General features: G+C 47.1%; 1 protein-coding gene and 2 long non-coding RNA genes across 4 annotated transcripts; all 3 read right to left on the bottom strand.

Annotated features, from left to right (window-relative positions):
• Positions 1-21944: 21944 nt before the first annotated feature.
• Positions 21945-24092, bottom strand: LOC122170945. The gene is made up of 3 exons (XR_006171887.1): positions 23951-24092; positions 22755-22861; positions 21945-22536 (listed from the first exon to the last, which is right to left on the bottom strand). It is a non-coding gene; the product is annotated as an uncharacterized LOC122170945 (long non-coding RNA).
• Positions 24093-24282: 190 nt separating this feature from the next.
• LOC122170946 lies at positions 24283-24903 on the bottom strand. Its single transcript, XR_006171888.1, has 3 exons — positions 24831-24903; positions 24649-24735; positions 24283-24394 (listed from the first exon to the last, which is right to left on the bottom strand). It is a non-coding gene; the product is annotated as an uncharacterized LOC122170946 (long non-coding RNA).
• Positions 24904-48643: 23740 nt separating this feature from the next.
• Positions 48644-64404, bottom strand: TSKU (tsukushi, small leucine rich proteoglycan). 2 transcript variants are annotated; one of them, XM_042838195.1, is made up of 3 exons: positions 64385-64404; positions 62194-62279; positions 48644-52193 (listed from the first exon to the last, which is right to left on the bottom strand). In XM_042838195.1, exon 3 carries the CDS (start codon positions 52184-52186, stop codon positions 51128-51130), a length of 1059 nt encoding a protein of 352 aa, XP_042694129.1. In that variant the 5' UTR covers positions 52187-52193; positions 62194-62279; positions 64385-64404; the 3' UTR covers positions 48644-51127. The 2 variants fall into 2 exon arrangements, with proteins under 2 accessions (XP_042694129.1, XP_042694128.1); XM_042838194.1 differs by lacking the exon at positions 64385-64404 and adding an exon at positions 62577-62687.
• Positions 64405-64842: the final 438 nt, after the last annotated feature.

The following is a 64842-nucleotide window of genomic DNA, read 5'->3' as shown; positions in this document are numbered from 1 at the left end:
CCGCGGCCTCGGGGCGCGTCTTGGCCCTGTGTGGATTTGTTGGGTGTGGAGGTGGGAAAGGCGGATTTAGGGGACACCTGAGAGAAATGGAAGGCTTAAAGGCTCGGGGCGCCCGTGTCGTGCCCTTGGGAGAGCTGAGAGCCCACCACAGAGCGCTCCCCGGGTGGCACAAACGTGGCTGCTCCTTTCACTGCTGTGTTTTTAAATGAAGAGGAAAGCGTTTCTCTGAGGGTGGGCAGGCAGGAAAGAGGTTTTTTTTTTTTTATAACACTGCCTCCCACACGGGGGTTCCTCCCAGCTGATGCCTTATTTAGTTCTTACGCTGCCTACTATGCTCGCACCCGGAATATGCAAAGTGCTTTTTGTTTCCAAAAGGAAACACAGTCTAAAAAGGACTCAAAACACATGGGAAAAGAATAAATGTGCGAGGAAAGGCCTGATAACATTGTGTTCTGTTTATATTTCAGAGCGAAGGAGGAGATCTGGGAAGACCTTGACAGCCAGGCACAGCTCTTCTACCCATTACTCACTGGAACTCATTGTGTGTATACACACAGACTTCTACATCTTATTTCTTCTCACCTCCCCTCCAGCACTGTATAGTTGTCCCTATTCATTGCAGGGGAATGGGACCAGCTGGCCCTGAAAGGTAACAGGGACAAGGGGTTAAGGTCAAGGTAAAGGGCCAGGGAGGTGATTGTCCCCCTCTACTCTGCTCTTGTGAGGCCCCATCTGCTGTACTGTGCCCAGATCTGGAGCCCCCCAGTACAAGAAAGACAGGGAGCTGTTGGAGAGGGTCCAGAGGAGAGCCACAAAGAGGATCAGAGGGCTGGAGCAGCTCCCCTATGAAGACAGGCTGAGGGAGCTGGGCTCGTTCAGCCTGGAGAAAAGAAGGCTGTGGGGTGACCTCATTGCAGCCTTTCAGTACCCCAAGGGAGCCTACAAACAGGAGGGGAACCAACTCTTTGAAAGGGTAGATAACAGCAGGGCAAGGGGAAATGGTTTAAAGTTGAGGGATGGAAGATTGAGGTTGGATGTCAGGAGGAAGTTCTTTACAGAGGGAGTGGAGAGGTGCTGGAACAGCTGCCCAGAGAGGCTGTGGATGCCCCGCCCATCCCTAGAGGTGTCCAAGGCCAGGTTGGATGGGGCCCTGGACAGCCTGGTCTAGGACTAAATGTGGAGGTTTGTGGCTCTGCCTGTGGCAGGGGAGGTCGGAGCTTCATGATCCTTGAGGTCCCTTCCAACCCAAGCCATTCTGTGATTCTGTGATTCTGTAACTTCCAACTCAAATGGACACTTTGATTGCATGGTTCTGTACACAAAAAAAAACCTCCAGTGTAAATACATCCATTTCCTTGTGCAAGTGCAAGTGCACTATAACATATATCTCTTAACCTGCCTTCTTCATCCCAACCTAAGTGCCTTCAGCATCAGGTAGAGAAAGGTGTTCCACATTTTTTGTGATGTTAGAAAGCCTGCAAAGCAAAATTGATTTTAGTTATGGCAATGATAAAATATTTAGGCTGCCAAGATATCATCAAAATCACTATGTATTGTAGACCTGTCCTTTTATGTTTTTTTTTTTTTTTCCTTTTATTTTCCTTTTGTTTGTTTTTCTTTTCTCTTTTCTTCTCTTTTTCAAAGCAAGATTTTCCTCCCCGTGCTCAGACTTTTGAAACAGGTCTGAAGTAGCGCCAAACCGATTCCAAAGTGCAAAACTGTTTATGAACCATGAGAAGGATTTTAGTCTGGTGGTTGCAGCATTTTGGACATTTGAGTGTTCAGATCATAGAATTCTTAAGGTTGGAAAAGACCTTCAAGATAACCAATCCCAGTATCAACTCAACCCCACCATGCCCACTGACAATGTCCCTCAGTGCCACATACCCACAGTTCACAGAATCATGGAATAGAGTCATAGAATGGCCCAGGTTGGAAGGAACCCCAGGGATCATCAAATTCAAACACCCTGCTACAGACAGGACCACCAAACTCCAGATCTGGTACTAGAGCAGGTTGCCCAGGGCCCTATCCAACCAGGTCTTGAACATCTCCTGGTATGGTGACTCCACTGCCTCCCTGAGCGGCCTGTTCCAACACATTACCCCTCTTTCAGAGGAGAAATTTTTCCTACTACACAACCTGAACCTCCTCTGGCACAACTTGGGGCCATTCTGTCTCATCCTATTGCTGTTACCTGGGATAAGAGGCTGATCTCCACCTCACCAGAATCTCCTTGCAGGGAGTTGCAGATAAGGTCTCCCCTGAGCCTCCTTCAGACTGAATGATCCTAGTTTCCTCATCTGCTCTTAATAAGACTTGTGTTCCAGACCCTCTACCAGCTTTGTTGCCCTTCTCTGGATGTGCTTCTTTCTTATGAGGAAGCCTGTGGGGTTCTAATCTATCTTTTCTTATTATAGTTAACCATATTAAGTTTACAAGCTCTTAACAAGAAAATAACTCAAAGTTTGAAATGACAGCAGTTCTGGAACTGAAGAAATAAATATTCCCTCTACAGACCAGGAGTACAGAATGGGAACAAACAGTATTTACAATATTCAGTTACAATTGGTTTTAAATAAATAATTAAAAACATTGATGTTCATTTCTTTTATCGCCAAATAGATGCTGGATACGACAAGGTTTGTAATTGCAATAGGAAAAGAAGCCAGTTAGGAAATTGGTTTTTTAACTGGGCAGGGTACATTAACAAATGTTTTTATGGGGTATGTAATAACACAGACTATTACAATTTTTTTTTTCCCCTTGTGAAATGCAAACAGAAATGTATGGTTAGCTGTTAATGTAATTCCGTGGGAATTTATTTATTTTATTATTTATTTGGTTTGGTTTGGTTGGGTTCTTCACTGTAACAGCCTTTTATTTCTGACTTACTCTCTAGCAGTCCTTTCAGCCGTTGCACTCTCAGAAGCATAGTATTGAAGAGATGACCACAAACCATTGTAATACGCTTTTCTAAACCTGTTTTGTAAAGGTAAAGGCATTTTCTACAAAGACAATTTTTGTCTGCTCTTACAGTAGCACATATTAAATGCAGTATTTTTCCCCTGTAACACTGAGCGATGCTTTGCAGGGTACATTACCTCACTGGATATAATGTGACAGCCTGAAGTAATTTGCATCTAAATGTGGTTTCTCTAACTAGATAGTAAAACCTACCTGTGCCCAGGTGGTGTATTTTCTTTGTGTGAACTATAAGACACATGGAGGGAACATCTCATTTCTGCAGTAACAAATAGGGAAACTAAGACAGGGCTCATGAAATGCTTATTTTCAGTACTACTAAAAATGCACTTCACATGCCAGTGGAGTAATTTCCTGCTTGCTTGTGGTAAAGGATCTTCTCCATACTGCTCTGTGTCACCCTAAACCTCAACAGCAACCGAACTGTTCAGTTAGTCAAGTCGTGTCAGTGTACACCACTAGAGGGATATGCCCTGTAAATCTAGGCCTTAGCTTGGGGCTGGGAAGAGGCTGCCATTCAGAAATGGCAGGTGTTTCTTTCTGTGCTCTCTGAAATTCCAAAAATGACACCTGAATATTGAAGATCGTTTCTCTCAACTCCCTTCACAATGCAAACCCTCTATCTATTTGGTACTGGGAATGGGAGGGTGGTTGGACTAGATGATCTTGCAGGTCGTTTCCAACCTTCTGATTCTATGATTCTATGAGATCTTTGCTTGTTCTGCTGGTTGTTTAATTTCCACATAAAATGAGAACTAACAAACAGATTGATTACAGCTCACTATGCCTGCATATGTTGGAGAAGGCTGTACATATTCCCTCTCATCAGTAATTGCCTGCATCAGGGGAGATAAAGTTGGCACAGTCTTGAGGGTGTTTTCACTACTTGGTTCTAATAATGTTAAAATAAAAGTATCAATCACTGGTTCAGAAACAAAGCTAAATGTTGTGCTACAAATTGCCTGGTGCAATTCTACATTAATTATGAACCTGTACAACTTCTAGGATTGTATTTTAATGGGTTGTTGCCATATTCAACAACTTAGGTGTGGAATCCTAAGGCAGAGTTCTCAGCTCAAAAGTCTCAGATCCCATGAAAATGTTGGTTTCCAACTTCAGCTCAAAGTGCCATTATTGACAGCTTTCCAATAATCGTCTGCTCTGCACTGATTACAGAAGAAGGTCATGAACACCTTGACATCATGTGACCTGATCCTGTGTAACATGTAATTTATCCCATTGGTTTATATGCAGATAGCATGAGCAGGGTTCTAAAAACTGTAAGAGACTGAATTGGTCTCTTTTGTAAAGTGCTTTGAAGTTTAAGGGCATTTTGTAAGCACCCTTGTTAGGATGATGAGAATTTTTGCCTGAAGTAATATCACAGAAATTATTAGCACATGAATGAATGGAAAAGGTAAGTCATTTCCTAACATGAAGAGAGATCTGATCCAAGAAAGTTAGGTAAGTAGGTATGTCTGTACTAAAGTTAAATGGAGTCATGCATTATGTAAAGCATTATCAGATCCTAGAGCCATACAAACACTCAGAAACTTGCCAGTATCACAAGACTTTTCTTAATCATATTTTCATTTTCATACTGTATGCATCTGGCATACAGATGGCTGTTAGTGGATGGCATCAGCTGTGTGGGTTCTGTGACCAGGCACTGAGAGAATCAAGTTTGAATGCAACAACTTGAATAGTGCTGATCACAGAATCATAGAATGGCTTGGGTTGGAAGGGACATCAAGGATCACGAAGCTCCAACCCTGCTGCCACAGGCAGGGCCACCAACCTCCCCATTTCATAGCAGCCCAGGCTGCCCAGGGCCCCATCCAGCCTGGCCTTGAACACCTCCAGGGATGGACGGGGCATCACAGCCTCTCTGGGCAGCTGTTCCAGCACCTCACCGCTCTGTGTCAAGAATTTCCGCCTGACATCCAACCTCAGTCTTCCCTCCTTCAACTTCAAACCATTTTTCCCTAGTCCTGCTATTATCTACCCTTTCAAAGAGTCGATTAAAACAGAACTGCTGAGCACAGGTGTTTGGGAAAGTAGGTGCTAAAATCTGCATGTTTGCTTACTGCTAGTGATGGGTTAAGCTGAAATTTATCAACGCTTGGTGGTCACTACCCTGAATGCAGACAGCGTGTGTAGGTATCTCCTAACACCTGCAGCTTTCAGCCCATAGTGTTAACATGAAATCAAATTTGCACTAATTTGTGGGTCTGGAACTGGCACAGAGAGGGTAAGCCTGCTGTTCATCCAGTCCTGTAGGAGATGCAGACAGCAGTGGGAAAAGTGCAAGAGGAAAGCCCAGCTTAGCGACTTTTCCTATCATCTAAGCTTAATTCACTCTGGTGTGTGAATCAGAACCCTGCAATGTATTTATGCTAAATGCACACCAATTTACGCTGAAACATCAAATGATGATCAAGGGAGAAAGACTTTCTAAAAGCACAAGTGGCAGGTGCTTCAATCTCTTGGACTTTCAAAGGAATCCAGGAATCAGCCTGCCTTTGTACCCTGGAAATCTTCTCATGCCTTTAAAGAACCAAAACCAAACACTGTAATTCATTCTTTACGCTTGTAAACAGCGTTTGCCTTAGAAAAAATAAAGCAAACTACCTTTTCATGCTAATTTATGTTATGTGTAGCTTAGTATAACAAGATGTGCAGGAACATTTGCAAGAGTATTTAAATGTGTTAACCTTAAGTTGGATCTTGCTTTAAAGTCTCAGTTCACTTCCATAAGTGTTGTCATTTCATATTCTTTCAGAATAGCAGCAGAAGGCCAGGCAGGATGCCCTGAGGTCACTGATCTTCCCTAGCTCTCATATCATAGCACGCATAGCTCCCAGCTGCTCTGTGTCCAAGAGCAATAAATGTTTTATGTTTTACATTTCAGTAAGTGCCTGGATTTTTCAGAGGGCTGGAGTTGGGTGAGGTCTTGAGTCTTGTTTTTTTTTTCCCTATTCAGTTCTGCAGAGCACTCTGCTCTGATCTGAGGTCTGTGAGCTTCCTGCTCTGTTTTCTGTGCTCACAGGGCTCATGACAAGTGAACGTCTAATGGACTCTTGGAACTGCTTGGACATCAGTTGACTGAAATTCAAGCATTCATGGCAAGCAGCCTCACTTTTAGATATCATACCACCCTGTGCAGTATGCTGTTCTTAGGACAGCTTAGAAACTCCCTCTATACAACCTAAGAGGAGAGAGATGCCAGAAGATGAGAGCAACAAAATGCTGGCTCTATCCAGGTTTTGGCAAGGCAGCACTGAGTCCATCTGGGACTTAAAAACTTGAAGCAGCTCTTTGTTACAATGGTGAGAGCAGCATTCCTCTCATTTTGTTCTTGTCCCAGCTAGGGACAAAATCCTTAGGAAAAGGGCTGAGAAAGGATTCTAGGCAGACTACAATAAGAGAATCTATCCCAGGTTAAATCTGTATGTTGTATCATGCTGTTGTTGTGGCATGGGGGGAGATAATCCTTCCCACTCTTCCCATTTTCAGTGTGTGGGGAGATGGTGGCTGAGCAGGGTCTTATTTGTGACCACCTGATGCCAGAATGGAACTGCCAACAGTGCACGAGTGGCTTAAGGCAAATCTTAAAGACAACTTGCTGTTGAGCAACAAGAAACTGATTTTGAGACAGGGACAGGCTAATTAAAGGCTTCTAGGGTTGTATTTTAATGGATCGTATTCAGCATCTTAGGCATGAAATACTGAGACAAGTTTCTCAGCTCTAAGTCTCAAATCCCATCATAATGTGAGCTTCCAACTATTTCAGCTTAAAATGTCATTATTGGCAGCATTTCCTCCCAGAATCCTTGTAGGGATAGAATTAGAGGAACTAGTTGTTACCAATGCCTCACTCACGTTCTCTAAGTTTCAGTTTAGAGAAAAAAAGCACCCACAGACTGTTTTTTCTCTTGTATAATGAGGCAATTAGTGCCTGAATGTGGTAGATAATATATCCCCACTCAGTCGGGCACTGCCTTGCATTTGGGCTCATTGCTAGAAAAGCCACTTCCTTGCATTGCTATTCTGGGAAACCCCTGGAAAAGAGGAAAATAGCAAGCAGATACAGACGTATTAAAATGTAATAGTAATAATAATAATAATAACAAAAAGAACCACCAAAATGCCTTCAGTTGCACAGCGTCTACAGGAGGAAAGGCATCTGCTGTTTTCTTCCTTGGTCTCTGGGAAGATGACATACATATTTACCCCAGGCTTATGCAAATTTTTCTACCTAGCCTAGGAAATGAAGCAGTTTCTGCTCATCTAAAGAAACCATTGTTATATTCTTTCCTTTACTGCAGGAAGGGGGAGGAGAGGAAATGGATCAAGTAATTATTTACTTGGCAAAAATTCTTTGTTACTTTTCTGGATCTCAGTTAATTATCAGCGAGCTAATCAACTTCAACCTCAGCCAAATTCTTTCTTTTAACATGTCATTAATAAAGGAGCCTGCTCAGACAATTTTGACTTTATTAACATAGCTTGAATAATTCAGACTTGTGAACAAAAAGGGGGAGAAAAGGAAGCATGAGGAAATACAGTAGTACATTTCCACTTGCAGCTCTCTTCCATCTGTCCCATGGCCGTTCCCACAGTGACCATCTGATGATTGATCTCAGCAGCAGAGCTCATTAATGAGGGGAAAGGAAAGAAATCTCCAGGAGATTTCCCATCTCTGCTTTGTTGCTGGCATCAGCTCCCAAGAAGCAAGTCATGTTGTCCTATACTGTAAGAAGTCAATGCTTTATATATGTAATATGCTACATATTTTATATGTGTATGCATATTTGATCTTTATATATACATACATGCAGCATGCTACATATTGTATACATGTATAGATACACATCCAAATTGACTTTACATATAGTATTCATGTATATATATTATAGTACCATGTAATTATAGAATCATCAAGATTGGAAAATGTGGGAATACAAGAAAAACTGTTCAGAGCAGAAGCTGTGGAGCAAGATAAACAGCAGGAAAAGACCTCTAAAAACATCTTATCCAACCATCTGATTATATGTATGTATATTATGTACATGATATACTACTTAATTATATGAATGAGAGCTGGTTTCTGGACATGGCAGTGCCCAGGTGTTCATCAAGCCAAACTTAATGCAGGTTTCATAACAAAACTGGAGAGGAGAGTTGACCCATCATGATACGCTTTTCTGAAAAGCTTTTTCTAAAAGTCTGACGTAATTATTTGATTACAGTGTGAATGGATTAATTGCAGCATATGAAGCAACCTAACGCATATGAATCACTGTCTACGTTCTGTCTGATGTTCTTATGGCTAAATAGTAGACAACTCTCTATACTGAGTGCAGGATTGGTTCCTGGGTTCAAATGCTGCAGTAGTTGGGATCTAAAAGTTAGGCAGTGCTAATGCAGGGTTTAACCATGGCTCACTATAATTAACACTAACCTTTTGGGAACTGTATTAATAGCTTTATATCCTCCTGGTAGAAACTGGATTGTCTCATGGAAGGGATACAGTGACTCACCTCTATGATTTGTGCTTCTCTAGGAGCGTTGCTGAAGCTGGCAGACTGTGCTGCTTGAGGTCTGAACTGTCTGCAGCAGCTCTGCTACACAGTGCCACATCCACAATCAGGTATGACTGATACAGTTTATGGGGGACTGATGATGCTTAAAGGAAAGGGTAATAAATACAGCAAAAATTCAGCTCTCTTGTCAGTCTTCCCAAAGAAAGTTGTGATGTGCTCAGAGGTGGGTGCTGTACATCATCAACCCATCGGTCACAGAATCATAGAATCATTAAGGCTGCAAAAGGCCTTCAAGTTCACCAATCCCAACCCCAACCCATTCTACCATGCCCACTGACCACATCCCTCAGTGCCACATCTCCATGGTTCTCCAGGGACAGTGACTCCACCACCTCCTGGGCAGCCTGTGCCAATGCGTTACCACTCTTTTGGAGAATAAGTTTTTCCTAATATCCAACCTGAACCTCACTTGGTGCAACTTGAGGCCATTACCTCTCATCCTATCGCTGTTACCTAGTAGAAGAGGCTGACCCCTATCTCATCACAACCTCTTTTCAGGCAGTTGTCGAGGGCAGGAAGGTCTCCCCTGAGCCTCATCTTCTCCAGACTGAGCTATCCCAGCTCCCTCAGCCTGCTCTCCATAAGACCCATAAGGTGCTCAGACCCTTCACAGCTTTTGCCCTTCTCAGGACATGCTCCAGGGCCTCAGTGCCTTTCTTGTTGGTGAGGGGCCAAGAATTGAACACAGCACTCGAGGTGCAGCCTCACCAGTGCCAGTACAAAGAAACGATCACTTTCTGACACTCAAAGGCCGAACAGTGATTCTGGATAAGTTAATCTCTTTTTAATACCATCAGAGCAAACACACACTGTTCTATTCAGTGCCTTCCTAATGCACCGGATCCAACTGGAAAGAATTGAACACCTTTCTTCTCCCATTGCTTTTACAAGGAGCATTCTGTGCCCTGCTGGGCACGCTGCACCATTCACATGACCATCTCCATTTTTTAAACCAATGCTCTTTCAATCTTTGGAGGCCAGGCTGCTAATCTCTGGACAAGCAAATGCGTCTCTTGACAGTGTGATTGATGTTGGCCCATCGCCCTCCATGGCTTGGCCCTCTGACAGCTGGCAGTGATTTTCTGACGACTGGAGCCTCAGTCACATGCCCCCTGACAGCAGCAGAATAATATTCTCATGCCTGTGATAATGGCAGATGCATTTGGAAGGCTCATGAATAAAATTCTCTTCACTGTCTCTTTTTATAACTCTGACATGCTTTTCTGTTGCCAGTTTCTCCCTGCTTGTTTCCTTCCCTCCTCCGTTATTTCTCACACTCTATTATTATTCCTCGTGTTATCAGAGTGGCAGAGACAGACACTTCTAATTTCTTCCCTGCTCAAGGCCCAGCTCTCTTTCTTTTGCTCTTGGAGCAATATTCCCCAGATATTGTTGGCAGGGGGCTCTGTCAGTGTTGAGTCCTGTGTGAAACTGCCTCTACTTTTGTTCCTACTGGCTTCTAACAATGCCAATTCCGTCTTTCCTGCGCCTCACTTGCCAGCTTTGATATTTATTTTCCAAACATGCCTTTGACTCCTCTGTTTTCTCAGGGAAATTTAGGCTTGGTTCCACCTGCCTGACATATCTCCTAAGTCACAGCACGGAGAGGAACCTCAGATGCAGAGAGGCAGAGGGGAAAGGAGAGCCACACTATAAAAGCTGATTTATTGCATTTGTTTATTTGCTTGCAGAAAGTCTTGTTTGTCCTTGGCTGAGCAGAAGGGGATGGCTGGGGCTTACAGCTCGGCTATGTGTCAGAGCAGGCATAAAGGCAGTGGAATCTGGGGATTTTCTTAAAGTGACTTATTTATTATGCCAGAAAACCTGGTCATGGGAGGGGGGAGACTGATGTCAGCATGTGGGAAACCTCCTGTTTCAGCAACCTCGGATGAAAGATTAATGTCTGATTCCCTACTGGGTCTGGTAAGATGGTAAGATTGATTATCCTGCTGTTTGCAATACCCCCCCTCAAAAGGAATGTACGTCACTAAATGACCAATCCTAAAATCCAAGCTGTGTGGTACGGTTGGGGTGCTGGACGGAGGCACATCATACAGAGAGATCTGGACATGCCTGAGAGGTGGAGCCATGTGTACCATGAGGGGCAACGAGGCTGTCTCGCTCCAATTTATAGGAGGGAGATGAGCTTCTTTTCATGTCTGTATACCCAGTGTGAGATTAAGAAACAACGGTTCATATGTTACTCCAACCAGTTTGTTACAAATTCTAATCAGAGAGATGGGGAAGGGAAGGAGGGCGATAGAAAAGATAGGAAAGAAGCAAGAATTGTGTAAAGGGGTGAGAGTCACCACCAGGATCCAGCAGAGGTCCCGATGCAGCGGGGGGGGGGGGGGGGGGAGCGGCAGCGTGGCCGGCCTTGGGCAGCAAGCAGGCAGCAGGAGGCGGTCGCGGAGCCAATGCGGGGGGGAAGCAGCAGCGCTGAGGCAGCGTGCTCAGGAGAGTTGGTCAGCATGCAGGAATTCCGTACTGTGAGGAATGTCGGACACCTCTTCTTCTACTTCAGCATGCAGGCATCACTTTGTGAGGCATCTGTTGCCAGAAAACCTATCCTCATGGTTTTCGATTCCCCTTTTATCCTCCTTTTCCTCCTGCCTAACTGATATACTTGGGTGCTTGAGCAAGAGACATGTGAGTACCCCCTGAGATGGCCATCATCCTGAGATAAGTCCACACAAAAGACCGCTTCACAGCTATTTAGCTGCAGCTCATCTCTCTCTCCTCGCTCCTGGCCTTATCCATCTGTGCCCCCCAGGCAAAGGATTTCTCAGCCCCTGCCCAGGACTTGCCTGGACTCAAACAAGTCCATCTGTGTCCCCAGCAAGCTTTGAGACACTGATGTTAACAGAATAATATCTTGCAGAGGCCAAGTATGAAAATTCCACGCTATGTTCAGAAAGAGTCGAGGTGAGATGGCTGTGCCCTTCTCAGCTCCCAGGTCCTCCTCTGGATAGTAGGAACAGAGCTTGGCCCTGCATGATAACACCCAAAATGGATTCCAGCCTTTCTGGCCAAGCAAGTTTCAGAGCTGTTCCCTTGTCTACACAGGTGTGGAAGAAACATGAACATCAGCCTGGTCCTGAAATTTAGCTTAAACTCCAGAAACCCAGCAGTCCTGGTGCCATTTGTACACAGGAGAAGAGCAATGCATGTCAAGACTGTGTTCAGTTTCTTTCAGTATTCTTAAATCTTGCTGCAAAGATCCACAGATGAAGCGTGAAATTCATTTTAGTCACAAAGATATGCCAGAAATAGCTATTTGAGGTATCAGCAGAATAACCCAAGTGTAGTATCTTGGTAAGTAAAAGGGCATGAGGTTCCTGCATTGAATGAGCTATTCTGGGCCCAGCCAGTCTATGGCTGAGTCTGCTGGCTCCTCCTGCTTGTGCTGATGAAGGAGGATGACATGACACCTTTGTGTCCCACCTGAGTCTAAGTCAGCCCTCAGAGTACTTCCATGCACGTTGGAAAGAGTTTTCCTGGAGTTCACTAGAAAAGTGTACAATGTTCTGTGGTGTAAGCAATCCCAGAGGCAAGGATATGCTTCTCTGAAGAACCTGGGGGAACTGCAAGGAGAAGAGCTTCTTTTGAAGGCAGTCTTACAGTTAGGAGTTTTCAGGACTGAACCTTGCCAGGTTTGCTTTGAACTTTTCCTGACCCCCCTGAGCTTTGTTTCACTCAGTTTAGCTGTGACAGCAATTTCTCTATTTGACTGCGTGCCTACATCTGATTTACTTTGCTTTCATTTATCTTTCTGTGTTATGATCAACCACAGTTTACATGGACGGCAGGAGCAAGCAGTTATTCTGTGAGGAACGAGATGCAAACAGCCATAACACCATGATGTAATATGGAGAAATACAGGCCTGGAATGACAGCAGAGACCTTGAGAAGTGGAGATACAGGATGTGATAGAAAGGAGAGCAGGAGTGGGATGAGAAGAGATAGGGCACAGGCTAAAGCTGGAGACCTCCTGGTTATAAACAATTCACCCACGGTCAGTTAAAGAAATGCAGACATGGACAGAACTGGTTTTAGGGGCAACAAAGAGAACAAAGCAATAATATCTAATGTACATACATGGCACAGCATACAGCAAATTTGGACATGGGAGGGATTGGTAGACTCAAGAAGAGAGAGAAGGTTATGAAATAACATCAGCAAACATAGAAAAAGGATCCAAAGTGGATCTCAAAATGAGAAATGATAAGCCAGTAACATAAACAACACATTTTGAATTGTATTCTTGCTATTTTTAAGACTTTTTCTGTGCTGAATTTTAAATTATTATTCTCTCCTTTTCTCTAATAATTAGACGAAGAGTAATAGCAATTCCTGATTTAACCAATTAAGATTTTAGTTATGCTAATAGTAAGTTCTTGGCTTTACTCACATGTATGGTGTGCTTCCTCTTTACCCACACACAGCGTTTTCATCATAACGCTTCAGAGGTTGAATTTTTTGAATGAAATATAAATATTTACAGAGTAGATGTTTCCATGCAAGCCTGAAACCACAAGATGCCATTTTTGTCAGCGGAAACAGTAATTTCATCTTAAAGCAGAACTCTAAAAAGGGGTCAATGAATCATACTGTAAGACCGCCTACATAGAAATGTTAATTTTACACAGAACCCATGCTGACCAGCACAGGCACAATTAGTGTAAGACTTAAAAATGTCTTGGAATGACTTGAACCCTAGAAGTTCATGCTGTTCATAGAATCATAGAATCACAGAATCTTAGAATCAATCATAGAATGGCTTGGGTTGGAAAGGACCTCAAGGATCATCTAGTTTCAACCCCTGTGCCACGGGCAGGGCTGCTGCTAGATCAAGTTGATTGCCCAGGGCCCCATCCCAGCAAACCTTAAGGATGGGGCATCCAGGGATGGGGCGATCTGTTCCAGCACTTCACCACTCTCAGTAAAAAATTTCTCCCAACATCTAATCTAAATCTCCCTTCCTTTAGTTGAAAACCATTCCCCCTTTGTCCTATTATTATCTACCCATGTAAAAAGCTGATTTTCATTCTCTCTACAATCTCCCTTCAAATACTGGAAGGCTACAGTGAGTTCTCCCTGCAGCCTTCTCTTCTCCAGGCTGAATAAGTCCAGCTCCTTCACCCTGTCTTTGTAGGGGAGGTTCTCCAGCCCTTGGATCATCTCCATGGCCCTCCTCTGGACCCTCTCCGAAAGCTCCACATCTTTCCTGTATTGGGGGCCCCAAACCTGGATGCAGTATTCCAGATGAGGCCTCATGAGGGCAGAACCACACCACTCAGCTTGGTGTCATCAGCAAATTGCTGAGGGTGCGCTCAGTCCCATCACGTATGTCACTGATAAAGATGTTAACAAGTACCAGTCCTAAGACAGATCCCTGGGGGACATCACTGGTCATCTTGCCTCTACCTGGGCACAGAGCCATTGACCACAACCCTCTGGTTGCAACCTTCCAGCCAACTACAGAATAATCCACCCTTCAAATCCACAGCTCTCCAATGCAGAGATAAGGATGTGGCGGGGGACCATGTCAAAGGCCTTGCACAGGTCCAGGTAGATGCCACCAGCTGCCTTTACTTTGTTCACCGATGCTGTCAGTCCATCACTGAAGGCCACCAGATGGGTCAGGCAAGACCTTCCCTTGGTGAAGCTGTGCTGGCTGTCTCAGATCATCTGCTCATCCCTCATGTGCCTTAATATGTCTTCCAGGACGATCTGTTCCGTGATCTTCCCAGGCAAAGAAGTGAGGCTCTCCGGCTTGTACTTCCCTGGGTCCTCCTTCCTCTCTTTCTTGTAAATGGGAGTATGTTTCCCTGTTCTGATCATACAATTTTTTCTGCACACTTAACCTCACTCTAGTGTTTTTGCTATGGCATAAGGGATATATGGAAGCAGCTGACAGTGAGTTCAGGTCCTATTTGGGCAGCTAGGCTCCCCAGAAGTTTTCCTACCAGAACCAACACCAGAGCATGATCTTGTACTTAAAGAAGTGAAGTGAATTTGGATGCCAATAGAGTCTGCAGCTAACACCTTGGATAGTGTAGGCATAGCTACATGGGCGAACAACAGTGACAGATAAGTTTATATTCTGTTTCCTAACACCAAACCAAAATTTTTATCATAACTTTTTCATAATTTAACTAATATGAAACACATAAAAGGCCTATTAGTCAGGAAACACTTTTCCTTTCCAAAGACCACTGGGGATACCAGTATTATGGAGAGCTGCCATATCAATCAGTCATCTTTTGTATGTTAATGGATACGGTTCCAGGGAAGCACCTCCTCTTCCAGTGCAACCAGGATATGGAGAACCAAAAGCCTCAGAATCTTCTGATTGATCTCGGGCATGTTCACAGTCTTGAATCTGTTCTTCTTTGCATATTTCTTGCCTAGAAGTCTGTTGGTCTCAGAAAATAGTTGCCTATCCATGGATATGAGGTTATCTACCCCTGTGCTAACAGAGAGTCCAGCGACCAAGAAACCAGTGCTTTTGACTCTGATGTCCAATCTCATCCAACCAATGGCACATGTTCTCCATGACCTGTTTCATCATAGAATCATAGAATCATGGGCTGGTTTGGATTGGAGAGGACCTTAAAGTCCATCCAGTTCAATTCCCCTGCCATGGGCAGGGGCACCTCCCACGAGATCAGGTTGCCCAAAGCCCCATCCAGCCTTGGCCTTAAGGACTGCCAGGGATGGGGCATCAGTAGGTTGGACAGCCTGTGCCAGAGCCTCACCACCCTCTGAGTAAAGAACTTCTTCCCAATGACTAATCTAAACTTACCCTTTTTTAGATCAAAGCCATTACTCCTTGTCCTATCATTACACTCTTGACAAAAATCCTTCCCCAGCTCTCCTGTACCCCCTCCTTTATATACTGGAAGACTACTATAAAGTATCCCCAGAGTCTCCTATTCTCTAGGCTGAACACCCCCAGTTCTCAGTCTTTCTCCATAGCAGAGGTGCTCCAGCCTCTGAGCGTCTTCATGGCCTCCTCTGAACCCACTCCAGCAGCCCCAAGTCCTTGTGCTGGGGTTCTAGAGTATTGCAGATGGAGTCCAAGAGCAGAATAGAGGGGACAATCCCCTTCCTAACCTGCTGCCACACTGCTTTGGTGCAGCCCAGGGCATGGTTGGCTTTCTAGTCTGCGAGCACACATCGCTGGCTCACATTGATCTTTCCATCCACTCCCATGTCCAGTGCATTCCTTCTGTGCTCTTCTTCCTATCCCGCTGCTCCATCTGTGCTTTCAGGATGATCTGGTGTTGGTGACAGTATGTACCCTGGTTCTTGGGGCAGTTCTTACCACCTCTGTCTATAAGGAGCTGGGACTTACCCCCTCCCGCCCCTGCCTCCTCACCTTCCCACAGTGCAGGAAGATGAATGCAGAAAGGCTCAATAGATAATGATTTGGTGACTCATATTTGATGAGCAGCTCATAACCAGCTTTACATGGCTTATAATTTCAGTCCGCTCTGCACCCAAGACAGAGAGACTACATTCCTTTCTTCTGCTTTGTGGCAGCAACACTTCCAGTGTCAAGTGTTGTGCTTTGTTAGTCCAAGTGTATCAAGAGACAACTTCCTTTGGCTATTTGCAGCACGTAAAAATCAATATGCTGCTTATACATCCTCTCTGTCATCCCAGACATTTCTGCTCTGCTATTACACGCAGAAAGTTTACCTCCCTCAAGGAGAACGCTATTTTCTGCATGAATGAGAGAAATGCTCCAACATTATGGCCCTGTATAAATTACAGGTGTGAGATAGGATCGATGGAGGATATAGCAGGGTGAGCAGCTTATGAAAACAGAGGACTGGCCTCGTGAGCAGGGTGATCCTTTCTATTTTCAGGGCTCTTTTTGCTCAGAAGCAAAATTTGACTGTAGATGTCAACTGTGAAGTGTCTGTAGACCTTTGTCTTGGAGGTGTTGATGAAATCTAGCATCCAAAAATATCTTGTGTAGACCTGTCCTAACTGATTAGCACCACAGCTGGCTATTTTAGAGCTGAAGAAGCAAGCTGTTGTGCACAGTATTTGAAAAGCACTTCTGTCGGTGGACTTGAACACTTGGAGTCTTGAAAATAAGGCATAGAAGGTAAATGCATGGAAAGGGAGCAAAGGAGAAAAAAAGAAGTTTGGGGAAGTGACTGAGAATGTCACATGGCAAATGAGCCAAAATAGGGCATGTAGGCATCTAGTTCAGATGTGTCAATCTTGGAGGAGGAAAATCTTAGAAGGGGAGACCGAGCATAGTTGCTAACAGACACACAAGGGGCCTAGGTGCCAATCTTCCTCACAGGGCAAGTAGAGCCCAGCAACATCCCATCAGAGACACTGCAAGACCCAAACCCTTGCTGGGGTGGTGGGCTTTCCCAAACAAGCCTGCTCTGACCCTCTTTGCTTTTCTCCACCCCTGGCATCTCAGCTATGTGGATGGCTCCTGCCCACTGCTCACTCTGACTGCAGCAATAAGAAAAGGCTTTGTCCTGTTTTCCCTTCTTTCGTATTCCCTTGGAGGCCCACAGGAGAGCGTGGGGTTCCTCCTGCTGCTTGCAGCCCTCTCTGCTCTCAGCAATACCCCCTCTGCAGTTCTGGCCGTGGCCACCTCCCTTTAAACCCACAGTGGCGTCGTCTGGGGGAAGGTGCCAGCAGATGGTGCTCTAGGACGCTGTATGCAGCACCTCTGCCCCACATCGCAGGGCAGGGCTTCACTTCCACGGGCACCCTCCACGGTCCAGCCTTTCCCACCTTGGGCACTGCCCATTGCAGCTTCAGGAGGGCCAGCAGCTCAGGGTGAAACCTCAAAGCTGACCATGTGCCAGCATCCTCCTGCTCCATCCCCTGGGAGAGCGTATTCCATTGGCAAGAGGGGGGGGTTTCCAAGTCAAGACAAAAATGATATTATTTCATCCAAACTGATTTATTCTGGAGAAGTCCAACAAATTCTTCTCTCTGACTCGCTCCTAAAAATGGTGGCCCATATGTTGTAGCCATATCCTTGTGCAGAGCATGCTGCTGACTTTAGGATAGTATTTCAACAGGTCCATCACAGAGAACTTTCCATCCTCAGAGGCGGACAAAGCAATTTTCTGATTTAAAAAAAGGCAAATTTCAAGACAGAACGGCAGCCCAACTGATTACACACAGCAGGAACTTTGGCAAGAAAAGCCAGAGGCAGGCAGTGCTGGTAAGAGTGAGTTATAGCTGTGCTCTGCAGTTTATGGGAGAAGTAAGGTCTGTGTTTACAAAGTGAGAAGAAGAGTGTGAAAAAGTGCTTTTAAGCTGTCAGCTATTTATCTCCGATGCTTGTTTAATTATGGACTAAATATTACAGTGGGAGGAACCAGAGGGTGCAAGCACTTTCCTGCCATGGCAGGAAAGCAGTGTAGGCACTTTAAATTCATGCTGCACTGCTGTCGGTGCTACAGTGGTGATTTGTGGGGAAGTGGGAGCAAGAGGTGATGGTATGCCTGCATGATGCAGCTGCTTGGGTATTTGGACTGCCAGCTTAGACTATAAGTTTTGTTCCCTTGCAAGCTTAGAGCCATTCTGTTCAATTGCTGCTGTGAATAAATTCATTGTATTATAGGAACACCATCCCCAAAGTCCCACTTCAGTAATGATTCTTTTCCTGCTGGAAACCAAGCTGATCTTGATCATCCCTCTCCCCCATAAGCCAGTGTTATGGTGTTTGCCCCAAAACTCACAAATGGTTTTTAGGGCCAAATATACAGAAATCAGTTTTCCCCACCCAAACTTGTGAGATAAACCACAGCAGGGGTTTAAAGGTGCATAACAGCATGAAGACTCACGCGTTCTGCTGAAACTGCATGGTGGAATTTGGATTAGCAGGATGTAATGACTGGAGCAGGAGTTTGGTGATTCTGATTCTGGATGCTGAGAATGATCTCAGGCAAACACAAGCACCAGAAGTCTCATTGCTGAGTCCCAACCTGGGAACAGCTGCTCTCACGGTTGTTTGTGGCATCCACTCTGGGAAGAAGATGCTGGAAATGCTGCTTAGGAAGACTTGCTCTTTCCTTTTGGGGAGAAGATGAAGGTAGAAAGCAAGGAACTGGATAGAAAACCAAAGAAAATGCCAGTAATGAGGTAGCTGTCAACACTCCCTGCGGATATCCTCACGGCAGCAGAATTATTTATAGACAGAAGTGTCTCAGAAATTATTTTCTCTGACACTGGTGGTGGCAGAGTAACGGATAGCTCTACAGGATGGGTTTTCAAAACCACTCAATTAGGAGCAATGAGGTGCAAAATTAGATGTGCAAAGAATTGGAAACAAAGATATTTGAGATGAAAGGGACTTTACTGGCCTGACAACACCATCCTGTTTCCAACAGGACAGAAGAGTTCTTTTCTTAGCACCGTGATGTACAATTGTTCATTTTTATAGACACTTCTGTGTACATGAATGTGACATGTAGAGCCAGAAAAGGGCACATCCATCCAAAGAGGCACTCGGGCACAGCCAGTCAGAAACTTCCTCCAGGATGTCTCTGGATATAAGGACAATGTTTGTTATGACAGAGGGAAGTGAAGAACTGGAACAAGTTGCCCAGAGAGGTGGTGGATGGCCCATCTCTGGAGACACTCAAGGTCAGGCTGGATGGGCTCTGAGAATCTGATGGAGCTGTGGGTATCACTGCTCACTGCAGAGAAGTGAGGGCCATGAAGACGATCAGAGGGCTGGAGAACCTCCCCGATGGGGACAGGCTGAGAGAGCTGGGGATCTGCAGCCTGGAGAAGAGAAGGTTCCAAGGGGACCTTATAGCAGCCCGTCAGTACTCGAATGGGGTCTACAGAAAAGCTGGGGAGGGACATTTTATAAGGGCATGTTGCGACAGGACAAGGGGAAACGGCTGTAAACTGGAAGAGGGTCGATTTAGGCTAGATACTAGGAGCAATGCTTTGCTGTGAGGGTGGTGAGCCACTGGAATGGGTTGCCCAGCGAGGTTGTGGATGCCCCCTCCTTCCCTGGAAGCATTCAAAGCCAGGCTGCATGGAGCTGTGAGCAGCCTGTGCCGGTGGGAGGCGTCCCTGCCTATAGCAGAGGTTGGAACTAGATGATCTGAAAAGTGCCTTTCAGCCCCAATGGTTCTGTGATTGCAATTCCCTGGCATTCCTTAGTCTCTCCACCTCCCCCGAGAGCTGTGCCACCAGGCTGAGCACACCCTCCATCCCCCTGCCCTGACCTCATGCAGGTGGTATCTCTGCCGCCTCCGCTGGCAGCAGCAGGCTCAGGCACTCTGAGACCTGGACAGCTGTATTTCTGGGTAGGCACTCAGTTTGGGTAGCTGCGCTCTTTTTGGCGAGAGCTTTCTCCTGGGTGGAGGCCATGGCTAGGTTTGTTGTCAAGGAGGAAGCCAGTGGGTGAGGGGGTCTCCCGAGTGGGCAGGGAGGCTCTTCCTTCCCTGCTCGCCCTGCCTGCGCCAGTGGCAGTGCCACAGTCTGTTTGCTGGCTCTGTTCAGCCACGTTCCTGGTTGACCACGCTCCCCGAGGGCAGCCTTTGTACGTTCAGGATTTGACCCCGTCACTCCTGGCACGCTCACAGCCCCTCAGAACTACTGTGCTTGCACACTGTGAGGGGACTGCGGGTCCCTGCCTCTCCCTGAACTGTTTCCCGCAGATCTCTTGCGATGGCTCGGCTTCGTTCTCATCTTCTACGCCCTTTCCCATCTTAGTCAAAGTTAATTTCCTTACCAAATGCGCCGACTTTCTCAGGCCGTTTTCTCGTCTTGTGAACACGGGCGTCTGACAGTGGCACAGATGGGTTCTGTGGCTGAACCACAAGTCCTCTCACAGGGACCGGAGCAGCTGCAGCTCCCGTCGCAGGGCCTGTCCCGACCGCAGGGCCCGTCACGAGGGCAGAAGCAGCTGCACGGCCCATTGCAGGGCTTCGAGCAACCCCAGCACCCAGCGTAAGGGCTGGAGCAACCACCGGGCCCGTCACAACGGCAGGGCCTATCACCAGGGTTGAAGCAACTGCAGGCTCCGTCACGGCACTCGGAGCAACTGCCGCTTGCGTTGGAGGGTTGCAGTGGCTGCAGGGCCTGCTGAGTTGCCATGAGCTGCAAAGATCTCCAGGGATGGAGCATCCACAAGCTCTGTGGGCAGCCTCTTCCAGCACCTCAGCACTCTCTCTGGAAAGAACTTCCTCCTGGCATCCACCCTAAACCCTCCTTTGCTGAGCTTAGAAGCGTTCCCCCTTGTCCTCTCGCTGTCTACCCTTGTAAAAAGTTGATTCCCCTCCTGTTCCTTATGCCCTTTTCCACACTGGAAGGCTGCAAGGAGATCTCCTTTGCAGCCTTCTGTTCTCCAGGCTGAACAAGAGGTCAGTGTGTTTGGTCAACGACCAGTGTGTTTGGTCAATGTTTGCTTTTCTCCTGAAGCCAAAGCGTTGTACCTGACACTGGGAAGGAAAAACAACCGTTGCAGCTGAGAGCAGAGATCTGTCATTTGAAAGGTGATAGAGACGTGCTCAGCAATCACTTCTTACAAGGCCACCAGCATGTGTGGGTGCAGCCAGGCTGGAGGAGGCCTCTGGGCAGGCAAGGCCACAGCTCAGCCCAGAGAGCTGCCCTGCCCTGCCCTGCCCTGCCCTGCCCTGTGCTGACCACACACACTCGATGCACTGCAGCGCCTCGAGGCTCGCAGCATCCCCAGAGCAGAAGCAGCCCTCAGATCTGACAGCACTGCTCGCATGCAGGAGGAAAGCCCGGCTCTGACGCAGCTGGAAGCAGCCCTGGACCTGACGTGCACCCTGAACACGGTGGCGTCCCATGCCCAGAAACAAGCCCAGAACCGGGCTGCTCCTGCCAGTGTGGCCTGGGTTCTTGAGGAATGTGGGCCGTGTGCCCACTGGGGGTGTGGCCCAAACCCAGCTCAGCCTGGACTGGGCCAGGTGAAGTGAGGTGTGGGGAGGAGACAAGCCTGTCGTCAAGGTCCCTACCTGCACCCGCCTCAGCGAAAAAAAAGCAGGGAAGGATGAAGCTGACAAATGTGTGTGGGGGGGATCTCTGATCTTTATTGTGTTGGACTTTTAAGACCAGAGTAAGTAGGGGAGATAGGACAAGGAGGGATGGTTTTAAACGGAGACAGGGGAGGTTTGGATTAGATCTTAGGAGGCAGCTTTTCCCACAGAGCGCGGTGACACACTGGAACAGGTTTGCCAAGGATGTTGTGCATGCCCCGTCCCTGGAGGTGTTGAAAGCCAGGCTGGATGTGGCTCTGGGCAGCGTGTTCTACCCTGCACATAGCAGGGGGGTTGAAACTAGATGATCACTGTGGTCCATTTCAACCCAGGCCATTCAGTGAGTGGCACACGACTGCTCGTACGTAGACTCGGGGGCTGTCCGTGGGGACCTTTGGCTCTGAAGTTGTTCCTGGGAGCAGCTTCATTCCCGGGACAGCCTCCGCCATTGGGCCCGGCTCCCGCTGCCTCTTTGGGGTGAGCAGTGGGAATGGTGAGCCCAGCGTCTCTGTGGAGGAGGGCTTTGGGTGTGGGTGCGCCCTCGCTGCCTGGATGGTCCCCTGCGTCCGGGCACTCTGGAAGGCCTCGGGGAGCTCGAAGTGGCAGATCTTGTTGATCTGTGGGTGCCACTCAGCTCCCCTGGGGCTGGCGTTTGCCGGCTGCCATGGTGTCCTCTTGGCCGGCTCTGGGAACTCGGGAGGGCCAGGGAGTGCCCTGCACGGCACGTCTCTGGTGCTCAGTCCTTGCTCTCCCAGCCTGTGGTGAGGCTGAGATCTCCCGCTGAGCCCCAGAGAGCTGCTGCGGTAACTCACCCCCTTCTCTCTGCCTGCTCTCTGCCTCCATGGTAAAGGCATTCGCTGGCATTGCAGCGGCTGTGCCTCTCTTGGAGCCTGTGTTCCTGTGCCTCATAGCTGTCCCATTCTGGGTCTCTGCAAGAGAAGGGAGGGGAAGTGATGAGCCTCTGGTGTCCCCAGCGTAAGATCCAAGCTTATCCCATCTCATCCACTCCGTCTCCACTTCCAGCTTCTCCATGAGGCTGGGGCACATGTTCACGCGACAGCCAAGGGCCAGGCCTGCCAAGACAGTCCCTGGGCAGGCGCAGCACTGCAGCCTTAATGTGAGCAGAACCGGGCAGAAGGACACCAACCTGCGTGGGATGTGGATCCCCATGATGTACATTTCCTCAGAGAATCCACTGTAGTCTCAACAGCCGGGGCAATCAAAGTAGTTCGTGCCAGCACTCAGTGCCAGTTGCTGCAGGAGAAGCACAAGCAGGGTGAGTGTGAGCAGTGCCTGGTGCTGCTGAGCGCCAAGCGTGCCTGCGTGCCTTTGTCCTCTTCAATATCTTGTCCTCTTCAATATCTAGTCCTCTTCAATATCTTTATTGATGACCTCGATGAGGGCATCAAGTGCACCCTCGTTAAATTCGCAGATGACACCAAATTGGCTGGAAGTGTGGATCTGCCTGGGGGTAGCGAGGCCCTACAGAGGGATCTGGACAGGCTGGAGAGCTGGGCTGAAGCCAATAGGATGAGTTTCAACAGGGCCAAATGCCGGGTCCTGCACTTCGGCCACAACAACCCCAGGCGACGCTACAGGCTTGGGGCGGTGTGGCTGGAGGACTGCGTAGAGGAAATGGACCTGGGGATATTGATTGATGCTCGGCTGAACATGAGCCCACAGTGTGCCCAGGTGGCCAAGAAGGCCAATGGCATCCTGGCTTGCATCAGAAACAGTGTTGCAAGCAGGAGCAGAGAGGTGATTGTTCCCCTGTATTCAGCACTGGTGAGGCCGCACCTCGAGTACTGTGTCCAGTTTTGGGCCCCTCACTGCAAGAAAGATATTGAGGCCCTGGAACGTGTTCAAAGGAGGGCAACAAAGCTGGTGAGGGGTCTGGAACACAGGCCATATGAGGAGAGGCTGAAGGAGCTGGGAATGTTCAGCCTGGAGAAGAGGAGGCTCAGGGGAGACCTCATTGCTCTCTGTAACTTCCTGAAGGGAGGTTGTAGTGAGCTGGGGGTCGGCCTCTGCTTTCGTGTCATCAGTGTTAGGAGCAGGGGGAATGGCTTCAAGCTACGGCAGGGGAGATTCAGGCTGGACATGAGGAAGTATTACTTTTCAGAAAGGGTGGTCAGGCACTGGAACGGACTGCCCAGGGAGGTGGTGGAGTCACTGACCCTGGGGGTGTTCAAAGAAAGACTGGATGTTGTGTTGAGGGACATGGTTTAGTAGGAGCTATTGGGAATAGGTGAACGGTTGGACTGGGTGATCTTTTAGGTCTTTTCCAACCTTGGTGATTCTATGATTCTATGATTCTATGCATGGTGAGGGGAGGGCTCCTACCTGGATGCAGGCCCAGTGGAACCAGGCACGCTGGCACACTGGACACACCGTGGTGTGGTAGGACAAGCTGTCCCCCACAGGCTCAAGGCAGATGATGCAGTTGTTGCCTTCTGCTGGGACTTCCCGAGTCATCTGTCGAGGGTGGTGCTCCCAACAGAAGGATCTGGGGGAGGATGGAAGGGATGGGCACGGTGAGAAGTGCTGCGAGGAGGGCAGAGGTCCAGGAAAGAGCGCCCAGGCCCTGCCTCTAGCTCTGGCAGGCCGCTGGCAGGTGGAACTGCAGGTCCTCCGTGGCTTGGCTGCTGCTGACAGCCCTTACCTGTGCTCTCTGAAGTGCTGGCTGATGCATTCCCCGTCTGCGGCACAGGTCAGATGGAAGCTGCGTGCACAGCCGCTCTCTGCGCATGTGATGGCAGCCCCCCTCTCGCTGCAAACACAGCATTGCTGGAAAGAGCAGAGCAGCCCTGTCAGCAGCAGGCTCGGCTTCCACGGCCGGCCCCACACCTCTGGCAGGGGACAGGACACGGGCATTGCTGGGCTACCCTCTACAAAGCAGCCTGGGAGACAGGGCTGATCTCCTATGGGCAGGACTTTTCCTGGGGGCGGTTGGAAGGGCTGTGATTGCTTTCCTTGGGTCCAGACTAAGCTGGTGTGAGCCCTTCCTGGCACAAATCTGCCTGCTCCATACAGGTCCTCACCTGCTTGTTAGCCTGCTTGACCTTGTGTGTGATGGCAGCAACCGGCAGGCCCCCAGTTCTTGGTTCGGAAGTGATGTTGGCAAACATCTGTAGGAGAGAAAAGAAGAGCGGGATCTCATTAGGACAGAAAGAAAGGGAGCATCGCCGGCGGGAATCTGGAAGGAGCCCGTGGGGGAACTCACCAAGCAGAACTCGTGGACACAAAGGCCGATCGCAAAAAGCGTGTGCCCGCAGATGTCCAGGTCGACATCTGCCTGGCCACACAGCACACACACTGCAGAGGAGAGAGCAAATGTGAGCAGCGGTGAGCACTTGGCAGGGCCAGGTGTCCCTGAGGGCCGTACCCAGGGTCCCGCTCTGTGCCTGCCGTGCTGGCTGGAGGCGGTGGAGGGGAAGGGGCCACGGCAGGCCCAAGGCAGCCGCGGCCCAAGCCGGGCCCCCTTGCCAAGGAGCAGAGGGGCCCTGCCCCATGCCTGTGTGGGAGCTCCTGCCTGCCCCTTCCTCCCCTCTCAGCTCTCAGCCGCAGGCCAGCGTCGGGAGCTGTGTACAGGGATGCTGTGCTCTCACCTGGCTCCTCCGTGCAGGAGGCCTTCCACTTCCCATTGGACGTCATTGTGCTTTGATAGCGAGCACTACGAGAGTCCCTGCTCTCTCTGCGCCTCACCAGACCGCACTGATGCTTGACCTGAGCCCAGCAGCCTTTGCTCTGCTCCAAGCTTCATGTGTCGCAATGGCTGCTCTATGACACCCACTGTGGGCACCGGCCCTCGAGCAAGAGGGTGGCAGCCCTTGCAGGCAGCACAGAGTGAGGACCTGGTGCTGCCACGCTGCAGAGAGGAAGGACGGCTTCCCTCAACCTGCTGGCGCCGCTCCTCGTGGCAGATGCTGGAGTGCAGCTGTCCCTTGGGCGCACTTGCAGCCCTGGTGCCACGCTAGCACTTCAGATCTGAGTCTGGACTAGGTTTCTGGAGGGTCTAGTAAAGATTGCAAGTTAACAGTATATTTGGTGTCTAGTGTGTGTGGTGAATGACTTTTTACAAGGTCTGATAGGGACAGGACATGGGTTGATGTAGTTTTAATCTAGGAGATTTGATTAAGTCTTAGGGGGAATTCTGTAGTCCGAGATTGGTGAGACACAGCTGGCACAGGCTGCCCAGCGAAGCTGTGGATGCCCCATCCTTGGAGAAGTTCGAGGCCAGGCTGGATGGGGCCCTCATCTCCCAGGCAAGAGGGTAACAGCTCCACAGCTTCTCTGAGCAACCTATTCCAGTGCATCACTGCCCTCCGATTCAAGAATTCCCTCCCAACGTCCAATCTCTATATATCTTCCCTCTTTGTTCAGTATTATGCATCACCTCAAAGCACAGCTAATTGCCTCAGGTTTCCCTTGACACCTTTCCACTTGCGTGGGCAACGCAGCAGATCTTCTTTGAAAGGATACTTTCTCTTCATGGCTGAGAAGGAAAGAATCACTTCCACACTATGAAAGCAGATAGCCCTTTTCCAATTGATTTTTCAATCACAGAATCACAGAATGGCCAGGGTTGGAAGGGATCTCAAGGATCACAAAGCTCCAACCCTGCTGCCACATGCAGGGCCACCAACCTCCACATTTAGACCTAGACCAGGCTGTCCAGAGCCCCATCCAACCTGGCCTTGAACATCTCCAGGGATGAATGGGGCATCCACAGCCTCTCTGGGCAGCTGTTCCAGCACCTCACCACTCCTTCTGTAAAGAATTTTGTCCTGACATCCAACCTAAATCTTCCTTCCCTCAACTTTAAACCATTTCCCCTTGTCCTGCAGTTATCAACCCTTCCAAAGAGTTGGTTCCCCTCCTGTTTGTAGGCTCCCTTGGGGTACTGAAAGGCTACAGCGAGGTCACCCCGCAGCCTTCTTTTCTCCAGGCTGAACGAGCCCAGCTCCTTCAGCCTGTCTTCGTAGCGGAGGTGTAGCTCAGCGGCTCTGAGCATCTGATGGAGCTGTGGGTGTCCCTGCTCACTGCAGGGGAGTTGATCTGATTATTTTAAGTGTTCCTTCCGAATCCAACAATTTGATTCTAGGATTTCTGGCCCCTTGGACAGAGCCATGACTGTTTTGCGCCATTGGTCTTCCTGACCTTACCCAGCATCCTTGTATGCCTATACACCAGCTGCATCCATCTCAGGCTGGGACTGACTTCATTTTCCTTCACACATCTAAATGCAAATGTCTACATGTGATAGAGTCACTCTCAGCTCCATTTTTTTTAGTCATAAAAGACAAATGTCCACTGTTAAAGTGGTTCTGTAACCCATTTTAGATGTCAGCCTTAGGGTAAAACAGATGACATATTGCGCCTCTAAAACAAGATGAGGTGACTCCTCGCTGACTTGCCTTGCATGTGCCATTTGTGAGGGACTGACATACAGCCTGCTAAAAGTTCACTGAGCTTCATGTGCCTAATCAGCAAAATGGCTTTTCCCCAAGCATTTCAGAAAGGAGATGAAAGAGGAGTTTAACATTACTGTTAACCCCAGATGCACAAGAGAGCATATTGGTTTCTTTGGCAGGTCACCTTAGAATCATAGAATCCTTAAAGCTGAAAGGAACCTCTGAGGGCCATCTATTCCTTGCAATTGATAGGGAAAATTTTCCAATGCCTTGTGCCAAGAGAGCAGTTTAAGCCTTTGGTGTGCAGCTACCTAGGAGTCCATGGCTCCTCTAAAGGCCTGGAAGTTGTGACATCTACCCCAGACACGTCAGCTGTTATACAAGAGTTTGTAGCCCCAGGGGGGAGTTTGGCAGCTCCAGGCTGAAAATCACTGTCAGAAGTTATGTTCTCATCTGGACCATCCTACACCTGTTCTGATATCCAACGCTGTTCTTCATCATCAAGGTTGGATGGGGCTGTGAGCAACATGGTCTAGAGGGAGGTATCCCTGCCTATAGCAGGGGGGTTGGGAATAAATGATCTTCAAGGTCCCTTCCAACCCAAAGCATTCTATGATTCTATGATCATGATTCAGACATGGATAGAGGTGTGGATTCTTGCTATCTTGCTGTCACTGTTTCTACATGCCCTCAGCACAATGACTTGTTCTGGCTCTGAGACCCTGATGGAGCTGTTGTTGTCCCTGTTCATTGCAGGGCAGTTGGACAAGATGGCCTTCCAAGGTCCTTTCCAACTCAAAACTGTTCTATGATTCTATGATATTGGAGAATCGTGTTTGGGGTGGTGTTCTCTCTTTGCCTGTGTGCCCCATGCCTCTGGATGATTCTGACAGGTCCCTTGGGCAATCTTTAACCTGTGTGTTCATACACAGGAGCCAGGTGGCACCACCGTGACCACCTGACTCTGGCCCTTCCTCCTCTCTGCACCACTGCTCCCACAAAAGGAGCTGTATTCAGCCCTTAACGGATGCGGAACGTGTTGGTGTGGAGGCTGTTCCATTCATCACGGGTCTCCCTTCTCTATTCATTGTATGTTGGATACAATGAATCAATGTTAATGAGGCAATTTTGGTCATTTCCACTTTGTATGCACAATAATTATTTTTCAACCCTGCAAAATAGTTCCTAATTAAACTGATGGATTTCAGCAAGGTTTCGCAAGACTAAACCTCTTCCTCTATTATAGGGGAAGCGTGGCCTGTGAACTCCATTGTGACTGAACTCCGCAAGGCACAACAAGGTTTTCAGATGCCTTCCCTTGGTGGATTTTAATAGGCTGAACAAATTGGAACCTTTGGTGAAATCAAAGATAAAGAAAGAGGTGACACGTCTCTTTCTCGTGGAGGAAAAAAAAAAAAAAAAAAAGCAAAATAATTCCTTTAAATGCCCGAGGACAATGTGATATCAAATGTGCAGGATGAATCTCATTACTTTGTTCAAAGTCAGGAATGCCTGCCCATGAAAATGCAGGAAGGAAACTAAGGGAGGGCTGACATTTCAGCGTATTGCCTGCTGCTCTGTAAACAGCCCTGATCCAAAGGAATCATCTGAATGCAGCATCTCCGAGCCTTTGTGCCACATGGAAGTGTTATTTCTTCTCAATGAGAACTTCTGAACCAAATGGAGGTCAAGAGCCTATTACTACCAGCCTAAAAGCATAAGCAGTGCTCTTAGAGGAGCCTGGAGGAGCAGATGCTTTAAAGTTAAATGGTCTCACTGTCGAACAAGAAGTGCTGTCCTTGAAGCAAGCTGTTACAGCTGCTTAGGACATTGGTGCTAGTTCCATGAATAGATTACAACAATTCAGCTGAGCCACAGCTATTGCTTGGTGCACACTCATAGCCATGCAAAAGCAGTATTCTGGTCTGAGCTTAGCTCGTGACCAAGAGGATGAGCCTAAAAGAAAGTGCCTCTCATTATCTGCAGGATGGAAAGTGCACAAAGGCAGCTGATGGGCACTGTCTCAAGACAGAGTAATGTGACCTTGTGTGTGTGTCTTCAGGCATGAGGAACGTGAGATCAGCAGGCTGCACGTTTTTGGGGAGGCGAAACAAAAGCAAAGTGGGTGTCTAAGGTCCTGTGTAGGTGCTTCTAGTCAGTGTGCTCTGAGCCCAAAATCTTTTGTAGAAGACCAATGCAAGCCCAAAGCCAACAGCAAATGGGGGTCACTTTTAACATCACATGGGAGCTCCTCCCTTCATGCCCCAGAGTATTTGCCTTAGAATTAGAGAATCACAGAGTCCTTAAGGTTGTCACGACCACTAAGATCATCCAATCTGACTATCAGCCCATCACCACCGTATCACTAAACCATGTCACTCGTTGTGACATCTGCCCTTTTCTTGAAACATCCAGGGACAGTGACTCCATCACTTCCCTGGGCAGCCTGTACCAATTCCTCATCACTTTGTATGAGAGTAAATGCTTCCAAACATCCAACCTGAACATTCCCCAGTGCAACTTGGGGCCGTTCCCTCTTGAACCATTGGGAAATACTTTGTGCAAGCACTGAGAATCGAGGAACGCAAAGCTGAAATGTACAGCACTCAGTCAATGGCATTGATAAGGATATAAAGCAGCTGTTTGCCCCGAAGACACCTTTGGAACAGATGAAGACATAAAACACAGGTATGGTGCTAGGATGGGGGGGTAAGTGAAACTCTTATACTTGCAAAGCAGTGCCTATTACAGACCACTGCTGCCTCCCAATTAGCCCATCTGCAGGGACTGTGCCCTGTACCCTTACTTCTCTATGTCCCAGCATTTTACTCTCCACCTTTCACCCTGATTTTACTTTTTCTCCTTCATATTTGTTACCAAAGACAAAACAGAGAGAGCGACAACTGAAACTTTAAAAGGCGTTACTGCAAAAAATATTGCCTAGAGCAGCAAGTACATCACTTTGGATATGGAGCATTGATTTCTTTTTATTACCCTACTTATTAGCTACTCAGGATTTGCTCTTAAGGAAAAAAAAAAAAATTAAAAAAAAATCAAAATGAACCCAGAGGAACTGTGAGAGATAACAGGAAGGATGATTTCTCGAGTTATTTATCATCATGAAATGCTTGTAGCTCCAGATCTCAGGTAGGGAAAGAGTTCCCTGTGTTCCTTTCCAGTAATTAAAAGAAAAAAAAAAAAAAAAAGGAAACCTGGCAGTTTACCAGACATTCTTTGCACACAGATTTAATATCTTTTTATCTTCCAGAGATAATACCTGAGTTGGAGGAATCAGATCAGAACATGAATGCCTTTGTTGTAATTCCAACTCGAAGGAATATTTTTTGCTGTAATAAAACCTATCAGTATTAAGTGGCCTTGATTTTCCATTGCAGTATTGTGGCTTTGTGCCTGAGCAGCATCACAGAGCTGAATCTTTGGCTGGTTGGTTTACCTGTAAGGTAAAAGCTAAGGGTACTGATTAATTTGAGATTCCATTGCTCTGATTAAACAAAGTCTCTGACCCAAGTTACCTTGACATGCAATGGCAGAGTATCAGCATTAGCATCAAATTGCCTAGCCCTAGGGATGCAGGGAAAGATAATTAGCAAAACAAACAATGCAAAGATACTGGAGGTTAAAAAACAAAAAACAAAACACCTGGAAAAGGAAGGGCATTTCATAGGAACAGAGATTTGGGGAGGAAAATGAAAGTCTGTGTGTTTTCTAGAAAAGATGATGTTGATCATTCTTAGATTGGAGTCCTTACATAGCAAATGCAGCAACCCTGAACCTCCTGGCTGAGACAACACCCAGTGAACAGTTCTCCCTGGGAGAAACAAAGCACCCCTTGCCTCCCTCCTACATTCTTCCCTTTGATTGCTTGTTTACCTGCTTTCATATCAAAGACAGCTTAGCTTTCTTTCATCTCAGCTATCGCTATCACTGAGAAACAAACTTCAAATCAGCCTTCTTAGGAGCTGGCTTCTCAGGAGCCCTTCCTCAGTAACAGGTTTTACGTGTTTTTTACATGTCTTGAACAGGGTCTGTTGTGATAGGACAAGGAGAAATGGTTTCAAACTAATAGAGGGGAGATTTAGATTGGATAGAAGGAAGAAGTTGCTTATGATCGGGGTGGTGAGGCACTGGCACGGGTTGTACAGAGAGGTGGTGGATGCCCCATCCCTGGAGACACTCAGGTCAGGCTGGAGGGGCTCTGATGGAGTTGTGGTGCCCCTGTGCATTGCAAGGGAGTTGGATTAGATAGCCTTTAATGGTCCCTTCCAACTCAAAGTACTCTACGATTTTTAAAATATCTTTCAGAAATATCAAACTAATTTGATATTTCAGAAGTGTCAAACACTAATTGCTGTGCGTTGTCTTGCAAACTATCCTGCACCCTCTCAGACTGGTTAAAATATTTCGTTGTTTTATACTCAGGAGTTACAAAATTGTTGCTGTAGTCAAATGACGTTGACTTTCATCCCTGAAAGATTCCTGAAGCTCTCACCTTACCACAACAGCCTACATGAGCTCAAGGAACCACCACCCACCCACCCACCAGTGGTCCAGCTGGAGGAGGCCCCAGGGTGGGTTGTTTGCGTCTGGATGAGATCAGCTCTTGCTTAAGCACATGCAACCAAGATTCCAAGACCAAATTTCTCTAAGATTCCACCCCCAATGAATGCAGAAGTCCCCAGACTGATCTCCATGGACTTTGACTTGCACACTAGTGATCAGTAATGACAGAGCAGGTGAAGCATTTGCCCTGCAACTCACACCTGTTAAATTAATCCCGGTGAGAAGAGCACTAATTAACTGCTTATGATTTTGTCAGTGCATTCAGATTTTTTATTGGAGAGAACTGCTGTGCTGGTGTGGAGGATCCCGAGCAATTTATGGGTGTTCTGTATTGTGACTCCCAAGAAAATTATTTTGTAAGTATTTATATTAAAAATAAAACATCTTAGGAGACTTGGTGAGCACCGAGTTCAATATAATCCAGCATTATGCCCTGGCTGCTAAGAAGACTAACACTATTCTTAATTGCACTAGGCTATCACCAGTGAGTCAGAAGAGGCAATTCTTCCTCTTTGCTTAGCATTGGTGAGTCTGCACCTGGGATGTCATTCCCAGTTCTGGGCTCCAAGTACAAGGGAGGCCTGGAAATACTGTAAAGACTAGTATAAAGCGTAGCTTTGTGTTTTGTTCCGTATCAATATAGCTGTCTCTGAAAGGCTCCACCAGTGGAACTGAATGATAGCTGGAGGAGATTTCTAGAAGAGAACTGGTGATGTTTTTGCATAGAAACCCATTTTTCCTGTTGTTTGTGTCTGCCCTGACTGATGTTTTCCCAGCTAGAGTGTGTGGCAGTGGGCAACATCCTCAACCTATGGGACAAGGAAAGTCCAGACCCACCCATGAGCATGACCTGGTTTGCCATGTCTTCCCTTTCACCCGCACCTTCAGAGTACTGAGCATTGTGTCTGCCTCTCAGTGAGTTTTGAGTCCCACATGAGGATTTGGCCCTGGTGCAATGATCATTGTCAGCTACAGTTAACAGAGGTCATCTCATCCGTGCCAAGGCTGGTCAGCCAAGCACAGCAGTGTGACAAGCTTTAATTAGCTCTGCAATGATTTCCTGCCTGGGGAGAGTTGTTTGGTGGCTTACTTGATGCATGTAGCATAAGTGGTTGTGTTGTCATCATGTGCTTGGGGGCAACTCCCAAGTGCTCACTGCTAACGAGAGCAGAAAGGATTTGTCTGAAGCAAATTAAGATGGCGTTTTGGAATTGCTTTCCTTCAAACACATGATTCTATGCTGTTCCCTTTCTCAGTTGTGTTTGCTTTCACTTTCACAGTGCTCTTCTGATGTATGGACTATCACAGCTTTGTGCACCCTATCTTTGCCCATTTCTCTCACACGCACGTGGTCTTCAGTATTTCACTGCTAGCAGAAACCATCAGTTCATCTCCCTCACACATTTGCACTTGTTCTGTCTCTCTCAGGACGAAGTCTGCTAGGAAAAGTGCTAACAGACAAGTGAGTTAATGAGAAATGAACTCCCTTTTAATTAATTCTCCTTGTGCAGGAGTCTGATAGGGAGGCAGGCTGTGGTGACTAGCTGGTTACGTTGAGAGGTCAGCACAGCGTGTAGTCAATGGAGAGGCACAGGACCATCAGACAAACCCACAGAATACATTCTGCAATCAGTTGCAATTGTGCTGGCAGTCTATTAAATAACTTTGGACCACATCCCAGGTTCAGCAAAGGTATTCTTTAGGGTAAGTCCAACCCAAAACAGGAAGGAAACTGGACAGTGTGAATGAGCCGGTTCTAGACTTGCAGTTCAGTGGGTAGTATTTAGTTGAAGCACATTTTTGCCCAGGAATTATAGAATCATAGAATCATATAATGACCTGGGTCGAAAATGACCACAATGATCATCTAGTTTCAACCCCCCTGCTGTGTGCAGGGTCACCAACCACTAAACAGGCTGCCCAGAGCCACATCCAGCCTGGCTTTGAATGCCCCAGGGATGACCCAAGAAGCAATGGATGGAGGCATATGAGGTAGGAATACACAGGAACAGAGGTGAATAACTGTTTGAGAATGTTAGAAGTGAGAAGACTGCAAGAAAGGAGGTAGAGATGGGATTGTGGAGGTCACTAGGATGATCTTTTATGCCCACAGAGCAATTCATATCACTCTGAGGCAGGCATTTACAGACAAGATGTATTATCCAAACATCAACTTTACGGGGGACTGAGATACTCACGTGGGACTGGCAGATGCAGTCACCGAATCAGATTACCGTGAGCTGGAAGGAACCCACAAGGATCATTGAGGCCAACCCCAGGCCCCACACAGCACCACCCAAACCCGACAGGTTGAGGTGACTCCCTGCCCACATGGCATGGAGAATCCAGGAGCCTTGAGACTCTGGTTCTTGCTTGAGCCTCTGCTCTTGCGCTTCAACTGATCACACAGCTGTTGCCTCCTCTTTCTTCTTTGGACTCAGCAGAAGTCGTATTTTGGACAAATCTTGGGGGACAATTTTACCGGGTCTTCACTGAGCAGTTTAGTATTTCGGCATCTAACAGCAGTGGTCTTCCCTGAGGAAGGCCTCTTACCTTTGTTTGGCATGAATGAAAGGGAAGGGGAAAGCTGGCACACTTATGTTCCCACTGATCCAGATCCTTCCTGCATCCCATCTGTGGAATGGCAGCTCCTTATCAAACCCTGATCTCATTCACAAGCTTAGATGGCTTAGTTTTGTTTAACCTTTCCTTAGCAGTTCTTAACAGACTTCCTGTAGGATTTATTTAGAGCCACCAGTGGTTTCCACTGGGATGTTGCCAGGCAGGGAATTACTTTTGTTTAGATGGAGATATGAGGGGTTAATGTGGCCATCACCAATTAAGTCAAAGCTCAAATCTTGGCCTGGCTGCCCATAACATCTGGCTGTAATGGACTGGACTGGAATTTTCTTTGGAAATTCTTTGTGGCAAAAACAGGGCAACTTGGGGGAAAACGGCAGAAAAGCAAAGATCTATCTGTTCTCATGCACCTTTAACAGCAGACTTTCTGATATCTCAAGGGCATCTGGCACTCCAGTTTGTAAGTGACCATGCCCTATATATTTCTTATAGCAAGTGTTACTTCCATCAGAACTTCATCCTGCTGCCTGACTGTTGTAACTCACTTGTCTGGATAATACTGTAATGAATAGGTGACGGATGATGCTGAAGTCTGTCTCTTTTGTCAGGTGATCTGTCAAAGAACAAAACTTTGCTCTGACAAGCTGTCAAATGGCTCTTCTGCAGAAGAATCTCAGTCCTAACCATTAAAACACGAGGCTGACAGCATGTACCCATCGTGTCAGTTTTTGAAGGAGACAGTCATACAGTGAGACTCTGAACAGCTTCATTTTAGTCCCTAATGACCTCACACCTTTGTTGGCTATCAACAAAATGAGAAATAAGGGAAATAATTGGCTTGTTAATATCTTTATTTCCATTCCCATCTTTTCCAACTGCTGTTGTCCCACAAGGGAAAACCAGGTAGAGCTGCAAAAGGTCTGAAATGAAATGGAATCAGAAGGAAAATGGAAACAATATCTCTTTACACTTGCTTGGGAAGTTTGAGTGCTAAGAGCAGAGATGGAAAACACTGCTTGTCTGAACAGGAACTTGTTCCACTTCTCCCTGTGCTCAGAGGTAAGTTGGTCACCATGGCCTTTCTGAATAGCCAGCAGAGGGAAATAAGCACTTCTGCATTGTGATTCATCTTGCCTCCCTTGCATCTTCACTCCTGGGTGAGCTGAACTATGCACAGATAGTCTGGGCTACTAAGTTTGAAAGGGGATGTTGGCAATTGATAAAAAACAACACTACCTTCTGCCCCTATGTTTTGTCCAGAGCAGTTCTGTCTCTGGTTTTGACTCAATGTGCTCATCTGTTTCACAGTTTAAAGACCCCTCAGTAGTCCCAGAGTGCTGTCTTTCTAAACAAAGCAGGGCTTTGGAGAGACTGGAGTGTCTCTGGAGAGACTCATTGGCTTATGGCTATAATTCTGGATGGAAAAAACTCAGAGCCCAACCTCCCCTCCAGCATGGAGTGAGTATTCAAAATCCATCCAACCTAACCTATCCAAAAAGGAAAAGCCAAGGAGAACAAACACTTAGGAGGTAGGAAATGAGTGCTCATAACAAATACCCCACTCCCTGCGAAGCTATTAATGGTGCCACTCTTCTGCAACACCACCGTTTGCTCGGGTTGCACTAGGCAATCCTTCATCATTTCCCTCCTCTGGCCCAAGGAGAATAATGCAGCCTCCAAGGTCAATGCAATTACTTGCTCCTTCTCATTAAAGAAATTGCCAAAGTACCCACTTAAAGTCGCTAGTCTCCCCACCCCTTTCATTGCCAATGATTTATGAGGAGGTTATTTATTCCCTCCTCTTTTCTCCTGAACACCTTTCTAATTAGAAGCGGCACATTGCAGCTCCTCATTCTCCAGGGTGAAATCCTATTTACTGCCAAGGGGAGAGTATGGCAAGCAGGCAAATATAGTGGGTGGCTATTTGTTTCAATGGAATAAAATCCATTTTATGGCTGGTATCGGAGAAACAGCTCCATCCACAAATCCTCTGCTTGCAGCACGTGGGACAGAGCAAACAAACAGCCATGCAGTGAAGGTCTTAATAGACACTGGTTCAACTCTTCGCCGTGTAGGTGAGAGGATGACAAGAGTGAGCTCCTGAAAGTCTTGGTTTTCCACTCATTAAAAAGGCAATCATTCCAGCCCATTAAAACTGCTTGGAGTGGAGTGACTGTTTTCCTGGTTGTGAGGCTGTATGACTTCCTAGCATTGCAAAAACAGCAATCACACTTGGACTCTGACTGCTTCTACCCAGCAAAACACTCGTATTTGTCCAGGCTGTGGCGAACACACTGCGTTTGAATTGGAATTTGAAAATGTCAGCCCTGCATGATGATGCTGGGAGCTGCCAGAAATGACAATGGCTTTTTGTTGCAAGTGTTTGGAAACTACGGCTAACGTTGCAATGGAGCAATTAACTGTGATTTTTTCAACCAGTTGTAATGCTTTTCCTAAGGTCACGACTATACGCTGTCCCAGAACAGCTGCCAGCACTCTGTAGCCATGTTATTAATTAAAATCTAACACAGTGTACACCTTGCTACTGCATGTCAGCCCTCTGCTAACTGAGCCACACAGCCACCTGGATCCCTTTGTGAGCAATCCCAGGAAAATCCTATGGGGAGGGGAATGAAGAAGCATCTGCTGGGTCCCATGGATCTTGCCTGGCATTACAATAGCAATGTAACCATCTGAAGAGCTGCACATGCAGCTGATCAGCTTAATTTGCAAAGCAATTTCCAAGCTGTTAGCAGTGTGTGCAGGTGATGGAAGAATGAACAGTGAACTTCATGATTTAGGGGACAGTGCTGTCCCCGAGCCATTGCAGGCACGTGCAGGATGAATGTGACTGTAATGAAAGGGAAGAGGTGCATGAAAAGTGTCTGCGCAGAAAATTGGGATAGAAGCAGCTCATTTCTGGTCTTGTGCCAGTTTTGAGCTCCTGTTCCATGGATATGAAAGGAGCAATTCCTGAGAGCTTCCTCACTGTTACCACATAGGATCTCGTGGTGTAAGTACAGCCGTCAGAATGAGTTCTTTTAAATTTAAAAGAGTTAATTAAAATTAAAAGAACTGCGTCTCTCCACTTGATCTCAGCAGCCTGGCTTAGAAACCCAAGCCCTGCTATTTCCTCTGAGTGTCTTTTATCTCCCTGCAGATGAAGTCTGCTTTAATGCACTCACTGTGCAGAACCTTTCCATCTCAGGCCCTTATAATTACAAGATTGTACTAACAGAGTATCTACTGGCAGCGAATAGGCAAAAAACTTATTCCTGATTCTGCCTGATGTTGTGGGAGGTGTTCTGGGTTCAACACGATCCCTGTCCTTTGCATTGTGCCTCATTTTCCCTATCAATAAAAGGAAGATAATGATACCACCTTTGGGGAACAAAGCACTTTGCTTTTGTGGACTCGTTGGGTGTGCTGGGCTTCACAGCCCCCTTGAACAAAACTTCACTTGGGTCTTTTCCTGCATCAGAAACAAAACTTCTATGGCCAGAAGTAGATGGTTGTTGACTTTCTGAGGAGTTTATTTCTGCAAACACAGAAGGACCCTCAAATGGAGTCTGTGATTGCCTCCTGAGTCTCCACTGCAGCCCAGACCCCATACTTTGCCCTTTCTCCATAGAATCATTAAAGTTGAAAAAGACCACTACCACCGTCAAGTCCAACCCCAGCCCACCCCACCATCCCCACTGACCACGTCCCTCAGTGCCACATCTCCATGGTTCTTGAACACCTCCAGGGACAGCGGCTCCACCACCTCCCTGGGCAGCTGTACCACTGTATGACCACTCTTTCTGGGAAGAAATTTTTCCTAATATCCTTCCCTAGTGCAATTTGAGGCTGTTACCTCTCATCTCAGGGCTGGTTCTCCCATGTCTCCAGCATGGAGCCTCTTTACCTCATCCCAGCTCACTGTGAGTGCTAATAGCATCTGGCTTTTTGTTTGGGGAAATTTAGCTATTTCTACATGGAGAAGGATGTGCCTTGTAAGGCAGAGGACATCAAACCCCAGTGATGTGTTGACATTCCCTCCATCACCACCCAGTATGTTGGGACAAAGGTTGTTCTCCCTGGACTCATTTGTGCAGCATGATAAATTCCCTGAAGCCATGGTCTTCCAGCTATGGACTCAGCTGAGGTCAGAGTGTTTGTCCCCATTGCACGTCCTTGCTGGAGTGCATGCTGTGCTGGCCTGCCCCAGCCTCATGGCAGACAGCAATCAGTCTGGATTAGAGTTCCCCGGAGCCACAAGGAGTGTTTAGATGCACAGGCATGCTTGTTTGACACTGCCTCAGCTCCGTGCTAATTAAATCCAAAGGGTAATCATTATTTCATTGAGTTTCCTCTAGCACTGTAATCCTATCTCGGTTGTTGCTGAAAGCTCCGAACGAAGAGGCAGGTACAGGGCCAGTGCCTTAGGCTGATTTTCTTTGTCCTTTTCTTCTTTTTCTTCTCTTTTCCTTATCCTCTCCTCTCCCCCTCCTCTTCCCCTCCCCTTTCCCCTTCCTTCCTATAGGTCACCTGGCAATAGCTCCAGCCCATGGGAGTCAGGATCCATGCAACATTATGCAGGAGAGGACTAAAAGTATCCCACTCCCATTAGGAGAAGGGACCTGAGATAGTAGAAGGGCAGATGGAAACCCAGCATGTCCTAATTCCTGCAAATGTATTCCTGCAGAGTGAGAATTCACCAGGACTATTCCATCTTCTCTCTCCTCCTGCCTGCATGGGGATGTATGGGGAACAGGGGCCCCTGTATCTGGGCTCTTTGAGAAACCTGAGCAGAAATTGGATTTTTTGGTTCAGTGACCAAAATCAAGAAGATTATTAAAAACACAGTCAGTTCTTTTTGAAGCAAATGGGGTCTTCCAAGGGGTTTTCAGAAAATTAATTAAAAAAAACCTCCAAATAGCAAATCTAAAAAAAATCCCTAAAGTGAGTTCATTGTGGCTTAAAGCTCAGTCTTCCCTTTCTGACCACAGTTTGTTTTAATTCTGGTTTATTTCATATATTTTAACTCCTTCTTCTTCCCTCTTACATATTCATTAAAGAAAAAAGCTGAAGAAGGGGGAAATCATCAGTCTGGATCTTTGGCTACCCCTCTTCATTTCTGACACTGCTGGAATGGAATTTCTGATCATTCTCTCCAGACAGCCAAACAAGGGACCAAGAGACTGCCCTGCAACCCGACTTTGTGTCCATTTTCTCATCCAATTAGTTGTAGATGATTCTAGCCAGATTATTTTAGAAATCCCTTTCACAACTGGGAATCCAAAATAGAGACCTTTGCCTAAGGGGGATGTCTCGCTATTTCAACTGCTTCACTTTGGGCCTCCTCTTTGGAATTACAGAATCACAGAATGACCAAGGTTGGAAAAGACCTACAAGATCATCCAGTCCAACCATCCACCTATCACCAATAGTTCTCACTAAACCATGTCCCTCAACACAACGTCCAAAATTCATCTCACTCAACTTCCAATATTTCACATAGAGATGTTTAAGCGCCCTTAGCCCCATCTGGCAAGTTTTGGCCCTTCTCCATGTGGCTGGATGGCTCCCAACCCTTTTTCTTGCTTCTTCTCAGCTGTATCTTCCTTGGAGATGGCATCCAGTACTTTGCCTCATTTCGCTGGATCCTGTCCTTGGCCACATGACATTGGGGTTTGCACCCTTTTCTCCATCATTATCGTTCTACTCATCTGCTCTTCCAAGCTTTGCTGTGCTTTTCTTCCTCCTTTTCCTACTGCAGATGGCTTGCATGATCTCACGGGATTGCTGGAGCACTGTCAGGGAGACCAGGGAGTTCTTTCTTGCTTCTCTTGTGTCTTCAGCAGGATTCTAAACACTTTGGGAAATAGGTTTCCTGTCCATCCCCTATCTCTTGAGCACAGTCAGACCGTGTCTATTGCTGTTGCAATAAAAATACCAGGCAAACCCAGAAACCTCTAAGTAGTTCTGTGATTCATATGAGGTTTGAAGAAACGTGGAAGCTTATCTATCTTCCAGTAGGCTACTGGACAGGAGCCAGGAATTTCTGAGCTTTCTTCCCAGCATTGGCTGCATGCTCTTGAGCGGGGAATCTCAGTCTGTATTATACATTTCCCCTCGATTTGCCTGACACATCATGCACCAGATGAAGATGAATCCTAGGGGAGTTTGTGCTTCCTGATTCTGCAGGCTGCATAGCCAAAAGGCACCACAAGGATTATCTTATCTGATATTCGGTATAAATAAAACAGATTTTTTTTCCCTCCCAAATTGGACCAGAGCATCTCCTTTCGTAGATAACCTAATCTTTTTTTCAACATAAGAAACATCGGGGACTCTGCAGCCTCCCTGATAAGCTGTTCCAATATTTAATTATCTAAACAGCAGTGAGTTGGTGTCCACTTCAAAGGCTGAATTAATGTAGTGCTATCTTCCACCCATCGTATCTTATTTTCTTTATTTTCCTTATCAGCATGACTGAAGACCCCCCCTTCCCTGCTTAGCTATCACACAGCTTTCCCCAGTGTTAATATTCCTAGGTAATGATCCCTCTCAGCCTTCTCTCTCTGATGGACAACATAGTGTTCCTAAATCTGTTCGGGGGTCCATTTGTGCACATATTTTCCCATCTGCTTCTCCTCTGCTGTCCATGCTAAGCCCTTTCCAGTAATAAAAGGGTTAAAAGCCCTTCCCGTTAGAGCCACGTTTCAAGATCTGTCCAGGGGCCAATTTCAACACTGTTTAATGCATGTTTTGTTAATCTCATATAACACGGTTTAGAAGAAAAAAATAAAGCAGAATGCCTTGGAGCAACTGTGATGCAATAAACCACAACAGCTGCCTTTATCAGCGGAGGCTCAGAGACTGCAATGTAACGAATGCTGATGAAGGCTTTCTGCTTTGCCACATGACTGTGTTTATAGATGTCTGTGCATTTGTCTGGGTTGCAAGCACGTTGACAAAATCCCACATTAACTACTCCCTTGTTTTGCTAAGAGCTGATGGCTGTCACACATCTGTCCATCCCCTTTTCTTCCTGTGTAGCCCCAGCCTGGGTCCCGTGCCAGCCCATTCCACATCTCTGAGGTTCCCTAACACTTGTTAGATTTTATGTTAGTGGCCCATCAAGTCAGTCCTCTATGGCTCTTGATGCTGAGACATCCAAAGATATTGATTTGAAAGATGTCACTGCCTCAGATGATTGCTTCTTGCTGAATGCGGTTGGCTTCCCACTCCATCCACCTCATCATGGTGCCTTCAACCAAACAAGGACTAGAGAGATCCATCAGGGGCCTGGTCACCTCCGTCTCCCATGTGTTAAGCCATGATGCATGCTCTCCTCTGATGAAGTCCAGTTTCTCTGCACAGGTGAACTTGGTGGCTGTGCTACTGCTCTGAATATCTAGATGACTGACATCAGTGTCCCATGTCACTCTGACGTCCCCACTTGGCAGCACAGTGTATTGGTAGTGGCTTTGCTTCTTCAGCTGTGTAATTTACAAGGCAGACCCCAAAGACTCTCCCAAGGCTCCCTCCTGCCTGACCTAGTCCAAAGAGATCCTGAGTGGGGCTGATGAAACCTCTTGCTAGCAGTATTTCTCTGGATTAGCCAGTTAAACAGGATGGGGCAATTTCTGTCCTTATCCAACAGAGCATCCCCTTTATTTTCCATATGTGCTGTCTGCTCAGTCTGCAGTACATAGCAGGTGAATGGCAGGGGAATGGATCCCATATTTAATGCATCTTGTGAAGCTGATAAAAATGCTATCTGCTGCATCCCAGGCTCTGCCTTCTGCTGGAACATCAGTATTTCAGACACAGGTAAGGCACACCATTGCTCATAGATTTTGTGACCTCACTGCCTCTGTGAGGTTAAGGATGAGGAGTCAGCAGTCGAGGATGCAGGTGGGGAAGATTCATGTTGGAGCCTGGAGATGTCTGATGGGAAAGACAAAGGCTGAAAACTGGTTCTTCAGAGAGATCTGCAAGAGCAATGGAGTTGCTCTCCCATTAGGAAAGGGTGAATCTGGCTGATGCCAAGCCAGACTCACAAGGAGCATGGGCCAGTTGGCCTTTGCAGCCCTTAGTTTTGACTCAAGTCAAGACACCAGATTTAATCAGTAATGGAGGAGCTGTGGGTTAGCCCCTTGCATCCTTGCTGCCCAAGCTGAAAGCAAATGATCCCATCAGCCTTAACATGTCCCATGGGTGTGAGTTGTGGCTGTGAAGGACAGGGGATGTTCTTAGCATCTCTTCTGTATGAACTGGAACCACCTGATGTTGTCAGCAACGCGTACTGCAACAACCTGATGAAACCAACTGACCTCAATGTGATGCCTTTCTTTGGGATCCCAGTGCACAGACAATTTCTTCTGTCACCCCAAGGACACTTCTTCCTAGGATGGAAGTGGGATAGCAGTGAAACAGGGCTGCTCTGGTCTTAAGCTGCCCTCCTTTCTCTCTCGTAATCAGGAAAATAAGGGGTTAAGAAACAGAGTTGAGGAAGGTCTACCCTATGCTGGATTTCCAGATCCCATTGGCCTCTGGGACTTTATCCACTCTTCCACCTGCATGTAAAATTATTTCAGTCCCTGGAAACAGCAACCGTGGTTTGGATATTAAGAAAATATTCTAATCAGAAAAAGTGGTGATGCATTGGCACAGGCTGCCCAGGGTGGTGGTGAAGTCATTGTCCCTGGAGGTGTTCAAGAGCCATGGAGATGTGGCACTGAGGGACGTGGTCAGCAGGCATGGTGGGGATAGGTTGACTTTTGGTCTAGGTGATCTCAGAGGTCTTTTCCAGTCTTACTAATTTTATGATTCCATGATTCTAAGAACTTTCCTCCAAACTTTAAAACATTACTAGAGTTTGAAGAAGACAGGTTGAGCAATAAAAGCAGGTTACAAATTGCTTATCCCTATCTGTGCCAAATGACCAGTGGCTCAAGGAAACTTGTGTCCAAGCCACCAGGTCAGGCTGGCTGGGCTGGCCCAAAAGCACCACCTTTGTCAAACAGCAGGCAATCTCCTTTTTTAAACAACCAACTGCTTTGCAAGGAAGCGTTTGAATCTCAGGGATCTTTGGGTATATATGGAGAAGAGTTTCATAATCTGAGCAGAATCCCAAACTGACAAATCTGTAGCTGTTCCCCATGGCTCATCTGGACAGGCACACAAGCTTGCTTTGTCCCTGCTAAACCAAGAGGGTTGGGCGGTGTAATGGGGAGGCACTCTAGCTGGCAGGACGCAAGCCAGGCGGGTCCAGCTGCAGCCAAAATGCCTTGGCCAGGTGTCAGCTGAGCTCCGTGCCAAAGCTAATAAGCCTGCCAGGAGCCAGGGCTTCCTTGCTTGGATGAAAAAAAAGCTAGTCTAATGGTGCTTGGCTGGCTCCGGAGCTCTGCTGGAAACTGCATAGCTCTGCCATGTGAAACTGCTGCTTCAGGCAGGGCAACCTGCTTCTCTTCTGCAGCACAAAAAAATGAGATCCGTGACGACAAAATGTGGGACGTGACTTGAAACAAGGGTTTTTCTCCTCTCCTGTGACCTGAGGTGGGAGAACGAGGGTATTTCCATCTCCTTTCCATCAGTCTGCTGGAGCTGTTGTCACATTGTTGATAGCCCCTTTGTCACTCTGGGATAGAGTCCCTGCTGCTTGTGGTGCTTCTGCTCTGCTTTGTGATGCTGGCTCTGATTTTAACTTCAGGAAGGAGGGAGCTGATGCAATTCAGATAGCATTGCCCTACTGTTGTTGCCCGTGGGCTGTTCTCTGTGCAAAGAAGACTTAGCCAAGCTTTTCTGGAACTGATGAAATCCAGAAAACAACATTTGCAGAATGACCATAGAAAAACACTTCCCCCTTACCTTAAATGAGACCTCAAACTTTTGTGAACCTGATAATGCCTTTTCCCAAGACATTTGGATCACTGAAAGTCAACACTCCTCCTGTGGAACAGAGGCTTGCCTGCTTATGTGTGAATGTAGAAACAGATGCTAAGCAGAGGCTGACAAGGAAATTCTAATTGAGAACATTTGGGGCTTTAAGGTTTCTCACTGGTGAGTTCAAGCCCAGCTGTGAAATGGCCTCCAAAGGGAGAAGCCAAGAGGATATTTCAAAGGTTTGATACACCACCAGGTTTTGTAGTCACTGAGGAGATAAGAGAAATATCCACAGTGAGTACAGGTAAAACAAAAAAGACTGCAGGAATGTTATTCCTCAGGAATATCTTAAAGCTTATGCAGCATGACGGATTGATTTATGCTTTTGAAATGAGATCTCAGATGCTCAATCAGCTCAACGAGGTTTTATGAGTGCTACCTGACCTGCGGTGTACGAGCACTTTGCTCATTGTAAACACAAGGCTGGATGTATTAACATGAGTGCTTAACTGGGATTTCACTGACATACTCCTCCTCACAAAGAGCTTGGAGGTGTTCAAGATCGGGTTGGATGGGGTCCTGGGAAACCTGGCTCAGCACCAGATCTGGAGGTTGGTGGCTCTGCCTGTGGCAGGGGGTTAGAACTTGATGATCTTTGGGGTCTCTTCCAACCCAAGCCATTCTATGATTCTACAGTTCAATGCAGACAGTGACTGGGGCTTGGCTGAATCTGCAGAGTAGCTGAGCTGTGGTGGAATCAGAAAGTCGAAGAATTGCTCAGGTTGGAAGGAACCTCAAAGATCATCAATATTCTCTTTTGCCTGTCTCTTCGAAGATCATCAGCCCCAACTATATGTAAATATTGTTTGGTGAGTCCTACAAAAGGCTAAGGACAATCATTTATGGAAGGGGTTTTAACAACTGGATACTGTTGAATTAAGAACTGTAGAAGAACCATGCAGACACAGTAGAGCTCTGTTCCAAATCTGGTTCTCTTCCTTCCCATCATGTGACTCAGGTGGTGGAAAAAAGGGTGTTGAGATAGATAGATTCTCTATGAATTCATACTCCAGTCACTTGGAGATGCCCAGCAGAGCATCTAGTGAGGAGGTAAAGAGGATAGCTAATGCAAACTGATAAAGCAAATCAGCAACCTCTGAAGCATCACAGGAAACTTGTGATGTCATGTGGCCAAAGCCATGCAGGATGGCCAGCACAGAAAAGGGTCTCCAACATGGTTTTTGGGGGAGTGACCCACTACCCATGTCTCTTCCTTGGTCCTACGTGGGCAGAGATCCTGCAGTATGCTGTTGTATGCCTCTGCCAATCTTTTGGGTATCTCTGGACCCCTTTATCTTCAGTCCCCTCTGAAATCAAGGGAAAGCTTGATCCCACTGAAATACATCTTCATACACTGCCACCGACCTCACTGCTGGTACTGTGCCCTCTACTGTATCGTGCCGAGATCTCATCAAAAGGGGCTCTGGGAGGAAGAAGCTGTCTGTTTCCTTTAGCTTACAATAAAGTGAAGCAGTTCAAAGAGAAGGAAAAGGAGGTTAACGATCTCTTTGAAATGTAGGTTCAAATTCCCAGCACGGCACAAGTCAATTACCAGCAAGCACCGTGACACACATCCACTGCTAAGGAGGAATCAGAGGGGGGTATTGGTGCTGAGACCCAGGCAGCACTTAAAGAACATTGCCATGGTGGTGTAAAGGTTACTAGGGAGGAACTTGTTTGGTTTTCCAGGCTGAATCCTCTCTATGGGTCACACAAGGACCATCCAGTGGCTTGTAGAGGGGATGGAGCCTGTTCCCCTGCCTAAAGTCATTGCAGCTGACAGGGATTTTGAAGGAAGCACTTTCATTAAACCTTTTTTATTTTGATGCTGTTAGGAAGAGGTAGTGCAGGGTGAGAATGGGGCAGGAGAGGGATGTGGATGTGTGCACACAGGCATACAATTGCTTGGAGACAAGGACTGTGATTAAGGAAGGATGCACCTGTTCCCTGCTTATTACAGCAGAGGATTTATCTGATAGAACAGACTCAGCCCCCAGTTTTCCTCCTTTTATCCAGGATCCTACTTCCACTGTTCACTCAAAAAGGGAAGGATGGAGATGTCTGGGGGGGGATGCAGGAGGAACATAATTGCATGTCCAACGCATTGTGCATAGGGTAGAAGGTTTCACTGCCCCAAAACTATCCCAGGATTTAGCTCCAGAAGGATGGTCCCCAGTCACAGAGCACTACTTTCTGACCTGGCAAAAGTGCATTGGTGCTTTCTAGCCTGACTGAGGCCGGGTGTGTGAAGCAGAAGTGCTGGAAATAAAACCTCCTGCAAAATGGAAAATATACAGCTATTTTTAAAAAGGGACGGCACCCAGTGCTGCTGTGAACCAGTCACACTATCAGTCAGCAAGAGACTTCTGTGGTCTGACAGCTGACAGCCAGGAGAAGCAGCTCCTACAGAACAGTGATAAGGGATGAGTGATTTGGCCTATCAAGAGCTGCATCTTTTTAAATCTAGACAAGAGTGTTGTCCTGTGCTGTCTCTGACCCTTGGATATAAGGGGGAATAGGGGAAGTGACCCTCAATACACTTCTCAACATGCTGGAAAGGAGGGTGAGACACTGATACTCCTGTGAGCAAACACCAGCTCGGCCACTGCTCTCGCTCCCTAAATGTATCCTCATTGCTCAGCCTTCACTGAGGTTTTCCAGCTTCTAAAAATATTCAGCCTCTAATTAAAGCATCCATCTCACTTGCCAGGACAAATGCATCCGGCCACAGAGCTGAGCTGGTCCTGGAGATAGCCAGAGCTTGCCTGCCTAGTTGTCCTGGTCTGGGTGCCTGGGGTGACGTCTGGAATTGGAGTTTAGTTTGTGATTCCTTGTGTATCAAGCTGGTGGCAGCTTCAGGAAGTGGGCTCCTCAGATTTTATTATACTGGATATAAGGAAAAAGTTTTTTTACCATAAAGGCAGTGAAGCATTGGAACAGGCTGCCCAGAGAGGTGGTGGATGTCCTGTCCCTGGAGACACTTAAGGTCATGTTGGATGGGGCTCTAAGCACCTGATGGAGCTGTGGGTGTCCCTATTCGTTGCCCTTGAGGGTCCCTTTCACAGAATCACATAATCACAGAATCACATAATCACAGAATGGCCAGAGTTGGAAAGGATCTCAAGGATCATGAATCTCCAACCCCCCTGCCACATGCAGGGTCACCAACCTCCCTATTTGACTTTAACTCTCCTTTCAACTCAAATTTCAACTTTCCCCTCCTTTCAACTCAAATGATTCTATGATTTTCCAACCCTGAAGTCACCCTGTGCCTTTTCTTCCTCTGTGAGTTCTGTGTTTTTATTGTCTGGGTCCTATCGTGGAGAGGGATGAACGTATGAACAGCATAGGGCATCATGCTGCAGGTGGGGCTCTCATGCCTGTTGCAACATAGAAGAATTCAGATAGGCTATTTAAGTAATTCAAATAGCAGCAAAATGAGAGGGAGCTAAAATAGGGTGAAGGAGTACACAAGATGCAACACAGTGCTGCTGGGGCATTCACAAGGAATTTGGAGAATCCATCTGATAGATGGATTCAGACCCATCACTTTGGGCACCATGTGCTTGCCCTGGCAGACCAGGACAGCATAACAGACTGCACAGCCCTGTCCCATGGCAAGAGAGATCCCAACAGGTTGGATATTAGGAAAAACTTCTTCTCCACAAGAGAGGTTGGATACTGGCACCAGGGTGCCCAGGGAGGTGGTGGATTCGCAGTCCCTGGAGGTGTTAAGAATTGTGGAGATGTGGCACTTATGGACTTGGCTTAGTGGGCAACAGTGGTGGTAGGTGGACAGTTGGAGGAGATGATCTTTTCCAGCTTTAATGATTCTATGATTCCTTGATCCAGAAGGAGACGCAGAAGGAAAACTGTGGTGGAGCCTGATGGGCAGAGACCGTGTCATGGTGGGCACAAAAGAAGCAGGCATGGTATCGTAGAATCATGGAAGATCTTGAGTTGAAAGAGACCAACAAGGACTGTCAAGTCCAACTATCTCTATATGTTGGTCTTGGCCTTCCCCTACAGTTCTAAACAGCTCTGGGAGCCAGAACAGACCTTTCCTGGAGATATGTCCCCCATGGTTGCCAGTCCTGGAGGACAGGGTAGACAGCTTGTGGGTCTCCCCACATCACCCTTTCTGCAAAGCCAGCCTTCCAACTCAGCTCCTCACTAGCAGACCATTCCCTAAATCCACTAAGACCTTCCCACTTCCTCTATCAAAGTTTGGAGCACATCCCATAGCATTTGCAGATGTTCTTGCATCAATTCTGGACACTGTCAAACGTCTATTACTTCCTTCCAGTCAGCTTACCTGGACCTTGTGAAGCTTTTTAATCTTTGCACTAATGAGGAGCCCAATGAGACAAGCACAGCAGTTTGGAGATGCAACACTCACAGTTCTTGTAGGGCTGCGCAGGGCAAGGGAAGAAGCTACAGAGGAATGGCAACAACACATCACATTGTACTTTGGACTTAAACCAATTACCACCCTGCCATCACTAAGACAATAAATCCACAGTTGTTCACCTCCAAATCACTTTATTATATTGTGAGTAATCACAAAGCCTTACAATGTTGCCGAGGTTCTGTAAAAAAACAAACTAATACAGCGATGGTATTTGCCAGCCTTTGCTAAGACTTGTTCAGCTAGCAGCTAGCGTGAGATTACACCAGGAAATATTGCAGTCTTCAACTGGATTGTCACATTGGGTTTTAAATTTACCACAGTGGTGCAAAGCTGGAGAATCTAACAGTATACGATCCCCGTAACCTTGCATCTACGTACAGACTTACAACATTAAACAATTTTTTTTTTTAATTACATTTTTTTTTTTTCTGCCAGCAGAAAATTCTCTTAAAAAGGCAACATCTACTAAAAACCACCTCTTTTCTTCCAAACTGCACCTGGCTGCTGCTCTCTTCCAGATCTCTGTCTGCCTGCAGGCATTCCCATTGCCTTTTTAAGAAAACTACTGTGTTTCTCATGAATGTGAAGGCAGGTCGAACCTTTCGAAGGCTCAACAGAGGGGCAAAGTCCCCAACACTGATGAAAAGGGTTAAAATCCTACCTTATGGTCTGCCATCAAACCATCAAAAAGGAGATGGGTGTAAGCATGTGAGAGGGATTGAAATATCCAAAGTAAGACGTTGAATCTAGGGTGAGCCCCCTTGCAGTGGCTGGCTTTTACGGGCTCAGCAGGTTTCTACCATCGCTGGAAAGAAATGCTTTGGGCAATGTGCTTTCCATTTGTGGAGGCCTTTGGGGGTGTGAAGATGAAGTTTGAGCTCCTCCCAACACTCCCAAGGAGGGCTGTGGACTGGGTCTCCATCATCTTTGCATGGACTTCCTCCTTTTGGGGGAGGTTCAGGTTGGATATCAGGAAAAGGCTGAGAGGTTGGTTGGGGACTGCAGAAGGCTTCCCCAGGGAAGTGGTCACAGCACCAAGCTTGCCATAGTTCAAGAAGTGTATGAACAACGCTCTCAGTTGTATGGTCCTCTTTTTGGGTGATACTGTGTGAGGCCAGGGGTCAGACTTGATGATCCCTATAGGTCCCTTCCAACTCAGGATTTTCTGTGATTCTATGATTCCCTCAACCTGTTTCAGAAACTTTAAGGTTACTCTGACGCAAGGCTGGGTGTGAAGAACAAGCCATGGGCAGATCTGTGCAGGATCACCATCTGCAACATACCCTCCCATCCCAGGACAAAGTGGCAGATTTGGGATGGATATCTCCATTGGCAGAGCTCCTATGATCAGGATGAAGGCTACATGTAAAGCACTGTGCTGCCTTTGCTCCCTTTCCCCTGACCTGGAGAAGAAGTGGGATGAGGCAAGCTCCCCTTTGCTTTGCCAGCATTTCAGAGTAGAGGAAAAATGCATAAAGCTCCAAGGACAAAGCTTTTCATCAGATCTCAGCTGGTAGCCAGGTAGCCACGTGAGAGAAAGAAAAGCCACAGAACTGGAATGAAAATATACCTCAAGATCCTTCTCATGATAGGCAGACTGCTCCAGGGTTGCAGGCGTCAGTGCTAATTCTTCCCCTGGCACGTTTTGGAAGTTGCCTCACACAATCCCAGCTGAGCTGCAGATGTTGAGTTCAGCTGGGGAACATCAGCCTGGAAACAGCTTGCTTGGCTGGTTGAGGTCATTGAGATAAAAACCACTGTCAATGTTTTCTTCCAAGTTTACCCAGAAAGGAAGGAGGGAATTGTTTTCTCATTTAAAGCTTGGCTATGTGGTCTCTCACTCAATTTGCTTGATGGAAGCTGGTTCCTGGGTGAGATGCTTCTCCTCCTTTGCAATGTATCAATGCCTCACTAATGTCATACAGATGGGAGGTTGCCAAGGCTAGACCTAAAGTAATCTGACATACAAAGAATCAAGGTGGGGAAAACAGGGAGAAAAGAGTGGAAAACTCTCTACTTAACTCAGTGTTCACTGCACATCAATGCAAATATCATGTAAAAACCAGCACATTAGGAGCATGCTGTGTTCAGGTTTGTCTGGAAATGTTTCTTCAGACTGAAAGTGCATGACAAGGAACAGGGTGCTGCTAATGAAGGCAACATCCAGAAGGCACTTCTTGGGGAATAATAATTAAAAACAGGGATGAAGAATGGGTTTGGAAGCCAACAGCTATGGAGTTGGCAAGTTTTGGGATGCACTTTGGAGAGGTGTATCTTTGCACCTGCAGACCGGTCTGGGGCGTGGAGTTTTGCATCACAGCAGCTCTTCTGCCCCAAGCCTCAGCTTGGTCCTCAGTGTCCATCAGCACTGTTCTTGAGCTATGCAGCCCCAAACACGCCGGGTAGAATCTGGGGCCTGCAAGTGAGGATTTGCAAGTGTATAAAACCCACAATCAATCAAGTATTGGCATATACAAATATATAAATTATTGACAGCTTTACAAAAGGCACACTGCAAGCCAGCTCAGTCCAACACCTGTGCAAACCCCACAGCCCCCCCCACCCTCCCACTCCAACTTTCCCCATTTCTCTCTTTCATCACAAAACGTAAGGCGCTGCTGCTACGGCCCCATGGCTGTCGTGGCAGCTGAGGACCTCTTTTTTGGTCAGCCCAATTTGTCGGTGGTACTGTCCTTCTTTGATGGTCTTAAAACACTGGATGTTCTTCCTCAGGGTGATGCTTTTGAGGGAAGGTAGGTATTTCAGCACAGTCTTTGGCAAGGAGGACACGCCGGTCCCAGAGAGGTTGAGCTCTTGTATAGAGCTCAGGCCAAAGATAACTTCAGCAGTCAATGACCTCAGGTTGGGATTGTTGGATAAATCCAGAACTTGGAGGGCTGGTAATTCCTTGAAACTGTAAGGAGATAACTCTCTAAAGTTATGGAGGCCGCTGAGGGATAAATGAATCAAACCTTTCAGCCCCTTGAAGTCTCCTTTCTCAGTCTTGGCTAGTGGATTGCCATCAAGATTTAAGTATCGAAGAGGAATGCCTTGGAGGTTTGGCACAGTTGTTAGTCTGTTTCCAGAAAGATTTAAGTTCTGGATGTTGGGGACGCTCTTTTCATGGTTCCTTGTAATTTTGCTGAGCATGTTATTGGATAGATCCACATTCAAGGGTTTTCCTTGACCCTTTGAAGCAAAAACGTCCATCGCTATATCCAAAAGCTTGTTATTGCTCAAATCTATGTCACCCAAAGGAGAACTGGAGAAGCAGTCCTCTGGAAGGACTTCCAGAGAGTTATGACTCAGATCCAAAGACTCCAGGTAGCGAAGCCTGGAGAAAGTTGTGGAGGAAATCTTGGCGATATTATTATAGCTCAGGTCGAGGCTCACCAGGGTGGTGTATCCAGGGCCAGTTAGCATTGATTCATTGATTGTTTCCAGTTTGTTTGAGGACAGATCCAAGTAGGAGGTATCCAGAGGGATTGGGACAGGAACAATGTGTGAGCCTATTCCGCTGCAGTCCACCTTGGTCAGGCTAAAGCTGTCAAAGAGACCAAAGCTTTCCACTTCACAGTGGCAGCCAGGGAAGCAGGTTTTGGTGGCACTGAAACACGGAAGGAGAAGCAGCAAGTTGAACCAGGCTAAGAACTGCATCGTTGACCTGGAAAACAAGATGACAAAAATTCAATTTAATTGTCTTATTTTACTGAAGGTGTGCAACAGTTTGAGCTACGCATTCTTCCTGTCTTTCCAAAGGGATAGATTAAGCATTCTGTTAAAGTATTAACTAACTATAAGTAAATAGCAAGGATGTCCTAAACACCATATTTCTCATGCTACAATCCCCAGTAGGAATCTTGCAAGATGTCCAGGAGTCCAACTTCCAAGAGCTGGACTTGATGACCAGGAGCTGGACTGGATGATCCTTATGGGTCTCTTCCAACTTGGAATATTCTATGATTCTGTGAACTGCTAGAAGGCTGCCCATTGCCATTGGACTGCATGTCTCCCTTACTTTGACTTCAGACACAAATCTAGACGTGTTTCAGCAGACAGACTCATTGCTTAACGTCATGTGCTTCAAGCCAATCTCTTCTGGGTGGTGGCAGGCAGAATGGCCATTTGGCTCCTCGCCTACCATGAGAACAAAGGACAGCCTGATCTACCCCAGAATGTGTTGTGGTGGGCCCAGCCTCTCTCAAAGGCACTGACTGGAGAGAGCCAATTTATTTCACACACACAGACTCTGGAGTCTTTGCTAATTAAGTATTCTCTCTGATTAACGATGCTGGCAAGCGAGATCTCTCCTCCCCTCTGATTTTGAACTTCCATCATCTGAGACATTTATCTCCCTCCGTCATTGCAGCCAGAGGAGGAAGAGAGCTGATCTGCACCTCCCACATCTGCTGACCCTTTTCTGATCACATTCTGGCAGCAAGTCTGCACAACCCCGCAGCTGCGGGACTTCCAAAGCCAGCCAAAAAAGCTTTTGCTCTGCATCTATGGGGAGGGTAAATAGGAGCATGTAAGTGATCCTGCAGGTCCGCAGAGAGGGCTGTCCACCTTTGTTCCAGCTGAAGTCTTGGGTGATGGCTGCATGTGCCTTACAGTGTGCAAAAGAAGTGCAAAGGGGAAAATGCCTGGCCAAAATATTGTCCTGATCATTGATATGACTTGTCTGGGAGTGACTCCCATATCTCCTGTGACCAGAGAGAAGGATTTGGGACTCTGGCCAAAATGCTTGCAACCAAAGCGTTGCTAAAGGCCAACTTGCAATCCTCCGGGGTACATTATTCTGTAGAAACAACAGAAAACCAGTAAGATGAGCCCATCTTAAGTGTTTCTTGAGAGAAAACATGTGTGAGCAGATGGGATGCAGTGGATACTCCTGCAGATACATTTCCAGGTAACTCTTTCTTAATTACATTGATGTCAACCCCCACTCTGAGTCTGTGCATGCAGACCATTGCTCCCTTTTGCAATCATTCATCATTGGGAACTAAAAAACCTTAATGTTAAATGTTTCATCTACAGAGAAGCATCTGCCTTAGTGTTACCCCACTATCAGTGGTGAGAAGCTTAGTGGTATCTCTTTTTTTATCTCTTTTCTTACGATACTATTGGCATCTCTTCTCTCAGATGCCATTAATTAGTTATTCCCACTTGATATCTCAATCTGGACAGTGCCTCTTAACTACTCCTTTGAAACCCCAGTTTGGTTGCTGCTAGCATCACATTCATTGTCTCTGAGGGCACTGGATCAGACCCCAGAAGCTCCAAAGACACCAGTATGAGACTGGTGAGATGCAATCCATTACTATCAGTTAAAAACTCCCTTATGGAGCAACATGAAGCATTCATAGACTAACAAGCCACTTGGCCAATAGCTGTGACAAAAAACAGCAGACATAAAGGTGCTGGTCATCTTCTAGTCCAAGAAAAAGTGTATATTGCCAGATAATCAGCAAAGAGCTTAGTCAGGTATGGGCATGCTTTATTGCTGCATGGAGCAATCGATCCAGCTCTTTGAAATGGGGAAGGAAACATGCCACAGGCATTTACAGTTCATCTGCGTACAGCGTGTATTTGAAACCACATCCAATTGCCTTTGGATGGCTGCCTACCAGCTGCTCTGTTGATAAAGGCAGGAGGCCAAGGTATCCCCTCGTGAAAGGGAGATGAGTTATCCTCCTGCAACACTGGGGACATTCACCCGGAGGCAATGCCAGGAGCCCTGAGGCCCATTTCCTCGGACAGTCACTGAGGATGTGGAGGAAAGCCACCAGGAGAAAGCGACCAACCCTCAGGCTGTTTTTTTCCTATTCTCTTCAAGGACATCTTCATTTCTATGGGTGTTGTGCTGTGAGAATATTTTTGCATCCTGAGAGCTCCCAGGATCTCCTTGGGATGAAGAATCACTCCCCAGGGCTCTTTATATCTATCTTGTCCTTTCTGCATGGTGAATATCCTGAGTCAACCCCACTCCCCAAGGAGATTCAGTGGTGGGTAATGGAGCCAAGGTCAGAACAAGCTCCCTGCAGGGTGTCAGCCTTCTGCCCCAAATCCCAGCTCTCCACATCTGCAGATCTGCTCATCTCCTGCACCGTCCCTTAGCAAGAACCTCACTTTGAAATTTCCCTGCCAAAAAAACCTTAAAATTCTCATTGATTTTAAAACCAGATCACAAAGGAAAACCAATCTGGGGGAGTGGTTTAGAGGAAAGCCCTGCTGTGGTGTTGCTGCAAATTCACACTTCTCACTGCGCTTGCTTTCCTCCTTCTGTGTTTTCTTCAAGACTCTTCTCACTTGTCCAGTGATCCACAGCTGAGACTGTCACCTCATAGAATCATAGAGTCATTTATGTTGGAAAAGAACCATAATATCATCTAACCCATTAACCAATCACCACCAAGACCACCACTAAACCAAGTCCCTATGCACCACATGCATATTTCTCAAATACCTCCAAGGATGGATATTTCACCACCTTCCTAGGCAGCCCATTATAATGCCTGACCTGACTTCTCATGAAGAAATTCTTCCTAACATCCAGTCCAAACTCATCCCAAAAAAACTCCTTTTTACCCAGGTGGGAACTGCTGTCACATTCCACCTTGGACAGAAGCCTATTGATCAAGGTCTCATCCCCTCGTTGGGAATGAGATGAAGGGGGTGAAATCTGCTAAGGACTAAACTTGGAGACACTTCATCTTTTCCTTGACCAATGTGGAGTGGAATGATCCCTGAGGTTCTACTTCCCACCCCATCCCTGCCTGCATCCTCCAAACCTAAGTTATACGCAGCAGCCAGGATTACAGGAGTGGGGAGGACAGGACTTCTCAACAGTAGCTCACAAACAGATCAGGCATGACGTGAATTCCTATGTGTCCAAAGCATGGTGGACAGATTGGGTAGTTTACAGATTTGCTGTCAATTTTCTGCTTAAACTTTAGGGAAGCGGTGGCAGTTATTGCCCCTAGAGGTGCTCAAGAACCACGGAGATGTGGCACTGAGGGACATGGGTTAGTGGGAATGGTGGGGATGGGCTGATGGTTGGACTAGATGATCTGAGAGGTCTTTTCCAACCTTAATGACACTGCGATTCTATAGTATTCTATAGCAAACAAGTGAACAAAAGGCAAAGTGTTCATAGCAAGGCCCATTTGGCTGCCTTCACTAACTAGGGCAGGGAAAAGGAAAGGCTATTGGAAAAACATAGAAAGTTTTGATAGAGGCCATAAATCCTGTAGACAAGGATGGGAAGGGGAGGGAAGGGAAGGGGAGGGAAGGCTCTAAATACCTGGGAGGCTCTGAGATGCAACTGGGATGGACTTTTTTTTTTAAAAAAAAAACATTTTCCTTATTCATTACGTAAAACAGGAGTGATCATCAGGTAGGTCTCTGCACCAGCAACAGCTGCGGATCTCCAGTGTGGACTCTGGCACACTGAGACCAAATGACGCCACAGCTGCAAACACAGTTGGATCCCAAACATCACAGTGAGCAGACAAAACTGGTTCAAACCAGACTACAGAGACCATTAACCCTTGACTCACAGACACACACTCCTCCTGTGATAAAGAAATTGCTGCTGAGAAATGTTTTGGGTTTTTTTTAATGAATCCGTTGAAAGTAAAGGTCATTCTGGCTTTTGCTCTTTGCTAAAGAAGGGATCCCCATGTGAATAAAACAGATATATTTAGTCCTCTCTATAAAGCTTATGAAACAAACTAGTGCTTCCTTATGGAGGAGTTGATGGCTGGACTAGATGATCTGTTGTCTTTTCCAACCTCAACGCTTCCATAATTCAATGATTTTTGGTGCAAATAGGAGCAAGGTTTCCAGAACTGGCTCTATCTTATTTCATTAGCTAGTTTACGGTGTTGGTTTTGCACTCAGTGTTTGGGTGTAGGGAGACTTAATGAGAACCAAAGTACCTGTTGGTTAGGTTTGTTCCTAAATTCCAATGGATAGCTCTGGGGGAGTTTATTGGAGTTTCCATAGGTGCTGGTGACAGAAGGATGAGGTTTTGTTTCTTGGCATGTCCTAATCCAATTTGATTTAATGGCTCGCTCCATCAGGAGCTGCCCCTCTAGCCACCTTTGAATGATAAATTACCAGAGGTGGTTTATTAATGTGGAGTGCAAAGCTGCTTACATAGCAGAGCCATGCCAAAAATAAGAAAAGAAGAAAGGGGTGTGCAGCCCCATCTTCTCCCTATTTTTCCAACCCCGGTGCTGGGCTGGGGGCACCGAGATGGCATCATTGGCCCTTATGTCTCCACAGTGTGAAGAGAGACTGAAGTCATCCTAAGGGTGATGAATGCTTTTTCCTCCATCTTTCTGGTCACTTCAGAAAGTCAGAATTAAATGCAGGGCCAGAAGTCTCTGAATTCCTTTTTACTTTGATGATTTCTAATAATGGATGTGAAACCACCTCTTTTGCATTGGGTCAGGAACTTCACAACCGAAGGGGAATCATTAGCAAGTAATTACCTGAGTGGTATTGGGAATCCTCATTAGCAGGTTATGTGAGAATTACATGCAATAGACACCAAACTGGGGGTGAAAATAACCACACTATCAAGGCTATCATTGCAAGGCTTGAATCTCACCAAAAAGTGGGGAATTTGGGATGTGGAACAGCTAGAAAAACAACACACTGCTCCTCACTTTTCCCCAAAGCTCCATAATTTCCATTTGCTTTTATCAGCTACAGACATGAAGAAACTGCTGAGCCAAAAAGCAACGATTAACCAGCACCTGGGACTGCTCCCTGTCCTTCGTGGTGATTTTCGTAGATGTTGCAGGGGATGAGACAGATAAGATTAGCAAGAGCAAAGCCAGACAAGCCGTAAGCATCAGAAGTGTTTCACAATCCCAAAACAAAACCAGGCAGCCCTTCACCCCACCAGGCTGCAAAGAAGACACATGGAAATGGCCAACAGGGAGCCCAGCACGTCCAACCCCTACAGCAGCATCACATCATGGGTTTGTCACCGTTGGGTTAAATGATATCCCTTGCTCTGCTTGAGCAGTCCCTTCAGTATTTCTTTTTTAAGTTAAATAATAATCCTTTCTTTACAAAAGAAATTGAGAGCCCTTTTAAAATAATCTTTGCTCCAACTGTTCATGTCACAAATCCCATCTGCTTAGCAAGAAGCCAAGGGTGATTTATCATCTGAGTGCTTAAACAACTAACAGTTTATTCCACTTATGCAATCCCCCTAGCACTGTCCCAGGAGGAAATCAAGGTGTGTAGGGGGTATTTTTGGCTCAAACAAAAGGAAACCTGTGTGGGCAGGTTTGCCAGCCCATAGGGCAAGTTCCAGCTGAGTTCCATCCACTGCCTAAATAGGGCTGGTTGCAGCTTTCGGGTTGTAACTGTTTCTTGCATGGGGGGAAAGGGTCTCCTGTGGCTTCTGAAATTGATTTTGCTCATCAGTCTCATGCAGAGCTCTGCTTGTGCTGGGAGGAGGCAGTTCTAATGCAAGAGCATCTCCATCACCTCCTGACCACAACATAAAATCACAGAATCATCAAAGTTGGAAAAGGCCCCTGAGATCATCTGGTCCAACCACCATGTCAGCCCAACACCGAAACCAGGTCCACGTGGCTTTGGGTGCATTTTCAGTGTGGGACATGGAAACTGGGAGCAGCACCATCAGAACTGAATCCCAACACGATCAAAGCAAATGACCAAGAGGAATGTAGGAGCTCAGGGTCTTCTCGAGCTCCAGCATCACCCCTGTGATCACACCAAAATGAGAGAAGCTATTTTGGCACAACCAAGCAGACAGAGCAGCCATTTGGCATAGCATCTCCCAGCAATGGGAGCTGGGTAGGTTTGCACCAAGGTTTACAGCAGCTTTGATACATTCTGCCATAGAGGGGCCAAGTGGAGCCACCAGCAGAACTTTGCCCAAATCACATCAGTAACCCAGCAGCATTAAGTCCTCCAGCGCTGCATCCACTTTGCAAAACACCAAGTTCAAAGTGACAGATCACTGCTTTGTATGCAACATGGGGCTGAGGGTGCTTTCCCCTCCTCTCTGTCAGGATGTCAGACGAAATAAACCAAGCTGATGTGAATTTTTAAAGTGTAAAACACCTTTTAAATGTATTTCACACTAAACACAAAGTTTAATTTATTTATTTATTTTTTTTTTGCTAGCTAATCATTGAAAGCTAAAACAATCCCAGCAAGTTTCTATACCCTCAGACCTTATGATGCTGCCCCATACCTGAGTCCATGCTTCACCCACTCAACTCCCAGAGACATATAATCCAAGAGGAATGCACTGTGGGATAAACACCATGTGTCAAACCAGTGAGAAACATCAAGATGTGCAGCACGGAGAGAGGAAGCCTCCTACACTTCTTGCTTTTTACTGTTTCTAGAGTTTCTGGGCATATCATGCAGCCCTGACATGGTTTGTTTCAACAATCCTGGTGTGATAGTTGCAGAAGGATTGCGATGGACATGGATGGATTGTTCTGAAAGAGATGAGCTGGGTGGATGGAAAGGAGACAGGCATGGATGGGCTTCTCTGGAAGGAATGAACTGAATGGATGGAAGAGGGATGGATATGGACAAATTCCTCTGGAGGGGATGAACTGAGTGGATGAGAAGGACATGGATGGGCCCCTCTGGAAGGAATGAGCTGGATGGATGGAGCGAGATGGATGTGGATGGGCTCCTCTGGAAGGGATGAGCCAAATGGGTGGGAGGGGAGGGATAGTGCTGGAAGGTGAGATCTCCCAGGGTGATACCTCTGCTTCTTGGTAAGACACGAGTAGCTCATCCTGTACCCTGTACCTAAGAAAGTTTTCCTTCTCTTTATCTTTGAAGTTACAAGTCGGCTGTCCAAATGCAAGCTTTCCTCCAACAGCACATCTCAGTCCCTTGTGCCCTGCCAAAATGACACAGAAATCCCAGGGAAAAAAAATCTACCCCAGTAGAATGCAGGGGCAGAGCCACCAGTTCAGATTTTAAGAGGATCCCATGCTTTAGCTCTCTGAAAGGCAGCAAATCCCAAAGTCCCTTCTCACAGCCCTCCCTTTTAGGATGCTGATAAGGAAGGCCAAATCAGGGAGGCAGAGTTACACTGGGTGTCCCATGGTGCTGCCCTGGCTCAGAGCTTCTTTGTAGGCTTTTTATTTGTTTTTGTGGCTTCCCTTCGGGGGCCACCCCCCCGAACAATAATCTCCAGGCTTCTTTTCTGCCTGGGGCTGTCAGTGTGCAGCTGCAGACCCTCCACCGAGGAGGTAATAAATACAATCCTGGCAGTCATTTTTGCAAACAGCACAGCTGGAAGCTCCAGGCTCCTTCCCCTCCCGGCATTCCCCAGTGCTAATAATTCTTGCAGCGTGACCACTGTGAACAATGGGATGCTCAGCATGGGGGCTGCCCAGCAGAGCATCACTGGGAGCTTCAGGGGCTGCCTCCACCCCAGCGAAGCACTTGAGATATTTGCTGTGCCTTACAAGATTTGGGAAGGGACTTGGGAGGGGAAAGAGAGTTCTGGGTAAGGCTAACAAAGGCTGTACCAGCAGGGCACTGTCCCCATTGTGGTTCCTACCCTAGATGTTCCTTGACTTCCTTAGTGATCATAGAATCACAGAACAGTTTGGGTTGAAGGAGTTTGGGTTGACCTCAAAGTCCATCCAGTACCAAACCCTGCCATAGGCAGGGACACCTCCCATAGACCAGGTGCCCAAAGCCCCATCCAAACTGGACTTAAATGCCTCCAGAGATGGGGCACCCACAGCTTCTCTGGCAACCTGTGCTAGAGCCTCACCATTCTCTGAGCAAGAAATTTCCTCCTATCGAACCTAAATCTCTCTTCTTCTAGTTCCCCTTGGATGGTGTTTGGCAGAGAAGGGTGACAGTGGTTGGTCCCAAGACTGAGAGGTGAACTAGGAGTTATCACCACAAGCCTCAAATCCACCACTCAAGATGAAATTCCTCTGCTCTCAGCCCGTGGGAAAGTTCCTGTCCAACACCAGTGTGCTGACATTTTTGTCCTGTCAGACGTGACCTGTCAACCAGGACGCACAAAACCACTACCAATTAGCATTTAACCCTGCATTAAACCAAATCCCAGCCTAATCTGATTCAATTTTGCTCAACAGCTGACCCAGACCCAGAATTTTCAAGTTGCAACAGCCCCATACTTTTGCCCCTGTATGGTCGGCCATAGTTTAGTGGGCATGGGTGACGGGTTGATGGTTGGAGTAGATGATTTTAGTTGTCTTTTATGGCCTTAATAATTCTGTTATTCTATGGCCAGCATGGTGTTGGCTCCTTGCTCCATTTTATCCTCCAAAGCAGGTGGGGGCTGCCATGCACTGTGTGGCAGACACCAGAGATAGAGACATCCCAGGGAGATATCTGGGGACAGTTCAGAACAGCAACGCTCCCCCAGAGCGTGAGCCATGTTCAGAGCTGCTCCATGGTTATGCAATCCCATGAGCCATTGATCTAGCTGCAGATGCCCCTGCTCAGAGGTGACTGGGGCTATGTATGCATTTTGTCCCAATAGGAGAGTTTCAGACATGATGGGTGTAAGGAATTACGCTGCAGGCCCATCCACCCTAGCAGGGCTTTGCCTCTAAGTCTGAATTTTTCCTGGTGATCTCACATTCAAAGTCAAATAAAAAGCCTTATTTCTTTTCCCCCTCTGCATACCTCAGAAAAAAAACCTCAAGAATCATCAGTAGCCCTGATGGGGAGGAAACAGAGCCCTTAATATCCAAGCCACACGCTGTCTCCTGGCTCAAGAGAACTCACACTTTGGTCCCAGTAGAGGGAATCACATTTTCTCCAGCTGCACTTTTCCTCCCCCCTTAAAGATGGGTCTGTTCCCCTCTCCCCTCACATCACAGCCAGGCATGGAGCAGAGGAAGGCAAGAAGTCAGCATCACAGACAGCAAAAAAGAATCACAAGGGGGGGGAAGGGGAAGGAAAAGAAGCCCCACAGATGCCAGCACTCAGCTGTTACACACAGCACATGGCCCTCTGCAGGCATGATAAAGTGCTTTTTTCCAGCTTGCCACCGCTCCGTTTGGAGCCTGGTTAATACAACTCAGGAATGTCCCGTGCTGCGGCAGCCAGGTTGGGATAATCCCCTGCAGTCTTTGAGATTCTCAGGGAATGCATTTCCTCCCCCCCCTCCCTGCTGAGCATCTTGAATCCTCTGAGAAGCAACGGCAGCAGCTTCCAGGAAATTAAAAAAAAAAAAAAAATTGCAATAGAAACAAAAATCCCAAGGCTTCCTCAGCCAAGAATGAATGGCGTGGAGCCTGCCATACATTCGTCTCGCTGGGTCCAGGTGCCAAGTTTTCATACAAGAAAGGGCTTGCTCGAGCCAGCCTTTATCTCCTCCCGGCCCCCAACATCTCACTGCTCGGAAGTTTCTTTTGAAGCCGTTCCAGGCTGTGAGTGCTGTGGTTGCTGCCTGCTCCAGCCCCACTATATCGGTGCGATGGGGTCGGGAGGGCTGTGGACAAGCATGCCTCTTGTCTTATATCCCCCCTCCCCTTCAGCTTCTGCTTGGGGAAAGAGGGAGGAGGGAGAATAGAGTGAAAGAGGAAAAAAAGCAGTTAGGGATGGAGGGAAAAGTCTGAACCTCAGGAAGGCAGTGCCTCACAGTGCCTCACCTCCTTCTGTTGGCTCCGTCTCACACTGGGGTGGATGGCACACACTGCTGTCACTGCAGCGCTGGGTGAGTGCTGGATGCTTCTTCCTACACCCCCCCAAAAAGAAAAAAAAAATTAATTGATTTGATATGTTTTGTTTGTTTCGCAGCTTTCTGCTCCCATCCTTTCAATGCTGTTATATTTCCCTGCACTCAGTCTGAAAAAATAAGGATGAAGCACACCCCCTCGCTCGAATCTTGCAGTCTTCCCTGCTGTACTTTGCTATCAGAAATCACGCTCCCCTGGGATGTCACATCCTTCCTCCCTCCAGGCACTTTGCAATCGCTCCCTGCATGCAAGCTACTCGCATTCATTCACCGCCTTGCGTCTCCAGCAGCACCCACCCTGTGCACCCGCTGCCTCTGCACCGGGGAGGGAGAACTGACACTGCTCAGCGCTGCTTATATCCCACGTGTGAGCAAGCACCTCCCGTTCCACGGCCTCCCAGGGCTGGCACTGCCTCCCAGGGGTTATAAAGTGACCGAGAGCTGCCATGCTCTGCCCCAGTGCAGAGTGACGTTGGCTGCCGACTCGCTTTGCTTTGGCACCGCGGGGCTGCCCGAAGCAGCCAGCCAAGTTTAACGCTGTCAATCCTCCCGGGGATGTACCCTTAGAGCATTGCCACGGCATCTCTCTAAGCTTCCCTTTCTGCACCACCCGTGCTCACACAGCACTGCAATCAAACCCCGCGTGCCTCCGGACGAGCGCGGCAGTGGCGATCAATGCGATATTTCAGCGCAATGCCGGCAATGGGCACCGGCTGCTTTCTGCAGAGCAATGGCACAGTGTCCACGAGAGACAAGTTTCCTACTGTAACTTCAGTGAATGCTCTCATTCAGGCTGACGGCAGCTGATTTATCATGGCAGGCACCCGGGGAAATCCTCTGTCTCGGAGCTGCCGCGACCAACACCAACAGCTCAGCTCACAGAATCATAAAGCCACTCAGGTTGGAAAAGACCTCTAAGATCATCTCAGTCAACCAATCATAGAACCCTTAAGGTTGGAGAAGACCTCTAAGATCACCCTGTCCAACCAATCATAGACTCGTTAAGGATGGAGAAGACCCCTAAAACAATCCCATCCGACCATAGAATCATTAAGGATGGAGAAAACCTCTAAGACAATCCTATCCAACTAATCATAGAATTGTTAAGGATGGAGAAGACCTCTAAGATAATCCCATCCAACTAACCACAGAGCACAGACTCATTAAGGCTGGAGAAGACCCCCTAAGATTACCCCATCCAACTAATGATAGAATCATTAAGGCTAGAGAAGACCTTTAAGATCATCTCGTCCAAACACGTACCTCCCCAGGCTCCAAATACCTTCACTGCCAACAAATTGCATCAGGGCTCAGCTGACCACAATGGGGAAACGCCAGTTAATGGAGGCAATGCCACTTCCCCATGACCCAAACCCCTCTCTCCATCCCGGGGCTTCCCACCCATCCCAAGCAGAGGAGCAGAGCTGACAAGGCTCTTTGTTTCAGGAGGGCTGACATGTGTTGTGGTCGGCTGCGCTAATAAATCTGCCGGCCCCTGTGTCTCTTAATGACTGCAGCATTAATAAGAAGTTTCCATGGTGCTGCTGAAAAGTTTACAGGGTGTGTGCGTTATCAAGGGAGCCCCGTGCTTTCTGACCTCCTGCTTCAGAAGTCAGAACCAGCAGCTGCTTTTTCTTTCTTTTTCCTTTCTTTCTTCCCTCTCTTCTCATTTCTTTCTTTCCCTTTCTTTCCTATCCTTGCTTTTTTCCCCCCATTATTTCCTTCCTTTTTTTCTTCCTTCTTTTTCATTTTCCCTTTTCTTTCTTTGCTTCTTTATTTCTTTCTCTTTTCCCCCTTTCCTTCTTTTTGCCTTTTTCATTCTTTCTTTTTTTTTTTCCATTTTTTTTTCTTTTTTTTTCTTTTTCTCTTCTTTTTTTTCTTTTCCAACAGAACCACACCACCACACAAACCCAAGGCTGCTTCCTCTCCCTGCCCCCTCCCCAAGCACACCTTCCCCTCCAGCTTAATCCACTCAGAGCCATGGGAAATTCCCAGGCGGGAGCTTTGCCGTGCCCGTATCTCTCCAGCACCCTCTGCACCCTCCTCACCCATCCTCTGAGCTTTGCTTTCCCTTTTTCCCCCCATTTTTTTCTTCCTCCCCTTACCTTTGTGCGAGCCTCTATAGCTCAAGATCGCAGCCAAAAAAAAAAAAAAAAAAAAAAGGAATTAAGGAGAAAAAAAAAATCCCTTCTCTCGGTGCTGGGAGGGGAAAGAAGGGGGGAAGAGGAGGGGACACAGGGAGCCCTGTGTGAAACCGAAGCGCTGAAGCCGGGCACGGGAGGCGGTGCGCAGCTTCCAGCTGCTGCTCGGATTACTTTGCAGCCGTGGCAATTCTGAGCGCTCCGCAGCCACCATTGCACGGAGGGAGGAGAAGGGAGGAAACGAGCGGAGCTCGGGAGGGGTCGTACACCCCCTGCCTCCCCCTTTGGGGATGACCGCTGCAGGGAAGAAATGCTCTGCCTCCAGCCCAGGGCTCTGTGGTTCCACCCCCCCCCTTCCCCTCTCCGCTTTTTGGAGCGGATGACCCCGCACCGCCGCGTCGCTGAAATCCCACGCGTGGCAA

The sequence above is a fragment of the Centrocercus urophasianus genome, unplaced genomic scaffold, assembly GCF_019232065.1.
Source record: "Centrocercus urophasianus isolate 14NV4802_14NV808 unplaced genomic scaffold, USGS_Curo_1.0 seq_74, whole genome shotgun sequence".
NCBI lineage: Eukaryota > Metazoa > Chordata > Aves > Galliformes > Phasianidae > Centrocercus > Centrocercus urophasianus.
This window is presented reverse-complemented; position numbering and strand designations above follow the sequence as displayed.

Coding starts and splice junctions, on each gene's coding strand:
- TSKU (XM_042838195.1), bottom strand. CDS start 52,186: ATGCAGTTCTTAGCCTGGTTCAACTTGCTGCTTCTCCTTCCGTGTTTC.